This window comes from Aplysia californica, unplaced genomic scaffold (genome assembly GCF_000002075.1).
Source record: "Aplysia californica isolate F4 #8 unplaced genomic scaffold, AplCal3.0 scaffold00062, whole genome shotgun sequence".
NCBI classification, from domain to species: domain Eukaryota; kingdom Metazoa; phylum Mollusca; class Gastropoda; order Aplysiida; family Aplysiidae; genus Aplysia; species Aplysia californica.
Window position 1 is genome coordinate 1,070,473 of NW_004797332.1, and position 71,720 is coordinate 1,142,192.

Genomic DNA, 71,720 nt, shown 5'->3' on the forward strand with positions numbered 1-71,720 from the left:
TGGAAAGATGGAGAGGAACACAAGTGAGGCAAGCGTTGATACTCTGACGCATTTGATTCAGTTTGTGGTCAAACGAAGGGCTCTGTATTACTACTACGTGTAATTTTAAGCTTACTTGAGTACATGAGTGCTGTGAAAGTACCTAGACTTAAAATGTACTGGTCTGAGATACCTCTTTCGAATGGGCATTACCACCTTAGTCTGCGTCAATGCACCAGGGTCAGCAATGCCCATGTGTGTTATAAAGGGGAAGACAAATCAATCCATCCATTCTTTTGCCATCCAGGACAGCCCAGAAGGTACCATCTGGACATATCAGGAGAATGGGTGGAAGAAAGATGACAGGATGGCAATGGTCTAGAGAGGTATTCCTCCCTAACTGTGGGAATGCAAGACCCCAGCTTTTAATTTTAGATTCCCACCATAGCCACGAGGTCGTGCACATGCTGGAATTAGCCAGTCAGGAGAAACGGGAAGCAGCAGAAAAGAAAGAAAGAAAAGAGAGAGGAAAGAGAGGGCAGAACAGAAGAAAAAGGAGAAAGCGGCTAAAAATGCAAAATAGATCATTTTTTAATGTTTATCTACTGTTTTGCTTATCATGTAGGTACATGTATTTATGATTGTTGCCTTGCAACCATTCTATTTGTTTCTTGTCAGTAATCTTACCTACATAAAACAAAACTTTGTACATAGATATGAATTAATTGCCTTTAAATAATAGGCAATGCATACAAAAATAATGTATGAATCGTTTAAATTTATGACATCAAATTTTCATAAATTTTCAGTTCAAACATTATTCTATCCCCAGGGTTTTATGCATCCTGCATAATTTAGCAAAATTTGATCATTTTTCGCATATCTGATTATTTTCCTTTATCATTCTTTGTTAAAATTAACAGAATCGCATAATTTTACATTTTTAGGCTCAGTTTGCACACTTTCATTTTTTTTGGTGGCATAAAACAGCAGGGACAAATTATTGTTTTATTTCATTTTGAATTATTGAATTAAATAAAATGAACAAAAGACTGAACCCCCCCCCCCCCCCACACACGCAAATAAAATAAACAAACAAAACAATGGGGAAAATTCACTTGGTACATGGTGCCGAATTTCCCAGACAGAGGTGAAGAATTTCCCCCCCAGGCTGATAAACTTCCCCGCCATGATGGGTTGCATGAAAACAACAATATTTTTATATTGCGGAGCTTTCTGGTCTAGAGTGAAAGTGTAAAGTAATGTCTGATTGGATAATGTGATATTCAATCGTGTTGCGTGTGTGTCAAACCGATTCAGAGGTGAAGGGGGCAATTTCACTCAGTCAGCGAACGAAAGTGCTGAAGTTACCTGACTCTACCCTATATATACTTAAAATTTTGATGTTAATTTGTTGAAGAAGTAAATTTTTTTATAAGTTTGGCCTTGCTTCAGATGTTGTCATGTAACTTTGTTACGTTTCACATCAGTGATACTGTATCATTTATTTTTTTATAAGTTTAACAAATGTTCACCTTTTTAAAGGTCTTGTTATGAGAGGAATATGGGGTTGTGGAACGATATTTGTATTAGTGGATAGAAGGGAGTTTCCTGCTTGTCTAAAAATGTTAAAGTTTCGGAGAAAACTGCGTTTGGAGATGAGTCAAGAAAGAGATGAGGACAAAGTAGTTTTCAGCGGAAGGACAATAAATCAGTATAATTTCTTTCTACCATCTATAAAGCAAATGTGATTGAAAATGTTATCAGAAGGTCAAAGGAATGGCTGTGTGTGTGTGTGTGTGTGTGTGTTAAAAAATATTCCACAGCCTGAATTAGTCAAATCTTACAATAAAAATATAAATAGAGTAGATCTGTCTGATCAGTTGGTTAGGATTTATACAATAGTCACCGTAAAACAAGCAAATGGTGGAAGTCTTTGTTTTCCCCAGTCAAGATTTGCGACGTCTACGGGGTGCTGGGGACTCCGGATCACCCAACGACAATCCCCGAACCAAATGGCAAACTACACCTGGATGCTACGACCCGTGCCCGAGATGTGGCGTTGGTTCTGTTGACTCGCGACATGCACTATTTGAGTGCCCCCAGGGAGACCCATACCGCGCCCAGACCAGATGTGCTACGGACCAAACCCAAAGAGGTCGTCCCATATGTGACTGCATGTGGCAGGCTGCCGACCTCCGGAGGAGGCCAGCCAAGGAAGAAGAAAACCTTGTTTTTTATCTTGCTGATATTGCTCGTGTAAACTAAACAGTTACATTTTGTTGAAACAACTTCAGAAGAAAAATCCAAATGTCGAAGAACCGAGAAGACGTAAAAGTTATGGTCAGCTTGATTTTACTTTAAAACTGATTTAGCAGTTGGGAAAAATAAATGATGATGACCAGGTGCCTATCACACGACAGGAGAATCTGAGCATGACCCACCCTGTAGTGCCATTAGTTTCTTGCATAAGAAAGAATTGTAGATTATGCTACCAAAAGTATAAAAAAGAAACTAAATAAATTATGTCCAGAGACCGGAGTTGAGCGCAACACCAACACAGATGACGCGCATCCACCTCATCTGCCTTGGATGTTCTAGTCACAAACTAGTATTGGTTGCGTTATTGAGAGAATAACAGGTCTCATCATGGACTATGAGGTACTTTGTACTGCGCTAAAAGAACCAACACTGTAGGAAAGACTAAAAAGGGAGAAAGGGGTGGTGGCGTATGAAAGGTGGTTTGAAGCTCACAAACCCTTTTGTAATTGCAATTATGAGGGCACCAGCGGAGGAATGGAGAAGGAGGCAGCGGTAGGCAGAATGTGGACAAGGCCAGTGGAGGAAAATGGTTTGAGAATGTGTCTATGATAAGTGACGGCGACAGCAAAACAATTACCGAATTACACGAGGTGGACCCATAAAGAGGAACTGCTGGTGAAAAACACGAGTGCTTCAATCATGTGGGGAAAAGGACGGGTACTCAGTTACGAAACCTCTTGAAGCGAAAGTCGAAAGAAAAATAAAAAGTGACCGTAGGTGAAAACAGTTGGAAAACTGCTGCCAGAGGTGGTGACAAAACTACTAAAATATGTGAAGCATGCAGACAAAACGAGTTACTTCTTGGATTCAAGCCCTTTGGAAATCGATACGCCATGCTTATACTAGAGTTTTTACATTTTTAAAGTCTGAAATAACAAAGGGCATGTTAAACTTATAGAATATGGCATTAACTCTTTCTGGACGTAGTTTTTGGGGGGTCTAGACATAATTAACTTGTGGCTCGATTTGGCTTCACAGGTGGTGTACAAAATAACTTTTGTTTTTGTAAAGTGTTTTACGGCGCTCGCAACTGCATAAGGTCATATGAGCGCGCGGGACACACCTAATATTTTCAGTTGGTAGGAAATTTTGAATTTTGCCTGGGTGGCGGCCGAAGCCTACTCTTATCGATTTTAGACCACCAAGGGATCTTTAACGTGCGCAACTTGCACACGGGCCCTCCGAGATTTTTCGCCCTTGTCCGAGAAGGCTAGGTGTAGATCTTTCCTACCAGAAGATCAGGGGTGTGGCAGAAAGACAGCAGTAAGGAGGAGCCAAGGAGTAGCAGTAGAAAGGCTGCAGACAGAGTCAGGAGCCCAGAGGAGGGGGCAAAGGAGATGAGGGGGCGGGGGCAGAAAGTGGAAAATGAAAGCAGATGACAGAACATTGCAAGAGAGCAGGAAAGGAGGTGAAAGGAGACAATTTCAGAGAAGAAAATTTTTCAGTCGCTAACCAGATTCGAACCCGCGACTTTTGAATGAGAGGCCAACACCTCAACCTCTAGGCCACGAGAGCCCCCACAAAATAACTTTATATAAAAGCAAAACCATCACTCAAAACGTAACATATGATACATATCAAATTGAAGGAAATTGAATGAGGAATACATTCAAACATGACAAAAGGATTAATTTAGTTTAGTTTTAGTAGAGGTTTTACGGCTATCGCAACTGCATAAGAGGATTAATTTTGAACATAAGTATGCATTATAAGGGTTAGAAATGGCAATGGTGATGAGAAAAATAAATTTTTACGGAAAAAATTACACTCACCAAACATGTGAAAGCAAATCAGCATTGCTATCTTATCATATACAGGCCAAGAGCATAATCCATAAATTTCTGAAGGCACAGCTTTTTATTTGAAAGCAATATTCCAATTTTTGTTAGAGTTATGATATTTATACTGAGTCCGGTTACATCATTTTGTCAATGCAAGACCGCAAGAACTAATTCACTCGTTTTCCCCCCAACCCACGCTTTCAAAAAGTGAAACTAGATGTTTTTGTTTCCTTAACCCTTTCCAAGTATTCAATAATAAAAAGTAATTATAAATAACGGATCATGTTAAAACGAAACAATACTGAGGCACCCTATCACAGGCGATTTGGCGATACGTCCGCAAGGGGTGTGGACTCGTGCCGATATATCGGAGATACGTCCGGAAAGAGTTAGCCCTTACAGCCTTGTACGCGACTATTTTCCGCCCGGAAGTAGTGTTCCCGAGGCCTGATCGCGACTATTTCCAGCCTAGTGGTTGCTAATGAAAACACGTCCGTTACTGCCAATATCGCTGGTAAATCGCTCTGGGCAAATATTTTTCTGAATCTTGATTGGATGACCTTTCATTTGGTGCATAACATTAAAACTTTGACCCACATCCGACAATACCGCGTACATTCAAAGTGGAGGGAGATCAAGTGTCTTTTATCAGTTCAGCGAGCGCAGTAGGAGTGATTGTTCCGTGCGCGATGGATTTCAATGATCGGGAGTTGATAGACAATTTCAAGACAGCTCTGATGATGAATTTGAAGGATTTAAGAACGGAGATTTGGGAAGAGAAAGACAGAAAGCAGCATGTGTCAGTTTGTTAGATTTTGCTCCAGAACACGATGCCGACCATCCCGCTGATGTTGAAAACAGATGGGTTCGCCCGACCGTCAACAACAGACCACCACTGCCAGACTTCGAAGGACAGTCGTATCTGAACTATGGTGTCAATGTAGAAATGAAACCTATTGACTTTTTCAAAATTTTCATCAACGACAATTTTTTTAACACTTGCGTTGAACAAACAATTTCTTATGCCTGCTTCAAGCAGCAAGCTTCAGATGTTGGGGAAAATGTTTACCTCGCGTCCTGGAAAGATGTTGATCTAGATGAGATGAAAGTGTTCATAGCAGGTAAGTAGATCTAGATCTATATTTTATGGGTCCCATCATTTACTGTTGTCTGCCTGAGTGAGAAATAATCATTATGACTAAATCTAAACATCTTTTTTCCTCAAACTCAAAATGGACTCCTTGGTTTTCTAGGATAATGAGCCGGGACCTTTTTTTTTCCACATATATATTGAAAAATTTCCACATAAGTGATGTGGAAGAAGAGCTGGAACAGGACCGTAACAAATGGGATTGCCTTTTCAAAGTGAGACCCCTGATCAAGAGTTGTCTGGGCAGCTTTTGGTCAGCTTTTTCTCCTCAAAGAGACCTCGCTGTTGACGAAGCGACCTGCTCTTTCAAGGGGCGTTTGAGCTTCAAAGAGTACAATCCTGCTAAACCGAATCGCTTTGGGATAAAGCTTTATACGATCCCTCAGTGAGTCCTCGTCAGGGTACTGTTTGCACTTCGATGTTTATTGTGCACAAATTTCACCCCTGGATGAAGCGGCTGTTTCCACAGGTTTGCCTGCCACAGCTGGATCGACAGAAAAGATTGTGTGTGGGCTGATGGAGAAGGCTGGGTGTTTACGCAAAGGACACCATTTATATATAGATAACTATACTCGTCACCAGCCCTCTTTCAACACCTCGCAACGCTCAACACGTATGCATGTGGAACTGTTCGCCCAAACAGATGTGGCCTGCCTTCAGTGTTCAAGCTTCCCGTCAATGCCAACTTGTCTGAGTTTCAGACCGTGGCGCGTGTCAATGACCGTTTGACCGCCATCAAGTATCAGCATAAGCAGTCTGTTCATGTCCTCTCCTCTATCCATGACCCAACAGGCCAGGTGGTTTATAAACCTCGGCGCAAAACAGCGATGAAGCCGTCGTGCATTCCGGATTATTGCTCGAAGATGGGTGGGGTTGACCTGATGGATCAGGTCACTTCGTACTACGAGATCTCAAAAAGGTCCCTCAAGCGGTGGAGGAAGCTTGGCTTCTATCTGATCGACCTCTGCATGGTGAATGCTTTTCAACTGTACCTGAAGTTTGCTCCAGCACAGAAGAAACTCTCCGAGGCTCCTTCAGTGAGAAGGCCCATGACACAAGGAGGGAAATGTTGTGCCACTACCGATATTCCAGTCTCGTTGAAACTGACGGAGCGGCATTTTAGTCGAATATGGCGTCTGGTCGATCAGTGTCTGTGTGAAATGGCATATTTGCATAAAAGAGATAGTAAATTAAGCAAGTTTTTGGTTACATTGGTTGAAAAAAAGCATCTTCAGCTCGTGACACAGCTTTGGTGACTACCCCACCAGTCGTTGAAACCACGCCAGTTTGTGACACGAATTCGGAGACTACTCCACCAACCGCTGAAAACACCGCAGCTTCCCCTCCGACGTCTTTCAAAACTGCTTTGCAAACAAAGCTGGACTATAACAATTTTACAGAAGTACCCACAAGGGATCACAATGAAAACTTCATAATAACCGTGGTCCATCTTGAGATGCTTGCCGGGCTGTTTCGCAAACTGGTTTGTGGTAAATGCCAGGCACCGGTTTCCCTGAAGCAAGGCGATGTTGCCAGTCGTGGGTTTGCTGTATGTCTGCGAGTCACAGGTGACATGTGTGGCAATATTTCATAAACGTAATCTCCAGAATGAACCACAAAGTATCCGAGGTTAACAAGGCAATGGCGGCATCTACTGTGTCTGTCAGGCTGGGACATACCACACTGTCTGAGGTGTGCGAGGTGCTGGGCATGTCCTCGCTGACTCTGAAGACTAACCAGAAAATTGTCAAGGGAGTGCATTCCAGGGCAAATTAAAAAATGGTGAAATGGTATGACTTTAACGCCCCTATCAACACTATTATAAGGTTATTTAAGGGCGAGACCTCCTAGTTTAACGTCCGTCTCCGATAGGACCGAGCCAAATGGAAAGTTCGTGTAAAGTGCCTTTCCCAAGGACACAACGTCAAACAGAGCTGAGGCTCGAACCCCCGAACCCGCAATCTCGCGACTACGAGTCCGCTAGCCTAACCACTAGGCTACCGACGCCACGCATTCCAGGGCATGAAGTGTAACATCTGAAGAGAGGATGGTACCTAGTGCCCCTTGACACTTTGCTGTCTCATCTCGTCATAATGCGAGCCAGAATTATTTCCGTTCGCGGCGCATCTCGCCGATTGTGTACCATAACAACGGGATCGTGATGACTAGACCTACAATGTTATTAATCGTAGTGACCCCCCTTTCGTGACATGTGCACCCAATCTAAAGAGTGTTTACTTCCTTTTGTCTCGCAAGAGTTAGCGGGAAATTAAGCGTCACTCTGCCACTTTTCTTCGAGTTTTCGAGCAGTGAAGACGTACGAGAATGAGCGACTTAACGAACTCAACTTCTAGATCTACGGTATTTCGCCAGGACAGTGACTCAGGGCAGTCGGCTTCCGAAAATGCCAGCAATATTTCCTGAATTTCCTGGCTTAGTTGGGATGGAAACAATGAGCAAGTGATAGAATCTGAAGAGTCTGCTAGTCCTAGATCTACGACATCTTCATCTGACAAGCAGAGTCGAGCACGTCTGTTGCTCGTAATTCTACTCGCACTACCACAGCTCCTCATCCAAGTGCTGGGCCTAGGCCACAACCGATCCCTGTAGCAGCAAACAACACCTTCAACTTCGATTTATTTGACCTACAGGACCATTATGTAAATGACTGGCTACCAGACTTTAGCCAGCAGCCAGGACTGTTGGAGGACACCGAAGATTTCAGGCGTGTCAATTTCTTCAACTTGTTTTTTTCACCAGTTGTGATTGATCTCCTGGTCTCACAGACTAACTCATATGATGCCCACTGTCTTGACCCCTTGCCAGCCACCAATTATTACAAAAAGAGGTGGTCTGACACTTACCGTAAGGAGATGCAAGCTTTCATCGGTTTGCAAATAGCCATGGGTCTCAACCCCCAGCCCAGCATCGATGGCCACTGGCGTTCGTTCTGGCTCGTCGACATCCATTTCAAACAAGTGAGGTCAAGGCACCGTTACAAGCTCTTGTCAGCCTTTTTTCACTTCAGGTAAGTAAATGCGGCATAGATCTAATAATTTTATTTTAGTAAAATACCCTACTGGAAATCTAGATTTAGTAAATCTAAATCTTTCTAGGTTTTACATTAGGCCTATACGACAGACTGGATCTACATTCAAGTTCTAGTTTTTATCAAGTGATACATTCACCACTAGATCTGTGATTAGGTTACCGTTATATACTTTTTAATGTAAATGTTCGCCATCCCCTTTTTTTCTCTTTAGTAGGCTACTTAGGCCTAATTATTTTAGATGTAACTGAAGGCAGCAGTGGGCTGGCCTTGCTTCCGTTACTTACCATTGTTGATTTGTCTTTCTGTAAATTTTGGAAACTACATCACATTGTTCATCTACGAGCTTAGCAAATTTTCCCCCCCCCCCCCACAATACCCCAAAATTTAAGCTTGCTGTTAGCACTGATAACTATTTCTTTTTCTCCAGTGATGCTGCGCAGCATGTGCCACGGGGGCAAGCTGGGTACAAGCCACTGCAGAAGATCCAGAACTTCCTTGACCTCATCAGCCCGTCCTTTCTGACTGCCTACTATCCTCACCAGCAGGTCAGCATCGATGAAAGCATGGCCAGGTTCAAGGGAAGGTGCCACTTCAGGCAGTATATGCCGGACAAGCCCACAAAGCGGGGGTTCAAGTGCTTCTGCCTGTATGATCCTGTGTCATATTACTGCCTTCATTTCGTAGTGTACACAGGTAAGGACTTTTCCCCCCTTCCCGACGGCAAAGCGTTCACTGATCACCTGGTTGAAACCCTCCTTGATGGCTACCAGGATAAGAGCCACATTTTGTTTTGTGACAAATTTTACAGCTCCCCAGGATTCTTCAGGGAGTTGCAAAATAGACAGACAGGTGCTGTTGGCACTGTGGTTGAGACACAGAAGGGCTTTCCGGAGCAGCTGTAAAGAATAAAAGAATTCACAGTTCAAAGACACCGGGAGGATTCTGCGCTGTTCAAAAGCCGATGCTAGCGGAGTCTTACAACAATTACATGGGCGGGGTGGATCACTTTGACCAGCTCCACAAAAATTATCACTATCCCCACAGGAGCTACAAGTGGTACATCGCCTTGTACTACTACGTCAAAGACATATGCCTCGTCAATGCACACATATAAAGCAGACGGTGGAACGGACAGCGTCCAAGACTTCAGGTCATCGGTAATTGATGCTCTAGTCAAGCCATATATGGCCATGCGTCCGGGTCGACCTCGTTTGTCTGCTATCCAGCTTGGGCATTTCCCGGCTAAATTCGGTGACGCCAAACATCGCCCACAGTGCAAAGTTTGTTCGTCCATCAAGAAGCGGGCCCAGACAAGGTTTTACTGCCCACAGTGCAACACTGCCTTGTGTGTCCACAGGAAGTGTTTCAGAATCTGGCACACTGCTGCGGACGTCAGACAGGCGCGGCAGCAGCTGGAGTCGTAGTGCTAGTTTTTCATTTGGATCAAGCCCACGTATTTGGATTATATTATGTCACAGGGAGTACATTTAGAATCTTTTGTAGCTACATACACCACAAGCATGCTTTGCAACACTTCAAATTCAAATTTCTCCCATTCATCCACAACTACAATCCTCAATACATGAACATACACATACATATTCGTGTTCTTGATCTAGTGCCTAAATGTTGTGCTTTTGTTGTGGAGTCAAAAAATTTTATGCATCATATTTTTTAGTCAATTTTCATGTAAATATTACACAATTTATTCAAAATAGCCACCTTTGTCAAGTCACAGAATAAAAAAGATTATAAAATCTCAAATATTATTCAATTCTCCAACAGTCCTGCAAGTTCTATAACAGTAGATTATCATGGTACTGAGTAAAGTGAGACACCCCCAATCCCTCTTTTCGGTCCTCCATTTTCACCTTTAGGCGTACCTTTTTATAATATCTCTAAATTGCACCCCAAATAATCTAACCACCTTTATTTGTATTTATTACTGGCCATGGATGTTCAAATCACCTTTTTAGGGAATAATATTGAGGATCTGGTGTGTTTGTGCTTTTGTAGAAGGGGGGGGGGGGACATTTTTTTGTCAATTTTCAGGTAAATATTACAAAATTTATTCAAAATAGCCATCTTTGTCAAGTCACAGAATAAAGATGATTGTGAAATTTCAAATATTATTCAATTCTCCAACAGCCCTGCAAGTTTTATAACAGTAGATTGTAATGCTATTGAGCAATAAGCCTTTTTGTTAGACACCCCCAATCCCTCTTTTTGGTCCTCCGTTTTCACCTATTGGGGTACTTTTTTTATAATGTCTCTAGACTGCCACAAAAATCACCCAGCCACCTTTATTTGTACTTTTTTGTAACCAGAGACGGTCAAATCACATTTTTTGGGCATAATTGAATGGGTATAGTGTGTTTGTGCTTTTCAAGGAGTGAAGGAATTGACTTTTTCTTGAAATTTCAGGTAAGTGCTACATAATTTATTCAAAATGGCCGTCGTGGTGACATAATTTTAAAAAAAATTTTCACAAAAAGAAACCTCATCCACTTGTGCACCCATCCTGAAAATTTCATGGTGAAATATGCATCTGTATTAGGGCAGTGGAATTTTTGTCAACCCACTTGTTTTCTCCTGCCATCCACTTGGTCCATTTATGTGGAACAGATTTCCCATGAAACTAAGACAAATAAGAACACTTGATAGCTTCAAAAGACATCTTAAACATTTTCTGTTCCTACAGGCCTATCCTTCATAAGCTTTTAACGTTATCTTTCATTATAGTTGTTCTGTTCCTGTGTCTGAATGAAAATAGTCTCTGCGCGTGTGTGTGTGTGTGTGTGTGTGTGTGTGTGTGTGTGTGTGTGTGTGTGTGCTTTAATGTATATTGCATGAGAAGAAAGGAAGTAGTAAGAAAGGTTTTTGAAAAATGGGTATTCCAATGTAAAGCGCATTGAGCTACTTTTTTTGGAAATGCGCTATATAAATGTTATATATTATTATAATGTTTGTGGAGAAAAGGGTTTTTTCACTCTACTGTATGTGGTGGAAAAGAGTTAAGAGAAAATCACATATACATTAAGGAACTAAAAGGTGCCTATGAATTTGCCAACAACCGTAGCATAGGGAATTTCAAAATTGTGATCAGCGAGGCGTCGCAACCATTAGGAACTCATGACAGGACAAACAATGCACCAACTCTGAAAGAAGTTGCTATTCTTATGCCCAACAATTCTGTCGGACACCGAGATATTGTGCTTCACACTAGAACTGAACAGCTGCAAAGAATTTCAGAATTTCACATACAGGGTCCACACTAAATCCTGGAAATTTTTTTCAAGACCCCAATTCAAAGGAAAAATAAGGCTGCTGCGCGTCAAGAATGATCACCCAAAAAGCTCATCTATCAATGATAAAAAGTAGGTAGTGTAAACACGGCCTCGCGGGCACTCACGGCCGTCCGAGCGCGTGGTATCAGTGAAATCGGGGCAATTCAGATCGCAGTTTCTTTGCTCTTTCGCGATAAAACACCAAATGCTGTACACCTTGCACTATTAGAAAAAGGTCAGATTGGCTTAATTCCCGAAGACCACCCTACGACGAGCCCATGAACACATTGAAACTACTAGCGACAGGGTTCGCAAGACTGCAAAGGACTTTGACATACCATGTTCAACACTGAAAGACTATCTTGCCCGGAAGAGAGATGGCATAACTTCGTCTGGCTATGCTAAACCCCGCCAGGTGTTTAGTCAGGAGCAAAAGCGTCTACTTGTAGACTCAGGGATGGAAACTGATTAGTCCAAAATTTACTGAATTTTTCGCAGGCTATACGGATTTGGAAAAACACTTATTCAATTGTAGATTAGTACACATGGTAGAATGACTCACCATTGAAAGGACACTTACGGAAAATGGCAGAACAAATCAAAATTAAGGATTTCCATAAATTTACTGAAAATTTCCATCCCTGTGTAGACTACCCCAAGGAAGCTTCTTCCATATAATAAGGCTCAGACCTCATGACAGCCGCCAGCAGAGCTTGCATTTCAGTGCGCAGAAAGGTTCAAAGTGAGACATCTTCCTTCATGGTCTGCCAATCAGGAAGCTGGTCCAGACAGGTTTACACATTTTATGAGAAGGCATCCTGACATTTCACTTCGCAATCCAGAATCAACCAGTGATTCCAAACCTGGATTCTGTCTGGGATATGACATTTACACAGGAAAAAACGACCGGAGGGATCCTTGGTAACCTCTCGGTTTTGAAGTGGTGGATGGCCTGTGTGCACCATATTGCAACACAGGCCATCATGTTTGCATTCATATGTTTTTTAATTCGATGAACATTTGTATGCGAACGATACTTATATGTGTAGCACTACGAGGGGGTGTCAATAAGTTTTTTTACCTAAGTGCGAAGGGGTAGAGGTACGAACTTGAAATTTGAACAGGTTCAAGATACATCTAAACTAAGAATGTACACCAATAATTGGGAATTTCTGATGGTTAGTTCAGGTTGTACAGCAGGTAGTTTAACATCACCCTTGAAAGCATGATTAGCACTTTTCATTTTTGTTCAAAAAACGGAAAAATTTTTCATGAGAGCGGTGATCTCCAAGGAAAAAAACCACGGTCTGTACACTATAAAATGTCAGTAGTGTATGGAGATATCTGCCGAAACTATGATGTGGTCAAATACTGGTGCAAGCGATTCAAATGCGGTAGCATGTCCATTGAAGACAACCCTCGAGAAGGTCACCCTGTCTCATCCATGACTGAAGTTAATGTTTCAAGTCTAGAAGATTGTGCGTAATGACAGGCGCGTTACTCTCGGACTACTTTGTACAGAAACTGGCTTGAGCTATGGATCTGTTGAGACAATTCTTTATGAACATTTGAATATGTCGAAAGTGTCTGCAAGATGGGTGCCCCATCTCCTCACCCCTCATCAAAAAGAGCTGAGAGCACAGTGCAGTCAGCGAATGATTGACATGTTTGATGAAGACCCTGACAACTTTTTGACCGTTTAGTAACAATGGATGAAAGCTGGGTCTATCACTTCGACCCAGAGTCAAAATCTGCTTCAATACAATGGAAAACATCATCTTCTCCAACCCCCAAAAAGCCAAAGTGCAGAACTCATCTGGCAAAGTGTTGTTACACCAAATTTCAAGTTCGTAGCTCCACTCCTTCATACTCGGGTAAAAAATTTATTGGTATCCCCTCGGTGGGGTTGACAAGTTCGACCAACAGTTGTTATATTATCCCGTTGGGAGACCTAGAAAGAAATGGTGGAGGCATGTGGGGTGCACATCCATATCCCAATCAAGACATCAATGATGTTTGAAACTAAACACAGTAACAGAAAATCATTGGAACTGAATTATTTCCCTCTGCGTGATCCTGGACCAGGTGTTCCCTGAGGAGCTGTTGCACTGTACGGGTTAACTCAACCCATTTTGGTTCTACAACAATGTCCAAGCATTTCAATCAAAGCCATTTTCACGTTTCAAACCACTCCTTTCTTGCATCTGTTCCCAAACGTACTCCAGTTGAAGACTTTTGATGACTTCTCCTCACTCTGGGTGGTGGCGATCTTCTTTTCCCGTGCCTCAAGCAAAGCACGCCCAGTTTTCCATAGGGAGCATCCTTATCACAGTCGTTCACAGGGAAATGCCAGCCGCCATCATCTTTAGCCGGGCCAATACTGAACAAATGTCTTCTCTGTGGATAACAAAGGAAAAAAGATCAATACTTGTCCATAATATAATGGTCGAGGGAGGAGAGGAGATGGGTAGAAAAGGTGGTTTCAAGCACAGTCAAAATTGTCCAAGACGGAAATCTGTTGTCGAGGAGAAAAGTGGTTGTCTCAGACAGGTGCACGTCTTGGACACTGTCACTATAATATTTTTTTGAAAGTGCTGGGGGGAGAAATGGGAAGTAGTCATTTGTTCAGGTGATTGTTTCGGACATGTGGCTGTTATTAGAGCAAGTTTGACAGTGTATGCCTTTTCAAGTTGGGGTGTTTCAGGTAGACCCAGGCTGGGAATGGATGGCATATATTAAAAAGGAGAATTCAGCTTGATTGGTCACCTTGGGAAGAGAAGTTCACACATAGACATGGTTATACAAAGCTGATGATGTTTCACTTTCTTTAATGTGATGTGTTTGACTGCTTGTGGAATGAAATATTTAATGGTAACAAATAAGACAGGTTGCTCATTGACTTTCCATTTCATTAATTCTGTTCATACAGCTGACGACATTTCGATTTAAAAACATTCTACACAAGACTAAAAGACCAGCATATTTAACAACATTTAGAACATTATCAGCTTATCACCTCAATATTCATACCAACATTATGTTATCAGTGCCAGACCTGGACTTTAAGCAAAACCCAAGAAAGCAAAATCACCACATGTGAAATGAAATGTCTCCGCAAAACCCTTAACATCACAAGACGAGACAGGCAGAGAAAGGAAAAAGTAAGAGCAGCTATCGGCACAGAGTCCAGCCTGCGTTACATAGAAAGACAGAGGATAAAATGGTTTGGCCACCTGTTACGCATGTCACCTGACCAGCCAGCCTCGAGAGCCTACAACACCAAGCACTCAGGCTATAAAGGAAGAGGAAGGTCATGCAAAAGGTGGATCGAGGTTGTCAAGGAAACCATAAGAAAACACAACATTACAACTGAAAGAGCTGCAGAGCTGGCCTACCATAGAAAACTGCATCCCCCCTCGACGCTTAACGGAACAGAGGATGAAAGAGTAAAAAGTAAAAGTAAGTAGAACATCCTTTCACGACAGCATCATTTTTATTTCAAAGTAAAGTGATAACTGCTGTACACACCTCAACTCCTTCAGACTTTGCAAAAGTATAATCTTCAATCTATCAAATGATAAGAATTAAAATTGAAGCACACAGTACATCCTTTTTGTTTTAGTAAGGGTCCAGGGTTTTACGGAGCTCGCAACTTCATAAAACACAGTATATTTGGATCAAAAGTGCGAATTTGATTAAATGATAAAGACATCCTCAAAGCAAAGCAAAGGTAACCACATCACAGTCTTACAAAACAAAGGTCACAGGTAAGAGAATATCATGGCGAAATTGACCCAACTAACTCCCCAAATAATGAAAGACTTAAAATCAAAAGAAATGAGCCAATAATTTGAGGAACACGCTAGTTCATAGAAGTATTAGAAGCGATTAGAGTGTAAATCTGAAATCATCAGTCTGACAAAGCAAATATTTGGGGTTTTTAAAAAAAGTTTAAAAAAAAAAAAATTACCCGGATTCCAAAATCGCCGTATCTCGAGAAAAACCAGTCGTAGATCTGGACTGACTGCAGCCACTTGTGGAAGATTGGCCTCAGCTTTCGCTCCAAACGGAATTTATGGTCCCTCAGCTTGTCAAACGAAACAATCAGCGTGTCCTTGCTGCTGTGTATGGCAGCGTACAGAAAGAAAACATCGTCTGCCTTCCTGCCCAAAAAAAAAAGAAAACCCACAATAAGGCTGTTAGAACAAGAGATGATGACCAAAGCTGTAACTAATCACTGTTTTTAGGTGGCGCCAGTCTCTTACTGTATCTGACTTATCTCTGTTGCACATCTAAATCATTACTTAAGTTGAGAAGATTAGAGAAGTAATTTAGCTAAAATGAGAATGATGGCAGCGTGAAAGTTTATTTAAACAAACTCAAGATGAAAATTTTAGTGAAGTCTTAATTTTCTCTTCATAAAACCAACAACTAATCTCAAAATCACAAAAATGACAGAAACCCCTCTATTTGGATTTCATGTGTGATTTTCATCCACAAAAAGTTACATTAGATTAAGGACAAAAAGTGTATATGCACATCGTACCATACAAGAAATGCAAACAAGATCAAAAGACATTTACATACACCAGAAAAAAATTATAAGAACTTACGTAGTGGATGTCATGTATATTGTCGGCTTTGACCCTGAACGTCGGAAATTTGATGCAGAAACCTTGAGAGCTTTGGATCCTAAAATTAGGATCTTTTTATTGGCTTCTGCAAAGTAGGCTACTGCTCGTTCCAGCTGAAAAGCAGAATTTGGAATTTAAACACCCTGAATTTAAAAAAACAACCTCAATAAGATTTGTTAAAAAGCAGCTCAGTGAAAATTTCAGATATAATATAAGATTTTGTTGAAAACAGACTCAGCAGAGGTAGCTTGGCACTGACTGGTCACTGCACTTTTAACATTTTCAAGATCCATCCATCAGTACAGGTTTTTCTATCCTCCCAAATTCTTAACCTTTTTTTTTTTTTTATAGTAGAGGGTTTTACAGCGCTCGCAACTGCATCAGGTCATATGAGCGCCAAGGGGTGGGTGTCAACAGAGAAGTCTTTACAGGGAATCAGACTTAGACTGCTCACCTCTCTAGCTTCAACAGCACAAGGTCTGCTTCGACTATGAAGGCACCCCAGAAATAGCAGGTCACAAGAGAGTGACAAACATACAAAAGAAGTAGAGGAAAATGACAATAGTAAGGATCAGGAAAGAAAAAGCAACAGTTCCCTGTTGTAGATCAGGCACAGTTATGAGCGCGACATGAGTCAGCCCATTTACAATTCTACTATGCTTGAACGAGAAATGTCCCCCCTTTGGGAATGGCCTAAAGACACTACAGTCAGCGGCACTGCCCCGGGGGGTATTCTTAACCTTTTTAGCGTTGAAAAGTGTGACTTTTTGGTAAAGAGAGTGAAGAAATCAGTAATAATTCTGTGTGTAATTGGACAATCTACAAGCAACATTCATAAATCATACATCATGTTCGTGGCAAAATACTCTATACAATTATGGGAACAGAACCATTTCAAATCTGATAACAAGGGGGGGAAAACTTGTTAGTAATATTAGTAAGACATAGACTGTGACAAAACTGTACAAAGGGCAGTGTGTTGCTGCATTTTGCTAATACAGAGAAAACATGTTGTTATAAAACTGAATGTCAAATCCACAGAAGGAAAAATGCTTAATATTAAACCTGACAAAACTGGGCTTATGTCTCAATTTTCCATCCATTCTCAGAAACTTACATCTCATTTTAATAGGTTGAAATATCTATTTTCTCTAAATTGAAAAAATTAAAGACAAAGTAACCTTTCTGTAAACAAACAAGATATACTTACTCTCTCCCTCCGCGGAGGCTTGGGACCTTTGTGTATGACATTCAGGCCATCTATCACCACGTCGAAGGGCCCATTCCTCTCCACAAAGTCCATGAAGTGCTTCAGCTCTTCGGGCGTAGACTTGTAGAAAATATTGCTGCCGACGATGACCTGGTCAGTGAAGGCTGACCGCAGCCCCGAGAATTCTTCATCGGTGACGTTCAGTCTATCCATCTGATGCCGACAGACGACACAATTACCCCTGCAGAAAAGCAGGGTTGAGTTGATTTAAATAAGTTGATTTTTAAAATTTAAATCAACTGGATTTTAAAAATAAAAATCAGTGATTTAAATCCCTTTTTTAAAAATTTATTTTTATTCAGTTTTTACACATTTCAACATTCAGAATTCCTTTCCTTGGTTTCATAAAACAGATATAAGGTTTAGTAGACTAATATAATCATGCTTAAAAGTCTGCTTTCCCCCCTGTCACTGTAAAATAATACAGTTCTGAATTTACTTTTTTTTTCATAATTGAAAACCAGGGTTGGGTTGATTTAAATCAGGTCGATTTAAATCAGTTGATTAAAAAAAATTTAAAACTCAGTGATTTAAATCACTTTGAAAAAAGATATTCTGTTTTTACATCTTTAAACATTCAGAATTCCTTTCCTTGGTTTTATAAAACAGATATAAGGTTTAGTAGACTAAAATTGCGTAAAAGTCTGCTTTCCCCCCTGTCACACTGTAAGTAGTAAAATAATACAGTATTCAATTTACTTATTTTTCATAATTGAAATTAGCATTTTCTTTTTCTTTTTAGACAAACACAAGCGCGCGCACACACACACACACACTGTAATAAAATGCAAGTTTATCTATGCATAATTACCCCCCCTTCCTTTTAGACTTACATTTTCTTCATTTTTTTGTCTGTAGCCATAATTCACTGATATAGTAGATTAAGGCTTTCTAAAATTGCAGTTGCTTAAATTAATCATTAGTTAAAATAAAGACAATGCTTTTTGCACTAAAGAACATACTTTTAGCCACCAAAAATCCCAAACTGTGTCGACATTTTTAAATTTAAAAAATCAAAAAAATCCATTTAAATTTAAAAAATCTGATTTAAATTTAAAAAATCGATTTAAAAAATTTTTATTTTAAAAATAAACAAAATCACCAACCCTGCAGAAAAGACACAGTCATGAATAACCGTTATTTTAGTAAAAGTTTCACGGCATTAGCAGCTTAATAAGGTCATATAAGTGTCAGAAATTTTGGAGTAACTAGAGTACCATGCAAAGAAAAGAAGGAGAAGTAAGGACGATAGATCATGTTGATAGGAAAGAAGGAGCAAACTATACAAGAACACCCGCCAACCATCCACCTGGATAGATAGAGATCAGAACAACAGCAAGGCTGGTAAGCAACTGACCACACATTAAATCTGGCTAAATGAAGAATTTCACCTGGTTCATTCTTTTGTCGCAAAATTTCAAATAAAATTGCTTTACTCCATCATTCCCATATATTTCTTTAGACCTGCCGAGACAAAAAGACCATCCCCTCCACGGCTGTTCACGGGCAGTACTTTAAACCAACGGGTCAAGAGGTTAGCGCGGGGAATTTTACCCAACCGACAAATTTGTGATGAAAATGTTATTGCGGCAATTTAAGGCTTTGTTTAACCTGCCACTAAGCCTGAGCTACAACACAAATTGTGCATTTAACAGCATTCTTTGAATAAGCATCATCTGACATATTTCTTAGAGCAATCGTGCAACTAATTAAGATAAAGAAATACGAGGTGACGCATAAAGAAAAGTGGATACATGATTAACATTGACAGAGGGTCATGATTTATTTAATTAAATTTAAACATGATAGTTGCGGACGACGTTGACAATGTTAAGGTATTGGGTCAGAAATTGAATAAAGTTGCAAACTCACTTTGTTTCATCTTTGTGTCGTTCCCAAAAGCAAAGATATTGAGTCTAGAGTAGAGATTCACAGCTTTCTGCAATCTGGCCTTGGTTTCCCTAGTCCAGCTGTCACATGTGACAACTCTTGATTAAAACATACCACTCTAGGATCGTGGGTATCACCCGTCAGGGTGTCAGCCCTTACAACCGTACAGTATACCTATCCCAACTAGATTTGTAAAGAATTGAAACCGTAGGTCAGTTTGCGAAGTCATTCACGTTTAAATTTAAACAACACTGAACATGGAATCTGATTCGTCTATGTCATTTTAAATAATATAAGAAAAATTCCAAGAAAAACGACACAAACTTAAAACTTGCACAGTATACCTATCCTAACTAGATTTGTAAAGAATTGAAACCGTAGGTCAGTTTACAAAGTTATTTAAGTTTAGATTCAAACAACACTGAAAATGGAATCCGATTTGGTAGAAACACGTCTAAGAGAACGTCTATGTCTTTTTTTTTTAAATCACAGAAAAGCAACACAAAGTTGAAACTTGCACAACGTGTACAGTATACCTATCCCAACTAGATTTGTAAAAAGAATTGAAACGATTGGTTAGTTTTCAAAGCTATTTACGTTTGAATTAAAATAACACTGAAAATGGAATCTGATTCGGTAGAAACACGTCTTTGAGAAAGTATTTCAATAAAATCAAGATTGCGAATGGAGATCGACCAAAATTATACCGTCTTGTAGGGAGGAAAGCGAGCTTTAAAATGAGGGATCATGTAGTGATATCGCATCATTAGATCTGGAGATATCAGGGTGGGAAAGACACCATAATTTGGAGGAATTGCAATACACAGGCAGGTGGGGGCACGTCGCTGGCGTCATAGTAGTGAGCACGGCAGACCGCTGAGTTACTGACCAACACATGGGTGGCACTGACCGCTGGCACGGAGCAACTAAAGGAGCTGTTTCCGGGCGAGTTGAACACCCGTGCCTCTGGTCTTGATTATATTAAAGTACGGAACAGCATTATTAACAAAACAAAAAGAAAGGTATATTTAGAACTTGAAAAGGCAAACAGACAGACAGAAATAACAGATTTTGTGCATAGAAAAGAAGTAAAGCCACCTAGCTCGCAGTATAGAGTGGTGAAAAGAAGGCACCAGGGACTTCAAGAAACGAATCCTTCTACTTCGCGCAAAAGCATAGCACTCAGTTCAATCGAAAGCCTTACCCTTTATGGTGTATGTATCCATACGTTTCAGTCCACTTTCCTGGCTGATGGCTGAAAAGAGATAAATAGTAAGTCATATATACAGCTGTTGGAAAATCCGAACAAAAGAGAAACTGTAAAAGTGTCAAGATGGAGTAGAGCACTTCTTAAAAAAAAAAAGACTAGCAATACCAATTTCAGTATTTTGTCAGAATATAGCAACCGGAGGGAGGAGCAAGTGGGCAAGCTGAATTAAAGACACAACAATAAGTCCTGTAAAACCAAGGTTCCAGTTCAACAGTACTGTCCTGTTTTTTATTGTTGTCAAAGCCCAAAACTTTATTAGACACAAACTGGAGTGCTAACTTTTTCTAAACCCAATCAGGGACACCCAACATCAGAACATGTAACAATGAACAAATTACATCAACTGGGACAGATTTTAGTACAGTGCATATTATATACAAAAAGGCTATCAAATTCCAGATTCCTTAACACATAACCAGGCCGTGCCTGGAAAAAAAAGCAAAGATCAATACAACTGAGCCAGAGAGTGAGCAGCTGCAATGACCATGTAGCCAGGTGTGCTAGTCACAATGAAGAAACCTATCTATCACTAGCAAGTCAAAGATTTACCATATAAACACAAAGATATATATATATATATATATATATGGTAAGCCTTGAAACTTTGAAACACTCAAGGTACAAAACACAAAGCACCAGTGTGAACATATATTCCACAGCAAGCTGTTCAATTGTTCTCAGCCCAGAAAGATATTTCTTCAGGAGAGAGGGGAAAAAAAATGTTTCATACTTTTTGAAATTTTACCCAAGTTCCAAATTATGTATCTTTCCTGGTTTTCTTTTTTAAACATTTAAAATTTGAACTTCAACAAAATATTTCTGGACCAAATGCAACCAACACCATATATTAAGAAAGCAAGGCAAAAAATTCAAACTTTTCGGCTCAGTACAACTGAACAGAATAGCTGGACGACAGTATGTACTTACCTGTGGAATGTCTCCACTATCTCATCCAACTGTTTTTTCGGTATCAAAAGTCCATGCTTTTTCATAAACTCCATTACTCTCGTAAGGCCTCTTTCATTTCCTACAGTCAGACTTGTGCCCACAATCTGAAATTTGCGATGCAAATTATCAAAATAAATCTCAGTAAATTATGGACTACATCAAGAGATCAGCAACATGAAACCACATAAATTAAATATCTAATGCTCTTTGTTAATAAAATCGAAATTCAGTTCATGAGGAACTAAAATTAATGAAACCCTGTCTACCACTGCACTTGACTGTTTAGTTTTAGTTTTAGTAGAGGTTTTACGGCGCTCGCAACTGCATAAGGTCATATGAGCGCCAGAAGATTAGAGGTGTTACAAGAGAGCAACAAACATAAAAAAAAGAAGAAGGGGAGATAAGGATGATAGATGTTCGATAGGAAAGAAGGAGCAAACCACACCAGAGCACCCGCCAACCACCCACTCACTTGACTGTGTACACTTACTTCAGAGTAAAACACATCATAATAACTTACTAAAATAGACACATGATCAACTCCCTGTTACCTCTTCATGTCATGTATTCACCAGTATTCAGACAACATTGAATTGACTAGAGACTAAAGGAAAATTCTTTGTCTCGTCTTACTACTCAAGTACAGTAGTACTAGCATTGTCTCCACCTCCTTGTAAAATCAAGTCAGCCATATGAGTTGGCCACCAGTTACACTAATAGAATAATAATAATAATAATAATGATAGCGTATCTGTCAGTGTCTGAAGATGACAAATGCATCTGTAGAAGAAAGTATTTTTTAAACGAAATAGAAAAAATAAGGGTTAATGGTTAAGATGACTCTGTGGTGTTTTCTATGGCCAATGAGACCGACCAATTCTGGAAGAGAAGAGTTGGAGTATGCCACATTTTGAACATTTAAAAGCTGGATTTCTATTTATGGATGTGTGCATAGATGGTGGGCTTTTCTCTTGTTTTCATCATTTCCAATTCGACAAGCCTCACATGACTTATTGCTTTCTCAGTGTGTCTGTCGAGAGCTGGGCTCATAATTCCTTGTGTGGAGGAATAAAAAAAAAAAATTAATATTGAAGTCCTTCAAAGACATTTTCAGAGTGTCTCTTCTTTTGGTGCGCCCAAATTTATGCTTCCCTGACACTAGTCAGAGACTAAAAGAGACAAATTGCTATTTTTAAAAATCTCCTTCCGGGTAAATAGTAATTAGGCTAAAACTTATACAAAGTTCAATGACCGACAAAAAAAACTTTCCCAACAGAGGACAACAAAAGTCCTGATTCCTCTTTCCTCCTACATAAGTGAAGTGCACAAGAAGATCTAATGACATAGAACAATGCTAATAATCTTACCTCTGCAGCTAGTGACTGCAGTTGAGTTGGTTCAGCAGCTTGCTCATATTCAGACAGAATGAGTTCACAAAGATCCATGTCATGATATCGAAGACTCGCCAACAAAACATGGAATAACATGCCAGACCCAGGGTTGTGAGTCTCTCTACAAATTTCCAAAAGCTTTAGGCATTCCAGGTAGTGACTGCTGTAAGCCAGACCCTTGATGAGAACCTACACGTGAGAAAGGCACAAAAATTATAAACTAATTATAATATATGTTTAACTAAATTAAGGAAAGTAATGAAACAGAAAGGAACAAGTGACACCCCGCCCCCCTCCTACCAGAACGTAGTGCAAATAATGTCATCACACAAAACTATGGGTGAATGAATTGCCAAACACTGTGCTTAAACAGATGAAACCTATCAACACAAAGTAGTTAATAAACTAAAACCATAACTTTCAAATATTATTAATATTTCGAGACACAGGTCTAACTTGAGCTGACCACTGACAAAATAAGACGGATAGTCCAGCCCCCCAAAACGGGACTTTATAACATCACATTTCTCAATCGAAAAAAAAAAGAAGAATAAAACATTAAAACCCTGCACAACGACCTATGATGTAAAAAGCCTCTCAAAACGAACAAAGCAAAAAAAAAATTATCATTCCTTCCACACTATATCACTGACAAACCTAAAACAATATTACACTCTTCACAGACCTGCCACTCTATGAAACCTAAAAATCAGGATTGTAGAGGGGGAAAAATCAACGACAAATCACCCTAAGCATCTGCCCAGCTGACTAAAAATGTTCCTGAGGTGTCCATAAATATGCCCATGTATACGTCCTGTGTGTGTGTGTGTGTGTGTGTGTGTGTGTGTGTGTGTGTGTGCGCGTGCGTGTGCGTGTGTGTGTAGGTGTAGGTGCGCGCGCGCGCTCGATATTTCTTTAAAAACCTGAAGTATCACTCCCCCACACCAAGTAAGTCCCAAAAATACTTCAGCCCGTGTGCATGAACTTTAGTTGACCCCGTCAAGGGACGGTCCCCGACACACGCGGAGCTCACGCGCCGGAGTCATGTCCTGTGATATGAACGCGCGACTGAAAAGGATTTACTGACGGACGGGTCTTCATGACTGTCCCGACTAACCAGACCTCAAAGCTTTTTTTTTTTTTTAGTAACGTTTTACGGCGCTCACAGCTGCAAAAGATCATAATCATATGAGTGCCAAGGGGTGGATGTCAGCATAGAAGTTCAAACGGGGAATCAGGCTTACCTACTCACCTTTCTTGCCTCAACAGCACAAAGTCTGTTTTGACTATCAAAGCACCCTGGAAATAGCAGTTCACAAGAGAGTGACAAAAATACAAAAGAAGTAGAGGAAAAACGACGATAGTAAGGAATAGGAAAGAAAAAGCAGCAGTTCCCCGTATGCAGTTCAGACGCAGTATGAGCACGACATTGAAAATGAAACGGTGAAATGGCATGGGTTTAACGCCCCTATCAACACTATTAGGTCATTTAAGAGGTAGTTTAAAGTCCGTCTCCGAAAGGACTGAGCCAAGTGGGAAATTCGTGCAAAGTGCCTTTCCCAAGGACACAACGTCGGACCGAGCTGAGACTCAAACCCCCGAACCCGCAATCTCACGATTACGAGTCCGAAGGCTACCGGCCCCACGGAGCACGACATTGATAAATCAGCCCATTTACAATCGTACTGTGCATAAGAACATGTATCCCTCCTTTGGGAAAGGCCTAAAGACATTTCAGTCAGTAGCACTGCCCTGGGGAAAAATCGGAATCAACAGCAAAACACCGATGTGACTGCCAAGCTGACATAACATTTTTTCTAAGGGTGTCCATATGTCCTCCGTGTGTGTGTGTGTGTGTGTGTGTGTGTGTGTGTGTGTGTGTGTGTGTGTGTGAGTGTGTGAGTGTGTGTGAGTGTGTGTGTGTGTTTTAAAATATCCTGACGCATCACAAGGCCAAGCACTCCTAGTACAAGTATCTAACTTCCCCCCCAAACCAACAAGTCAGGAAAAAACATTTCAACCAGTGAGCATGAACTGAAGTTGACCCCGTCAACAGACGGTCCCCCCAGACACGCGCGGAACTCGCACGCCGAAGTCATTCATGTCACGTGATGCGAACCAGAGGTTTGAAACAGTTTTATGGACGGGCCCAACAAACTGCGCATTCACACCAAACACTCGGACGAGCGACAATCGATCTAGATATCTAGTTCTACCCTAACGACAACAGCCGACCCACCAAATGTACCAATAAATCTCGTATCCCTCATACTCATATATATTTATATAAGCGTTCAGACCAAAGCAACGACAACGACCGAGTGTTAGAACGACCGAGCGTTAGAACGACCGAGTGTTAGTCCGGTCGGCGCAGTTAGTTGCAAAAGGATAAGGGCTTGTGTGTCCATTGGGACAGAAACCAACCGACCCGATTCCGTCCGTCTCTCGGAAAGTCGGTTTAAATGGAGCACCGATTTTTCCCCTAAGAAATCAGTGAAAATTACGTATGGCTGTGTCAACTCAACAGACATGACACTACACGCCCCGACAAAAGACGTGTTGGTTGGAACTTGGAAAGCTTGCTGCATTTTAGCCGCGCGGGTGGCGACTCATCAGACATCCACCCCGCCACAGCGAAAACAAACTTATAATTTTGAATTTGGATTAAAAATCTGTCATATTCATGATCAGCGCCTCACAATTAGCAAACTCTATGCGAAACCATATGGTTTAAATGCATTATAACAATTTTACCAATTTGACTTTAAAACCCATACATTTCATTTCTTTTTTCCGCCCTGGGTTCATGTGACCTCTATAGGCCTGAAGTCCGCCACGACACAGTCTAGCGTACACATCCAGGGAAAAAGTAGACCTACAGACTAGACGTGTCTTTTCCGAACTGTGTGGACACACAAGATGGAAACGACCGGACCGATTTTCCTCCTCCCAACAAAAATCTGCTCATGTCCGTCCCAATGGACATGAAGCCTAAGAACGACAGTCGCTCTTCAGAGTGTTTGATGTGAACGCGTGGTTTCTAGAACTTAGACGAGGCTTGTTTTGAAAGTAACGGCAGAACTACAAATATTATCGATTATTTGTATATGTTGCAGTTGTAACAGTTATCAGGCTATCATTGAAGAATTCTGAGTGCAGGCAAAAATCAAACACAACTTGGGGCGAGTCAACTACTAATTCCGGCATTGATATGTCGAAAAATAATGCTCCAAGTTCCTACTGACAAAAAGTTCAATGGGTGCTTCCTGCGATAGAGAAGAAGGCAGAGTAAGTCAGGTCTTTTTTTAACCCGGCGCAACAGCAAACTGGAACAAAAAATTGGGATACAATCGGAATCGGGATGTTTGAGATGGGGCCAAAAATTGAGATATCCCGATTAAATCCGAATGAGCACTACACCAACTTGCATAGCCTACACACTTTTTCTTAAAAAGCAGTCTTTAGTTTAAGTAAGAGTTTAACTGCACTTGCAACACAATTACCAATTAGGTCATATAATATATAACTGTTGAAACTTGTTGTTACTTGATAGAAACGTGTACATTTAAAGAAATGAAGAGAGCAGAGATGGATGTATGATAAGAAAGAAGGAGCAAACAACACCAGACCACCTGCCAACCATCCGCTAAGCAGCCTTTAATTTATAAACTGTACATGTGTCAAGACGTGGTGGAATCAGGCGCGTGTTAATTTTTGGGCATATATGGGATTATTGGTACCATCTTACAGCCTGTTCATTTTCCTTCCTTTTGGTGAGAAAATATTCATCTACGTTGAATAGAAGTCGAAATATTTGTGATTGAAGGACATCAGGGCTGCCTTGTTTCAGAGGTAAAATTAGCTGCCAACATTTGGTAAATTCTGAGAGTCCTTGGAAACTAAAAATTTATATTTTTTGTGCCTTTTAAGTTTAATCAACTCATTTCAGTAAAATTACACCTAAAAAAAAAGGTTTTAAATTGACATAAAAGGTGTTGAGCCAAAAAAAAGGGAAACTACAAAAAAATTGCCCATCGGCCCCCCAAAAATGGCGATTTCTTTGATTTCATTATTTTGACGTCATGACGAGCATCTGGTTTCACCACGATGCCTCACATATAAAAATATAAATAATACAAACCATGTTATACTGCCAGCCCCTCTATACTCTCTATACCACCAACTTTATACCCGTCCCAAGGTTGGCGGTATAACAAGGTTTAACTGTAAAGTCAAAAATGGACAATTTAAAAGGTCATTTGCACAAACCAACCTCAATAGTGGCAGCATCCAGCAGATCTGTTGCTGACATGAAATCGTCATAATACTTCTTCAACTCTTGATCCTGGTTTACATTTTCACCTGATGTCGCCCCTAATAAAGCAATAAAGTAAGGCACAACAACTCTGTTCGGACAATCGTCTTTTCCCTCTAAATAATTCATCAATGAGCGCCCTAATTCAACATTGCGATCTGCGTACAGGGTTTGCATACACAAGGCTTCCCACGGTCCTTTCACATTGGAGGAGATGAGTGCTGCCACTTCATCCCAGTCGGCAATACTCCAGTCTCCCGAGTCTTTTTTGCTAATCAAGTCCCTGAAGAGAGCTTGGCCTTCCGTTCTGTCTCGTCTCATTATCCTATTATTCAAACTGAATACAGAGGTCTTTGGACTCCGTCGCCATTCACTTTCCCTTTCATTCAGGTCGGAACTCATAAAACGCTTGCAATGAATAGTCGCACGGTGAACACTGTCATTGATACTGATACAAAAGAAATGTGTCCTAGTTCCCAGGGGTCTGTGCTGTTGACAGCCAAAGGAACCTGTTCCAAACTGTATTCTGCTCTGGCTTGTGAAGCTAAGAAGTCTACTCATTGATGACGTTCTCAATCGATGGAAACAGCAATTTATTAAAGGTTGCAAAATGCTGTTGTGAGCCAGGTGGGCTCCAGACGCAAATTGCTGCATCATGACTTCTGGGAGAAGGAAACCCCTGAAAAATAATAGGGAAAATATAATATGAGATGGTAAAGGCAAACGTGTCACACACACACACAGACAGAGGAGGACAAAAAGAGGACGAGAGGAAGGCAAAGAGAGAAGAAAGAAAAACTACAAGAAAAGAAAAAAAAAAAGAAAAAAAGAAATTCAGTTGAGGAAGGAAGAAAGTAAGCGAAAGATGGAAGAGAAAAAGAAATCAAAATCAAAAGCCCAGACAAGAGATCCAACGTGTCAAAGAAAAAAGGGCAAACAAACAACCGCGATCACATCATGTAGGCTATAAAATTTAGGCTGGCTGTATTTCTCCGAACGCTCGTAAAAATAAACTTGAACTCTATTTCTACGAACGGTTTCCGTTCTCGAGACTTTTTTTTAAAATTTGGTGTAAATGTATATTTTCAATTCTTAAAACAACTTTCATAAAAAATTTTAATACTTCAATTTCGCTCTACAATTACCCATAAAGGCCTCTAAGGCCTTCATAAAATCCAAAATTCTGTTGGGATCAACGACGGCAAAAATGTCTTGCAATTTTTTGCATTTTAAGTATTTCCTTTGGATCTCTCCGAAGTCTAAACATTCGCTTTTAAAATGTGTCTAATGGTAAAATCTCTGTCGCATCTGACACAGAACAGCTTCTCATCTCCCTGATGGAGGTATTTTTGTGTGTTAGGGCCGAGTGTCCGATGCGTAATCGAGTAAAAATGACTTCGTCTCTTCTGGAGAGGTCCGAAGGATTTCGCGATCCCAGTTTGGGTTTAATATAGAGTCTAGTGGAGTTTGTTACCCGTCTGTTTTTTTCAGTGTGGCTCTCCCACAGACTGGAGGAGTACTTTTTTACTTTAAAAAAAAAGTCAGTCTGTGGGATAGTGTTCGTCAATGATCTCAACAGATGGGACAAGGATTTTTTCGCCAGGTCATCTACCTGCTCGTTTCCTCAGATGCCCACATAGCTAGGTATCCACGCGAACACGATATATTTTTCCCTGTTTCATCTAAGGTGTGAATTTTCTGTTGTAGCCTAACTATTTTTGGGTGTAGGAGTGTGTAGTTTGTGAGTGAGGTGATGCAAGACAGAGAGTCAGAAAGGATAAGGAAAGATTCGTTAGGAGAATTTTCTACGGAGTCCAGTGCCATCAATGACAGTGGCCTCCGCAGAGAAAATGGAGGCTTCATGATGGAGTCTCCTCTGGTGTGTACTGTGTGTGTTTGAAGATAGGGCAGCGGCGCCCACACCATTGTCTTTTTGGAGCCATCTGTGAAGATAAGCTCCACACCGGGGTATTTTTCTATAAGTTTTTTGTATTCCGCTTTAAATATTTTGGAGTTTGTGCTTTCTTTTTTGTCGTGTGTGGTCAGCTGTAAGTCTACTTTGAGACTTTTGCCTTGGTGAGGTGCCACGGAGGAAGGTCGGGGAAAAGAAATTGTTGGATGTCTTGTTTGGAAAAGTGTATGTTTTTGAGGTCCTCAAGGATTCTGATGCCGAAGGGTTTGATGAGTCTTACGATATTTTGGAATTTGTTTATGGTTTCTGGGTTTGTTTTAAAAAATGCCTGCATTTCACAATGAATTGTTGATGGTTTAGTTTTTTTAGAGGCCATATGATAGATCTACGTGTGTTCTGCCTCAGCAGCAAAGATTTCTATGGCAGTTCTAGATCTAGCCCTTAAATCAGTGCATTTGTATTGGAAAGTGGCTATTCTCACCCGCCAGAAGTTCTCGCAAGATCAACTCCTCCCTTCTTCTCTCTCTCTCTGAATACTGTCTATCGGTGTGGACGATCAAATTGACCAAAACAAAGTTAAAAAATGATGTTAAAACACAAAAGTAAATTAATTTGGTTGTCTACAAAGATGCTACGGCTATTTAACTTTTCGAATCGAGCCGAACTACGCGGGTCGCCATTTTGTTTTGCCCGGAAATTCTCGCGCTACTCCTCTCTCTCTTTCTCTCTCTCTCTCCACTGCCCACAGACAAAATTGTACGCTTTTAGTAGGCTACAGTTGTAATGGAACATTTGTTCACGGCACAGAATTCTACAATTTTTCTGTTATCACAGTGTAGAATTCTGTGGTTTAGGGTGAACGCAAAATTTGGTGAACGCGCACCGGGTGAGAATAGCCACAAGACTCGCCTGCACTATATAGAGGTGGCCTTTGTATTGTGTGTAGGTGCATAGATCTATAAGTACCCAAGTTAGCATAGATCTTGATCAAGATACCAGTCAAGTCGGCTTTGATCACACTTCACTTTTAACTGTCACTGTCACCGTCAAGTCAAGGAGACCGCCATGAAGATAATTTCGTTTCAGATTTCAGACAGCATGGTTTCCGTATAAAAACGATAAACAGCCTATTATCTATACATACCTGCTGCAGAGTATGGGTGTTCAATGGCAGATGCAACACTGTGTTCTTTTATTTGGAGACGTTAAAAATAATAATATAATATATGTCCGCTGTCTAGATATTCGTCATACGATACACAAACGACAGGGTATCATAGTATGTGTTCATAGGCAAGGCTAGGCCTACCAATAGCCTACCAAAAAAGTAAGAGTCCCGTACCAATTTTTACTTTTTACGTTTATTTTCGTTGAATTTCTCACTCGACCAGGGGACACCACTCTAAAATTATCTCTTATTGTCGAGGTAAACAATCAACATAAATTATGGGGTCGCTCCTTTGCCGATGAAATTTTACTCACTTTTCCGGGCTGAAGTCGCTTGACTCACCCAAGTGTGGAGATATTTTGTGAAAAATAATTTTGGGGATGACCTGTTCTCTCGTAGATTTAGGTTGTTCAGCAGAATGTCGCATTACGTGAAAGCAACGAAAAAGACGTTTAGTAAAAATGCACAGGACTGTCTTGTTGTACCGTTGATGAGGCAAAGGGAAACTGGAGAATTGTGCGATGTTGTTCTAATTCTCAATGGCTGTCGATACAATGCGCATAGAGCCATACTTGCTTTATGGAGTCCATACTTTCATTCCATGTTTACTTGTGATATGAGAGAAAGGAATATAGAGGAGGTTGATCTTTCATACTCACTTGTATTAGAGCAGGTAGGACTACTACTACTATACCCTGAACTAGATATTCTAGATCTAGATCTAGAATCTAATCTAGATCTAGATTCTAGATCTAGATCTAAATAGATATCTAGATCTAGATTCTTTTCATTTTAGCCTGATTTGTCATTGATTTCTCACTCTTCATAAAGTTTTAAAAAGGCAAGGGCCACATCCTTTCAGAGATACTAGATCTATAATCTAGATCTAGTGAAATAGAAATTATAATTTTGGGCAATATAAACGGACAACTACAGTGGAGTCCACGTATAACGAGTCCTGAAATAACGAGAAGTCTGTTATAAAAACAGTATTCTAAAACCCCGTTTTTTTCTCTTTGTAAACAAAATACTGCTATAGCGCAATCAGACAAACATGCGAGTCGGTTATAAGCAAAATATTGTTGCTGCTGTGCACAGCGTAGGCCTATACTATATATAGGCCAAATATACATAATGTAAAACCTTGCAAGTTGAGAAACTTGTTGATGAAGTAGCGAAACAAAGAATGGGAGAGCCCACATGTGTGAACAATGAAGGCCGGAGCGAATGAGTGGGGAGGGTGTGGCATGCGCAGACTAGCAGAACGCATCGCATAATAGGCCAGCCTAGTCTAGATTATCTAGAGGCCTACGTGTACCATGCCTCTCACTTCTCCGATATGTGGGGATGGAGAGGTCACAGTGCTGTGATGGATGGAGTGAATGTGTGACGTGTGCAAGCAGACAGAACACACCACAGAGTGTGGTGGGGTGGGGGACAACGCAGCGGGCCTAGCCTAGAGCCCTTTCTTTCTAATCGCAAATGCCGAGCTGTCAACATCGCTAGTGCTAGAGAAAGAAACCTGATTCGATTTTTGATCAAGTATAACCTGGAGGTCATGTTGAACAAAATCATCATTAGGGGAGATAACGAAAAGAAAAAAAACAAAACACCCAGCTCAAAGATTAGACCTACGTTATTATTTCCCTTAAATTTATTACTGGATCCCTTATAACGAGATCTACTATTTTATAACGGGTTATATTTCGTACCAATCCACTCCCTCTCGTTATAAAAGGATTCCACTGCACAATCACTGAATCAGGATTTATCAAACATTTTTTTTACCGTAGGCCTACCATATTGATTCTGAATCAGAGATATGATCAATTAATTAGTTGAATGTATGTGTTTGGGTTTCAAATGTGTCGGCTAGCAATTTGTGCAACACTCACTTGTGAAAATGAGTTTTTGGTGTTATTTGCAGAGATGTGCATGATTTTTTTTCCATCAAACAGCCCTTGGCTCAATTCAATTTTTAAATTCTGTTTAGAACATGTGTGGGTGTGGGGATCCATTTTTATGTTTGTTAGTTGTGCCCCAATGAATTCACTTAAATTATTAGAGTGTATGGAAATGTGTTTTTGCATGATTTCTTTCTTGTGCTTGTATATATGAGGAATATACATGATACTTGTAGCATATAGGCCTAATGCTAGTGGTGGTAAATTTGATATCATCATAATAGCCTTATTAGGTTAAAAAAAAAAGAGTTAATCAGGTTAACTGTGTGTGAGGGCATTATAATAAATATTTGTAGGTGCTGGTATGGTATGGTTGCTCTACATTACACCGCTACGGTAATCTCATGATAAGTCCCATTTGATCAACCATGGTGGCAGTTGTAGCAGCGTATGTACGTCCTGCCTGATTGGCCATGAGAATGACAGCACTGAGGGGTACTTAGACCAACTTTAGAAGTGTTACACAATTATTATGGAGGGGGGGGGGGATACTGCAGTGTTGCGATCCCGGTCCCGGAAGTCGAGTAAAAAAGCTGACTGAGTTGCCAGGGTGAAAAGACCCATTTTAGACTATATTTCGGCACCATTTTAATGTTTTTTAGTAGTGTGCTGAGAATAATTTTGGCTCTAGGAACTGTCACAAACCATTATTTAAAATTTTGCGAAATTAGCACGAGGGAGACCCCCCCTGCACCTCCCCCTTTTTTTAACACGATCCGTTTTTGTTTTAAAAATTGTGTTTTGGCTATTTTAATGTTTGGCATTGTATGCATTGAAAATCTGGCCAGTATCGTCACCCGGAAGCGTGATTTTACTGTATCCAACTGTCAACGAAGGACCGGGACTGCAACACTGCGGTATTACCGAGGAGGGGGGGGGGGGGAGAGAAGGTACAGTCAAACCAGTTTAAAACGGCCACCCATTGTCAAGGAGAAAAGTGGCCTATAACACAGGTGGCCGTCTTAGGCAGGACTGATCAAAATGAAAAAAGCAAAATCATTCGCCTCTGAGGTCCAAACCGGGGCTGATCTCAGGCTTTAGACTGCCGAAAGCTAATTCAAAAGGGCTTTTGTTTTTTTTGAAAAAGGGGGGTGGGTGATGTGAGAAGGGTTTTTTTCTGTGTTGTTTTGTTGGTTTTTGTTTTTGTTTTGTTATTTAATGGGGTTTTTTTTTGGTTAGCTTTCTTTTTGTTGTTGATTTTGTGCAAGGGTAAAAATAAAGGAAATATTATGTAAGTAAGACGATGAAGACAGAGTGCCATGGTAGAATAAATACACAGGGCGCCACCACTCGGAGAATAAGCAACGCTTCTGTCGCAAGTTCATTTCAACGTCCATTGTTACTTTGTTACACAGTCATCTCACACGCGATTTGTGCATGATTTGTGGGCGGGGATTATACTTATAGGTTATGATGGATCACGCTTCCCTCACCAGCAGTTGAAAATGTATTTTTAGGCCTACCCTTTGGTCAACTTGGGTAAACATTCATTGGAGGGGCTAACAATAACAACAGGTGAATGAATTATAATGATCCGTCCACAGCATGGGGGGCCGATTCAAAATTTATGATAAAGCGTCGGTCAATGAGTGACCACGCCTGGCCGTCTGAAGCAGGTAAATTTGACAGTGCGTTGATAAAATAAGGTGGCTGCGGCTGTGTTGGACAAGTGACCATTTTCTACAGTTGAATTATATAGAAAAAACGCAAGGTGGGAAATGGAAAATGCCCGTTTGTACAGGTGGCCATATTATACAGGTGGCCGTCGTGGCAGGTTCGACTATACTTCATTTTGAAGTGTCAATTAGATCAAAGAACTTTGTGGCTGTGGTGGTAGGCCTACCTTACGACTGGCCTGTAGTTGCAACAGCAATGTATATTGTTATATAAGTGCTGCAGATTAGAGGTGTTATTAGAGAATAACTCGCACTGAGAAAAGCGGAGAAGAGATAAGGACGATAGATGTTTGAAAGGAAGATAAGGAGTAAACCATACTAGAGCACCTGCCAACCTCCCACTTTTCAAGAAATCGGGGGGGGGGGAGGGGTGTCACATAGCACATGGATTTATAATAACTTTAACTTTTAACTTAAATTGCTTCACATAGTTATACCTTTTCAGTGGGATAATTAGATACTTTTTTCTCTCAAAGTTAATACAGATTTCTTTCTGTTTTTCTGTTTCAGGACTCTGTTTTCAGCACTGTGCTTGACTACATGTACACAGGATCTTTGCCCCTGAGCACAGACACAATCACAGATGTTGTCAAGATCTCAGATTTTTTGCTGCTGGATGATGTCAGGGACTTTTGTCAACAATTTCTTCTTGATCTTGGCAACCTTGAATTGTCCAACTGCCTTCGAGTCAAATTTTTAGCTGAGGATCACAACTTGCCAGAGGTTGCAACGGCAGCAAGAAGCATCATTGAAGCTCGTTTCCATGACTACCTCATTCAGCATGATGACATTTTGGAACTTCCGTGGGAATGGTTGTCAAAACTCTTGGAAGATCCTTGTGTGGTACAGCACACTGGATACAAACAGTTGCATAAAATGGCTTCAAGATGGACTGACCATGACAAAGTGGCTAGAATCCCATTCCATTCACAGTTAACTGCTGCTATAAATTCTTGGGTTTCAGACTATGCCAACGAAGCCTCATACCTGGGAAGGGAGCTTCGTACCTCCCTGGAAGGGCGTGATGTTTTATCTCCCAGAGGTAGTGACCTTTTAAATTCACCTGTAGACAACTTTGGCAATATTAATCTTGACAACAGTTTTCATGCATTATCAGAAGCCCCAGTGAACTCAGACAGTCTGGTTAATGTGAAAGCCGACTCTGAAAACTTGAAAGCTTCAAAACCTGACACTCCCACTAGTCATCCAAACCAAGAATCCTCACACTGCAATCAAGTTCTCTTCACAGTTGTGTGTAATCAGGGTCTCAAATTCTTGAAACTGTTCCTTTATAGTTTGGACGACCAATTGTGGTTTCATTTCCCTGTTTCTGGTGAACGATTGCTAAAGTATGTCCCGATGCGTCAGACTGTTTGCAACATGCTGGCCCATGAAGGGAAACTGTACATGTATCTCTGTTCGTCTTTTCCGTACCCAACAGACATGCTCAAGATCAACATTCTCACCATCGATCTTCTCACCGGTCAGCCATCTTTGTTTTCATTCAGAACTGTGGATTACTATAAACCAACATACAGGACTACTCTGACAAACTTCCGGACTGCCCCGCCTGCTATGGTAATGTGTAGTGGCCAGTTATTTGTCGTTGGCAACAAAGAGGGGACGGGACATTTGTTTGCATGCAATTTGGCAAACAATCAGTATGCTTGCTATCAAATACCTGGTTCAAGGTTTATCAGTCTTGCAAGATGTGTGGTCAGAAATGATCGTCAGATATTTGTTTGGTATCGACACAGAACAGGTCCTTCTGAAGAGTTCTCCATAAAAAAGTCTGTTGGATTTGTTTTGTTTGATGCAAAAATGAAAATTTTCAGCTCGTGGGAACTGACACCTCCAGAGATTTCATATGATGACTTTGCAAAGTGCTACGCCATGTGTGTCCGCGATGATACCGTGCACATTTATCAACCAGGGGAGCCGGCCATTGTGCTTGATGAAGTCAGAGTAAAGTGGGTTACATCTTTACGAAGAATTCCAACGCCTGGTGTGGGATATGTGCGTGACGTACAAGCATACGGTTACCAAATTGCTGTTCCAGCCCAGGAAGGGATCCTGGTATTGAACAACTGGCAGCCGTACACAACTTCCCTTCACGAAGTCTCAGAGAAATTCCCTTGTGCCATGGCTCATATCCCTCCACCTATTGACAACATTTCCGTTGCATCAGTGGCCGAGCTACCTCGTTTTTTGTTACGCAACCTCCACAGATGCACCATGTATGACGAGGCGTATGCAAGCGCGCTCCACGTGGCAATGCAGTATTCTGACGGTGACACAGATGACAGTGCGGGTTCTGTGTTGGAAGATGCTGATACTGACAATGATTATGAGTACGATGAAGATATCTATGACTATGATTATGACATGGGAGGGTATGAGTTATAAATCCTCTGCCATGTTTATCTACGGTTTTTGAAAACAAAAGACTCCTAATATTTTAAATGTTATGAAAAAAAACTTCATCACCCGAAGAAGGATTATATATTTGTCTAGATTATTATCAGCATGATGGATATTGTTTCTGATAATCCACAGGATGAGCCAAAATGTGTCCTGACTTTGGGGTAATTGATATTATTTTATATTTCATAATTATGACTGTTTTCATCTTGATGATAAGCAAAGTAACTGAACCTGTCACAGAAGATCAATTCTCTTTTTCCCGTAAGCATTTGATACGACTGAAAAAGCAAGGTGGAAATTTTTCACCAGGTCCTGCCTTGAAACTTTTTACTTGAGCAGTGGACAAAAGTGACAGAAGTCTTATGAGCTTCACAATGATGGCAAGGGTGTAAAATATATTTTGTAGCTAAAAACGCTTTTAAGGTTCTTAATCTGCCTTCATGTGGAAACTTTCTTTGTCAGTTTAAAAAAATAGTTGGTACAGTAATAAAAACTGCACTCTCCATTCTTTGTTTTCTCAAAGGTGAAGAAAAAGGGCAACTCATTTAACTAATTATAGTGATAAAAAAATGAGCATTTAATCCCTTTATACTTTATGCTTTTTTATATATGTATATAGATGTTATGATTAGTATATTTATTTATATTTATTCTTCCAGCAGCCCTGGTTTTTGTACTGTTTGGTTCCATTGTCCACATTGTAAAGGGTCACATTTTAAAAATATAAATGTTCTCTCTTCAAGGTTGGAGGAAAAAGAACATCAAACGCACAATTTGAAGTGGAAACTGCGTCAATTGTTGAAGCTCACTCAACTTTGCAAAGTTCATAGTGCAGAACTGTATACAACATGGATTAATTGCTTGTTCTGAAGGAGCAAATATACTACATGTTATGCTTCATTTGCAATGCTTTGCTCCTCCTGTGAACAAATATGCCGTAATAATGCTCATGCTGTTTGTGATGTTAAGAAAGACTTTCCCACAGTGTAAATGAACTCAAGCTTTTTTGAGTTTGAATATTTCCCCATTGCTGTACCTTTTATGTCAATTCATTTACATGTATAACATTTACATGCTAATAGTATGACATATTTCTAGTCTGTTTTGATATTGATGTGTGCTTTGGTATATTACAAGGGCTGCTTGTATAGTATGTGCTTTATTTTTATATTTTCTGCATTTCCTGCCTTCATACGTTGTCACTAGTCACCACTGGCATTTGTGTCATGTTACCCTTTATGCTTTCTCTTTCAACATCGATTTGCCTGATGGTTAACTACTTTGACCATTTTTGCCAAGTGGTAACATCAGATTGAAGAGGACAGATCAATAATGCTTGCTCCGTCCACTTTGAGATGAAGTAAATCAAAGTGATTTCTCCTACAATGTCCATTAGTTCTTTGTTGCACCACTTTCTGGTAGGTCTTCTCAACTCAAAACTTGATGATTATAAAGAATGTACAGTCAAACCTGTCCCAGACGACTGCACATTATCGAGAAGAAGAGTGGTAATCTTAGACAGGTGGTCCTATTGGCCAGTGTCAATATATACATTCAGAAAAATGAAGAAGGGAAGTGATCTTTTGTACAGGTGATTGTCTTGGACAGGTGGTCGTTTGGGCAGGTTTGACTGTATTGTGAAACCCTTCCCCCTTTCAACATTTTTCTGTGCATGAGTTAATTGTTACATTTGTGTCTGTAGAGTGAGGAAGGACCAGACAAAAGGAAAGTTGGGCTGACAAGAAAATACTTGTACCGTACAATATAGATTGTAATGGAGAAAGAGAAGTGGAATACAAAGAATTAAAAAGAGAAAGTCAAAGGGGAAAATTAAACTCTACACTCTTTATCTCTCAGGAGGGATTAGAATACATCCATACTTCTTCAATACCAGGTGACTGAATATTATCATTATTGTGAAAACTGATTAAATTTTAACTCCTTTTGCTAGCAGAATGCGAGTCAGTGGTCTAGTGATTTGGCTGTTGGGCTTGCAACAGAAAAGGTTGTGGGTTAGAACTCAGTCAGGGTCCCGATGTTATTTCCTCGGGAAAGACACTTTACACAAATATTTCTCACTTCACCCAGGTGGGAATGGGTACCTGGCTGTAGACAGTGAAAGATCTTGTCAGTTTGCTAGTATTTTAGTGCTTAAAATCAGCTGCTTGCGTTGTATGCTTCCCAAGAAGCCGAGAATGTTTCTAAGTGCTTCTAGGGTCTGCTGGAGTAATGATATGGCTTATAGAGCGCATGGAGCTTGCAGTTGAGCGGGGATATATGCTGCTATACAATGATATTTATTATTATTATCAAAGAATTCTGTTGCGTTTTCTTCTTCTTCTTCTGTTTTTGTGTCCTGAAGCCACGGTCAGAGATATCTGTTGGTTCTTCAGTCCTCAGTGCCACTAATGTTGTGCGCATGGTTGTTTTTTTTCTTTCAGTCTGGTGCCTTTGATGTGCTGAATATACTTACAGGATTTTTTTGTCTTCGTCTGTGACAAGTAAATGAGTGAAAATTTCTACTTGTTCAAGATAAGGAGTGAGATAATACTGAATTTTTTTCGGGACTCACCCACTGATCTTACTTGCTCAAACACAGGACCAAACCATAGGCCTACAATTTGACACTGGGAAGAGGTGAGCACTAAGTCTTTAGACTTAAAAGTCCACTGTCCATGGATATGATAATGCATAGCTAATTGTAAATCACTTTTGCAAACACAGCAATGTGGGGGGGCAGGGGTTGCACCAAAAATTTGGAATTCTTGAACCAGTTTTGATTTCAAATATTTGAATTATACATAGGGCTCAAAAATATGCTTTTGAAATTAGGTATAGGCCTACATTTTAACATTATATTTCTTAAGATCTTCTTTTCTTTCGTGTAGAAAATTGTCATGAAGAGAACGAAATGCTGTCTTGGTGTGTCACATCTGTACCTTCATCGTCTTTTATGTCCAGAGTGACTTTGTAGCACAAGAAAAAGGGCAGTCTTTCAACATTTGACTTTCCACTACTCCTAACAACAACAGCAATGATTTTGTCTGATCCTTCCTTGTTATTTCCATCTTTATGAAGGCAGTAGCTTGCTATAATTGGGTGCTATTTTTAATTATGCGACTTATCCTGTATATTCATAAAAGATTCATTTTGAATAATTATGCTCTATTGAAGGTTTTAAGTTAGGCCACAGAGAACATTTAGGAAATGTGTGGAAAGGGACATTAGAGAGATGAAGCTCACTTGGGATGAGCTTGGAAGGATGGCCCAGGACAGAGATAAATGGAAGGAGCTTATAGGTGGCCTATACCCTGCCTGGGGTGAAAGGCATTGAAGATGATAAGGGTTTTAAGTACATGTAGTTAGGAAGACTACAAATGAAAATATATGCTTCAACTTCAATCATGCAGAATTACATGTGCACATAATATAAGTTTTCTGTGCCTGCAATGTGAACTGGGAATAGTAGCTGCTCCGCTGTCTTAAGTGTGTGAAATGAAACGTGGCATTAAATTTGTTGTAGATAAATAATTTAGGTGCTGAGAATTGATACATTGTTCATGTAGTCTTTATATATCATATGCAGTCGTTAATTCATGCATTGTAGTGGAAATGAATAAAGGGTTTTGCAATGAATGGCCATGCAGGATACTCAAGTTTGGTCTAAGGTTCTAAAAGATTAGTGTGGTGTTATCTGATTAGGCCGTTTGATGTGTCAATGAAAGAATTGGTCTATTGTTTTACGAATCAATTGTTGACAAACAATTTCAGAGACATTTTTTTGTTCTGTATGTGTTCTTCTTGTTCAGTAAACTGTGCTTTAAAAGAAACCAGTTTGTTCGTGTAAAAGAATTAAAATCAAATGTTTGCAGCTAGGCACTGAAAGCTAAACTTATAGTTAGAAAATATTGTCTCAAGTATTCTAAGATGGGGAAAGTTCAAGTTGAAAACAAGAAACACTGTGTCTGAACTCAGAGATGTAGTTGAGACACAATTGTGAAAACTGTGTGAACTCAAGCGGACCAGTTGAAGCACATGTTTTGTTTTCCATTTTATACTCATACATGCATACGTGTCTTGGTTTCTATTTTTACAAATGTACTTATGTCCCACCTGTACCAATGCTTGCAATTGTCAACAGATGGCAACTCTATTCTGGTGAACTTTAGCAAATGTGAAGAATTACCTTGGTGACTATAGGCAAATCTTGTCCGCCCGTCGATATACTCAACCATCTAAGCTTTATCTATGATGTTACTCAAATAAGGTTGTGGAAGACACACACACATGTATTCTTTTTCCGTGACGAAAGCAATGCCATTTATTCTTGCTTTTAAGGTCACCTGAATACCGTCCTATCTTTTTTTTAAAGAGATGGATTGTTGCTTTTGCACTCTGCCTCCTTAATTCTTTCTTTAAGTCAAAATATTTGTTTGTGGCTTTCTTCACGACTGAATGGTTTTTTTTTGCAAGTGTGTAATTATGGCGGGTTGAAAGTTAATAATGCTGTTGTCCTCCCAACCCTGTTGTCTGTGCTGAGACCTGGACAGTGAACCAAAGCCATGCCAAGGAGCTCAATCACTTCCTCGTAAATGTCCTCAGGGGAATTTTTGGCATCAAATGGCTTGACAAAATACTGGTCACTGAAGTTCTCAAAAAGGCAAATGCCAAGATTTTGTTTTCTGAGCTCAAAAGGACTTAACTTTGCTGGGCTGGCCATGTCTAAAAATGTCAGATTTCAGAATCTCCAAAGGCAGCATTCTATTCTGAGCTGCCCCCATTGAAGCTGACACACCAAAAAAAGCACTTAAAAGGTTCCCTGAAAATGTCTTTGAAGGACTTCAACATTAATCCCTAGACATAGAGAGTCTGGCTCATCTTATGGTTCGCTGCCCTCTGTGATTGCTGCTCTCCAACTGGGTCTGTCAGGAACCAGACTCTCCTATTCCTATGTTTAGGCTTGCATTCTTCTCTCTTGGCTTCAGCTTTTCTCTAGTTCATGATGCCAAGAGAGAAGAATTCATGCTGCAGACATCCACAAGTAGAAATGAAGCTTTTGAGTGCGCTATTGGTCACTGACAGACATTAATTAACAAACTACTGTCTGTTATCATAATTACCGCAGTGGATTAGACAAATATACTCATGCAAATCAAAGAACGTCTGTACCTATATGATAATCTCTAGCATGGTTTCTATCGTTTGTACATTTTCTTTGAAAGGGTGAAAACAGATCTAGCTTATAATAGGTCTGTATGAATAATCACTCAGGTCTGCTCCGTCGTTATTTTAAAAAAAAAGTTTATTTTAAGCAGACTACATTGCATATCATGTACGCTATGTGTAGAAAGCTAAATTGTGTTTTGTAGTTTTCATGTATGAAGCTTTTATCCTAAGTCAGTGCATATTATTATTATAATGGAATACCATAGATAAAGCTTTCATTGTTTCATCAATTTTTGTACCTTTCAAGTCAGCTGGTGTGGAACATTTGTTTGATCTTGGCCAACATTCACACACAGGTTCAGTTTTTTAGCCCGAGCCATGTTTGATTTTTCCTTGTCCTTCCTGGGTTGTCTTTCCTCTCAGCGTAGTGACCAGATGGGGTTGAGTTGTGACTTAAAAATGACGTACTTTGTGCTTAGTAGGGTTCTTAACTTTAGTGTTTCAGTTTGTTTCTTTCAAAACAATTTTCATGCTGTGGGTCACAATGAAGGTCAAGATACTGAGAATGTAAACTCTAAAATTTCCAAAAAGTTGAAGCTTCTGTTTTGACTTCTACTTATTTCTTGCTCAGAAAATGTTGTACTATTCAAAATTTGACCAATGAACAGCATCTTTTTTGCTTCTAAGTTTCAGTAGCTTAAGTCTAGATCTGACAACACCTGTAGCAGTCAGGAGTAAACTAAGACTTTCTAATGCCTCAAGACTTTCTAATGCCTCAAGACTTTCTAATGCCTCAAAATACAAACTGGAATATGTGAGTTAGAACGTATTGTAATTAAACTTTGTTGTAAATCTTCTGATGTCAGGAAAAGTGAGCAGCGGTTCAGGTGTGTCATCATTGTCAGGACATTAACTGTTTCTCTCATCTCATTTTATAGTAAGTCTTCCAATTTGTCTGTTTGCTGTTTCTGTCTTTTCTAGACTTTTATATACCGTAAGTAAAAAACTGTTTGAAGACCAATGCTATAAAACTTGGCACTAAAGCTTTATATTGAAGTGCACTGTTAGAAGAAAGCAAAATCTATATTTTTGTTCACTTTTACTTTACTCTTTTCATCCTTTAATGGTTTTTGATGGAGGAAACTTATTTGTAACTTGTAAAACAGCCTACCCAATTGTCATTGCATGAAGAAAAGATGCTTGAAGATTATTTCCTCTACCATTATTTACTATCATTTAGCATTTTCATTTACATAATGAACCTTATATCATCAGCATCATTATATCATCAGGATCATTCCATAAGCAAGTCAGTTTCTTGAAGCTTTGAGAAAATTAAAGAAAAAGAGAGCACCTGAATCAGAACCATAACTTTAGGTACCCGTTATTTTTCCATTAAGACTTGGAAGGAAATGATGAAAGAGAACGAAACTATAAATATGGTTTAATGACCCATTATGTCTTTATTTGAATAACAGCTCTATCTGGAAACTCTCAGAAATTGATTTGAATGATTGTGCAATGTTGCTGACAATATATCGTTTTCTTTTACAGTGTATAGGCTACTACTTTTGAAATAAAGAGAGAGATTAAGAAAATTCTATCTGTAGAATATGTTACTTATACTCACTCCAATGTGTGTAGACCAGTTTCTTTTGTGAATGACAAAACAATATGTTTTATGTCAGGGAAATGGTTGAGTTTGAAAGAGTAGGTATATATTAATGAAAAGCAGTTAGTAGACGTGGGAAGAACTCTGTGGAAATTAGTTTTTGTTGTAGAAAATTTATGTCTTTTTATCTTTGTTTTGAAACCTTGTAAGCACACACACTGTTTTCAGTTTCTCCGAAAAATAAATAGGGTTGTATAGAGTAGTATTCTAAATCTAAACAATCACCAATTGTTTGGAATTGATGTCCAGTTGTGAGAGCAGGATTTGGAATACAAAGCGAGTCCAGCACCCAAAACCTTTTTATGCACTTTTGTTGAAATTCTTTCTTTTCTTTAACACTTTAACAATGGATGCAACAAAAGAAATACCTCACTTGATAAAATGGCATTCAATGTGAATTTGTAGAGTTTATGTAAATTAAAGCAATATTTTAAGAGTCATGAACGAGTAGGCTTGAGTTTGAGACATTAGGTTCATTTATTTTCTTGAGTTTTCTTGCTGATTTGGAGTGCCTGTTTGAAGGTGTTGTCTTTTACTTTAGAAAATGTAGCGTAGTTATGAATGATCACAGCATTCAATCTTTGAGGGTAAGAGTTTTTTCTATTTGAACTGTATTAGATAGCATTATATCTTAATCACATTTTAATTTTTTTTTACAGAATTCCTCTTTAAAAACACAGGACGTGCCAAGGTATCTATATGCATGTATGTGGTTAAAAATTTAAGTCTTGGTATTTTAACAGTTTTATGATAAGAGTAGGGGCCACAGGAAGTACAAACTTTTGACAAATTGATGCTAGTGTGGAACACTTTGACACTTTGGGTGTTGTTTGACATTTGAGTTTCATTTCCTCAACACAACTAAATCAGAATCTCATAACATGTATGGGGTTGGTTATAGTCATGGAAGTTTTTTTGGAATTGGCAGAAATAGTGATGTAGAGTAGCAATAGTGATGCATGGTAGCATTTTTGGTTGTTTCAGTGTTTCTTCCATTTCTTCTACTATCTAGTCATTTAGTGTTGGCTGACACTATATATGTCAAACAACCATCATCATAGTGAAGTTTTGTTGTCCTTGCAGCAGACTGCGGAATACAGCAGACTTGTTGTCATTTGTTAACTTGTGGGCAGCACTACGTAGTTTACGAACAGACAAAATACTTAGCACTCTGGTGCAGGTACTTTCTTTTAGAGTTTTTAACGTGTGACTGTATGGCATATTTAGGGGGGAGAAAGAGAGAGGCAGAGAGAGACAGAGAGAGAGAGAGAGAGAGAGAGAGAGAGAGAGAGAGAGAGAGAGAGAGAGAGAGAGAGAGAGAGAGAGAGAGAGAGAGAGAGAGGAGGGGGGTGGTTGGGGGTGGGGGATGGGAGAGTGAGACAGAGAGTTGATATTGAATAGTTGTTGAAAGGACAGAAAGATATAGACAAATATCATGTAGTCATGCAAGTTCAGATGTTTCACCTGAAACTGAAAATGCTCTTGGGTGTATCGGATGAAAAGTGTTTTTGTTTTTTTATGGGTCGTGTGCAATAAAGTTGTTATATTACGTCAATGATAGTACATAACAAGATGGGTCACTTCTCTCTTTGAGCCAATTAAAAAAGTGTCCTCCAAATTTGGTGGCGCCCTCTTCACAAAAGCGCACTCTTTGCGAACAGAGTTACCCTACTTGAGTTTTACAAAATCAAAGTGAAACTAGCAAGTTTTTTGGATAAATTTCGGAAGAACGCTTTTTAAAAATGGTTACGCTGACAAAAAACCTCTTCCGGAGGAAAGGGTGATGGTTTTCTTTGTTTAATTTGACTTTAGAATGAAAGGCGAGAGGTCATTAAAATATAAAAAAACTAAAACTCCGCACTGAACGTACCCGAACTGCTGATGAACAGCAGTCGATCTGCGCACGCAAGGAGGTGCTATTCCTATTCTTCTTCTGGAAAAATGAAAGAGAGCTTCAAAACAGACTGCAGCGCCATCTGAAGCAAAGAGCATACTTCCTGCGGACACTTTTTTGGCTGAGTGGCCCATCTTGTTATGTATTATCATTGATTACGTTTCAGTTTATGTTACTTTCTTGGACAAATTCTCACTGCCACTAAAAAAGTGCAAAATACACATTAGTCAGTGTGAAATATGTGAATGTTGTTGTCAATATATTCTCCTGGAATATGTTATTCATGATATAGTTATCCAACTTTGTGAAGTTAAAAGACCAGTGTAAATTACATTCTATGTAATGAATGACTGTTGTGAAATGGACTTCATAAAAAAATTGAAACATATTGTGAAAATGGAATGCCGTTGCTGTGCAATATTTGCTAACATTTTTAATGTTTTTAACATTTTTATTTATTGTTATTTCTGAAAATTTATTTACCCAAACATTATTTGGATCTTTACTTGTTTAAATCAAATATTTATGCCACTCAAAGCATCATTTGTTCTGCTGTGTATACTTTTACAAACATTCATTGAAGCATAAGTGTTGATTCAATTAGTTTTTTTGTACCACTATCCTCTAGCAAATAAAACTTTAGTAAATGTTACAATAATTGAAAAGCAAATGTCTGACTGAAGTGTGTGGAAATATGATTACACAAAAAAACTATTATTACCATGGACAGGCTCAAACCTTCAGGCAAGGCAGGGCATTGAAATCCGTCTCCTATGTGATCTAAATTGAGTCGAATGGGGTGTAACAACACCTGCATCAAATGAATTATGAAGCACAAGGTCAAATGATCACTGTTCATTACAGTGTTCGGGAAAGGCACGATGACAGACCGATAAAGTAGGGAGGCATGAAAGAATTTGGAACATCAATTACACCCTTCAACAACAATCATCATAACTTTTTTACACACACTGAACAAACAAGTCACAATGATTTTTCAGTCTTTTATTTTTTATCACATTCTTCACATTCAGTTTAAGTTGCAGAGCAAAAATTGAAAGTTATAACTCAAGGTCATGTCATGTCAATCTCTTGCTGGAGGAGGACAAGTTCACTTCTGGTTGTAACAGGCTTTGGAGTGCAGAACCTTCCCTTAGAAGAGGATGGAAGTCAATCACCTACCAAGACAAAGAAAACATTTTTAGACTGAATCAAAGAGAAACTCATCAATTGAAATGAAAAAAATATGTCATTCTAAATATAGTGGAGTCCGCTTATACCGAAAACTAGGTAATCTGAAAACAGCGGTAAACTGAAAAGAAATAAAATCCCAGGTTTTTTTTCTTCGCTACCTGAGCAATCTCTTTTAACCGAAAACACAGCTTTACAAAGAAAACCTGGCAGTCCCGCATGTTTTGGTTTAAACGGACTCTTCTCTAGTTCTTTGTCGCTCAAACCTGTAAAAAGAACAAAATATAGTCTAGCTTGCACATTGCAAAACATGCACATAGCGAACAGATATTCAGGTTCCAAATTCTTCCTATACATGACGTGTACTCTTCGTGTTGATAACATGTGTACAGCAAAATTGACACATAACAAAAAGATATCAGCATCCCACCAATTTGGCTATGTGCGTGCTTGACTGTAGATTGTTGGGTTATACCATCTGAATTTGTATCCTTCTCTATTTCTTGCACTCTTCTGGTTATTCAAAAAATGGGATCACGACAGAGGGAGTAAAAGTTTCAGAGTAATGTAAAGAGTCAGGGAAGCTACAACAAATTTTTGTTGCTCAAAGATAGCATTACAAACTTACTAAAATTAAATTAAATTCAATACCTGAAGGAGAGGAGGATTTCATATTATATACCTGTTCCAGGGGAGAAATCAGATTCTGCATCGACAACTTTAGGTCAGCTTTTGTTTCCTCATGATTTTGAAGAGCTCGTTGCAGCAATGAAAGACACTTAACTCCCAGCAGAGAAGACATGACTGCTGCATCACAGCTCACATTCATCACGGGTTCACCTTGGTGCAGAAAAAAGAAAAATGAAGAAAATGCAGTTCATAAATATGTCCAAATTTTAATCCCATAGTTCAATGTTAAAAATATCAAATCAGTGTAAAGCTTTGTCTTTTTATATTTGGATTTTTTAAGAAAGTAATATAAAGCAGTGTATTCTGGTGACTGAGCGATTAATTACAGGATGCTTTGTTGTCAATATAAGAGCCTGTTTCACATTGAGGGGGTGGTTGGCGGGCACTCTGGTACGGTTTGCTCCTTCTTTCCTATGAAAAATCTATGTCAATAACTCTCCTCCTTTTCATTGTATGTCTTACTCTTTAGTAACATGTACCACTAAACTTCGGAAGTTATATGACCTAAGCGTGCTGCAAGTGCCATAAAACTCTTACGAAAATTAAACCAAAGACATTTTGTACTTTGATTTATGTAAAGCGTCTAGAGCTGTGTACACTATAAAAATGATCTACATTATTATTTTTATTAATAAACTAAACTAAAAGTTTCACACTGTACTTTGAACTTTTTGGTTGAACCTACCTGTCAAGCTTTCACACAACCTGGGCATCTGCTCCTCCAATTCCTTGCAGGCTTCGCGGCAGGCAGTCAAGACAAGAAGGACAACTGCTGGGGACTTGCTTCTGGTGATGATGCTCTAGAACACACAAAAAAATAAAAAAACGTCTTTGGTAGGAAATATTGAATATTGAAAAAAAAAAAGAACACTAAATACTAAACTACGCTAAATAATAATCAACACAGTTCAGTAGAATTTTGAAAATGCAAACATTGAGCACTGTATTATACTTCATACTAAGGAACACAGTTTAATAGAATTATTTTTTAAAGCAAAAAAAGGAGCACTACATTATACTTCATAATAATGAATACAGTTCAATACAAATTTTTAATGCAAAAATGGAGCACAATATTGTACCACACAATAAGTTTTTAAAATGCTAAAATTGAAGAGCTACATTATATTAGATAATAGTCAACAGTTACAAGCATAACCATGTTTCATAATTTTCTGGAATTCAGGGTTTTTAGCCAGATTTTCTGTTTTGAATGGTTGGTCAAACTGAAGAAAAATATTGAGAATTTTCTTTTCTTTTTTTGGTTTATTGCTGTTTTTTAAATCAATCATAGTTCGTTTTAGCCGGCTCTGGTCTCTAAGGGCCCTCAAGAGTACCTGCAATGTGGTAAAAGCCCAAAGCTGCGTCATGTGATTTTCAGAAAAGGAACTTGCAGTCTCTGGTTCGAACAACGCTTGAGATCTGAGGAATTGTAAAGACTTTGAATTAGGAAAATTCTAAGCATGATATTAAAAAAAGAAGTTACATAAGCCCTTTCGCTATTTGCATTTTTAACTTATACAAAGACTCCAGGGTCCAAACTTTCCGTCTAGTGTTATGTATATGTGTAAAATCAAATGTAGATTTTTAACTCCAAACAAGTCAAGCAGAGAGAAGTTTAGTATAACTTGTTGGTCTCTTATTATGTTAGTACTGTGAATTTCATGCTGATTGCAAAGGTATCTGATGAAAATCTTTTTGAATTTAATGACTTCAAATTTCTTTCACCATGAGATGTCTGTCTCAGCAAATTGTAATAGTCAACTCATGGTAAAACCTTGCGTTGTGGTCGTGGAGCCATGATATATAAAGCAGATCTTAACAACGCCTTTAAATGAAACATCAATAAAAACTGTTGGGCATCACCACACTGACCATAATAGATAGTGGTCAAAGTCAGCATCACATCGTCATAAGCCAACCAGACTGGAGGGGCCCACGGGCAGACACAATCATTTTCTTCTCTAGAATTTTGCACTGTTTTTAAGCAATACAAGCATGCAGCAGTTATGGATTTAACTCTCTTTTTTTTTTTTAGTAGAGGGTTTTACGGCAATCGCAACTGCATAAGGTCATATGAGCGCCAAGGGTGGATGTCAACAAAGAAGTCTTTACAGGGAATCAGACTTGCTCTGCTCACTTCTCTCTAGCTTCAGCAGCTCAAAGTCTGCTTCGACTATCAAGGCACCCCGGAAATAGCAGGTCACAAGAGAGTGACAAACATACAAAAGAAGTAGAGGAAAATGACAATAGTAAGGATTAGGAAAGAAAAAGTAGCAGTTCTCTGTTGTAGATCAGGCACAGTTATGAGTGCGACATGATGAACCAGCCCATTTACAATTCTACTGTGCATGTCCCCCCTTTGGGAATGGCCTAAAGATACTTCAGTCAGTGGCGCTGCCCCGGGGGGGGGGGGGGGGGCTTTAACTATCTAAGAATGAAGTGGACACATATATATCTGATCAGCGACAGACTAATGGCAATGTTGCGGCACATTTTGAACTAAATAACAGAAACTAATTTTTTTTTTAATTGCATATTTTATAATATATTCACGATGTTTCCTACCTTTTTAAGTTTAAAATAAGGAAAACAGCATCGAAAAATCTGTCAGAATAACAGTTATGTTTATTTTTTAAAGTGCCCTACAATAAAACGTTTTCAAACATTGGCAAATGATCAGAAAGTGCGTCATCCTCAATCAGCTAAAAAGAGAACACTATTCAATGATAACAAGATAACCTTGGGTTCTTGGCAGCCTCAACAGAATGTGTCAGATTCTGAGCTCGGTAAAGAATGTCCACCAGGCAGGTCATGGCTGCACTGCACCATGCTAGGTCATCCTCAATCACATGGCTGAAAATCTGAGGGAAAAAAGTTCAGTTCATTCAATTATTTCACAAACATCAGGCCTAAAACAATTCTGAACACATTATCGGGTGTGTTAGCCCAATGGGGTAATATATCAGGACTCACTGGAAAGGGTATGAAAAGAAAGGGTAAAATGTGGAGATATAACCCATCTCATAAAAAACAAAATAAAGCTTCTCTGATTTTCAGAATTTATTGATATATATGTGAGGCATCGTGGTGAAACCAGGCGCTTATCAAAATAATGAAACTGAAGAGACCGCCATTTTTCTGCCCTTTTGGCAATTTTTATTGAATTTTTGTTTCTGGGCTCAACACCAATTTTATTCAATTAAGAATACATTTCAGTGTGGATTTTACAGAAAAACGTTTCTTAAAGGCACCAAAACGTACGTTTTCAGTTTCCTCGGACTATCAAGCTGAGGAAATAACCCAACTTTGGCCGCCATTTTCTCGCTAATTCTACCACAGAAACCAGGCGACCCCACTTCCTTCAATCTCAAATATCTCGTCGTCTATTCAAGATAGATCGGTATTTTTTTCACTGATAGCAAGACAACTGAACAAGCTTTAAGGTGATACCAATAACTCCACATGCCCAAAAATTGATGGGCACCTGATTCCGCTGTGTTGTGACACATATCATTCCTCAGAGCCTCTAATCTGCGGCACTAATGTGATCTACGAGTATTGGAAGAGCCGTAAAATCTCACTAAATCTAAAACTAAACGAACCCAACTAGAACAGCACTAGCACGTCAAAGTAACTCATCCCACCTGGTAACACAGGTTGGCTTGAAACACTTGCTGGCTGTCCTGGAAGCCGCTGAAGAAAGCCGCAGTCTCCCACCTGACCTCGGGCTCGGAATCCTCCAGCAGTCGTAAACAGGAGAGGAGGAAACTGAAATGGGAGAACGTTGAACCATAAGTCAATGTGTTGTGCATGTTCAGAAACATTTCACTAAAGTTACATCTGGGAAACACCTGAGGGACCAACCATCCTTTAGTCATCTTGTCATTGGCCGGCAGATTGGTCAGGACCATGGCTGTCAACTATGCTTTCATATAAACTTATTGAACTCATTTAATTTACTTTCATTCATTGCTTTACTGGTGCATTTGACAATTTCACCACACTCACCATCTAACAATGGTCTTGCTATAAGCTGAAGCCTGATGCCCATGACACACAGTCAAGATTCTTTGTCCACAAAGCCGCAAGGACTGAGCAGCTGTGACTCGGAGGTTCTCATTTGACGAAGGATTCGTAAGTTCCAACAGTTGTTCCGACCACACACACACAGATGGAAGCCTGTGAGATAGGAAAAGATAAATCAGTCACGTTGGAGGCAAGAGTTCGAAAGTGGTATTTCACCCTGGGAATCTTAACTCTACAAGGCTCTATCAAAAACCTTAGCAGAAATCAAACACTGAATGCAACTGATTCTGGCGATTAAATTGCAATGTTATCCTGCTTTTCTTATTTTTTTATCATAAATTTATGTGAGTCAATTAACATTTCAACACCAGACAGCATCATATCTCAGAAACTGTTTGACAACTTGCTCTGGCATTTGATGACTAAATGCACAGAGATAAGGTGTGTATGCATGGACAAAGACCCATGTAAATTGGTTAACATAAATTTCATGGACACCATGACCTTCATAAGATCCCTACCTTTTGGCAGTGGTTCATATGTGTATTCCTTGCTTTACTTTTGTGCATGTTTATCTTGCGGAAAGTAAACTATTTTTCAGTTGGAAAATTCCAAAAATAAATCAAAGAAATAGAAAACGGAGATGAAGTTTCAGTCGATTCCAACAAAATCTTCTTGTTTTACTCAAACTCATTAAATCTGAGGGATCCGCTGTGCTCACCGTTCAACAAGCTCAGATTCAGAGAGGGCAGACCAAATCATACTCTCTACAGCAAAAATCACAGACTGCACGCCACTCCGCTGCTTCCAGCGACGTTTTAGAGTCTCTGTATCCACATCACTCATCTCTGAGCCCTGTACAGCCAGGTTCCCTCGGATAGCCTCCCGCAACAAGATCTCCCCAATCTGCTGAAAGCTGGCAGTTCTGTTTTCCCTGAGGAGTGTCTGCCACAATGCCCTCTGGGAGAAAAATAGATCAGGTATCAGAATGAGAATTTCAATAGAACTCTCTAAAGAAAACTTCTGGAAGTTGGATCAGGAGACTTTTATTGATTTCTGAAGAGAAACGTTGAAAGTTGGAACATGAGAATCTCTGTTGATCTCTAAAGGGAACTTCTGGAAGTTGGAGCATTTACTGAAAAAATGCTAAAACCCTGTTTCAGACCTTATGTCTTTAAATCATGTAAAATACGTGGAGAAAGAAGACAGACTAACAGAAACTGAGAGACTCATAGAAACCGACAAGCAGTCATAAAACAATCCAATTAAAACAATCAAAGATAGCAACAAAAATTTCTCAATAAACAAAATTACAGAAAGGAATGGATGAACATGTACGTGAGAAGGCTGACTGGCTGATCAGTCTGTGATCGCATCAAAAGACAAACCTAAGGAACATTTTTAAAATCTATGAATACACAAAAAAGCTGACTACTATTATTGCCTCTGAAAAGAGCAAAGAGAACTTAACGGTTACGGGAATAGGGTCAACTGAGAAAATCTATAACTACACCAGCTTTTTGATCAGTCCAGGACTTGCCCCTCCAATGCATAACTCTCAGAACAATTTCTTCCATTCCAACCTAAACAGCACCCTGTACTGCAACAGTGAACAACATAGAAAGACTTCCACTTGACAGCATCGGAATGTGCCAAGAGGCATTAGCATTACGGGACACACGGCCTTACATTTCATGAGGCATACACCATTATAACTCAAAACTGAGATCTTGCTGCACCATAAGTGTATCATGCAAACAATCACTTTACCAGTAACCAAAAATATAAGCCTCACCTGAACCCCTGGCTGGCTAGCCAAGTCTAGACCGTTTGCCTCACCGATGATGTCCAAAGCTGAGACGCACATGTCTGGGTCAGAGGAAAGTAAACTAGAAGTCAAGATCACAGCTAGCTCATCACAGACTCGCCTTTCACTCTTGTTAGACTTTATCACCACAGTCACCATAGTTGAAAAACATCCTTTGAGAGAATGCTGGCGGTTAATCTGGGAACAGAAAAGTTTTAAAAATTGTTGGGTAGGCGAAGGGTATACAAAGAAAAACTAAATGTTTTTCAAAGCATTAAGAATCATAATGTCATCATCTTAAGAAAAGTGAATACGGTACACCATGTTTTTCTGCACTCACCTTTTTTGTTTGCTTTCTGTCCATTTTGTTTTCATAAACTTTTTGAATTTGCCATTTCAGTTGCCCAGAGTCACATATATATTTGGGTTCCCAATGCAACAGTGTCCCTTTAACATTTATGATTTTTAAAGACAGACACAGCCACCTCTTTACAGACCCGCAGACGGATCATCCAAGCCAAAAGAAGAGACGAGTGACTAAACAGAAGGGCCAACGCAGAAACAGGAAGATCTCTCTTCGGGTACAAGGACAAACCCAACCCAAAAGACCCTTCGAATCTTTTATGTAGAGCCGATCAGACTTTGATCTTCAGAGCCGGCACAGGACACTTACACACCAACAAGCGCATGAACAGAATTAATCCCATGTGAGAACCCCATTGCAGATACTGTGACTACCACGAGGAGACCGTTGAACATCTTCTCCTTCACTGCCCAAACCTGGCAGTTCTTCGACCCAGGCTCCTACACACACCTACAGACTTACAAAGCCTGCTCTACTCTGGCATTGACCAGATGACAAGGACATGTGGTTACTTGAGGGAGGCTTTGCGCTGCCAAGAGCGAAATGCTCGCAGCTAAAGGGATTCGAAAACAACAACAACAACAACATGATTTTAAAAAGAAGAGTACAAATTTCACACTCCGTTAGGTTCTTTTATCATTGACTGATGGAAAAACAAAACACTGATGTGAACCAGTAAATGTATTTTATTAGAACAGGTTCTACCGTATTTACTCATTTGAGTGAGAATTTTGTGAATAAACAAAAAAAGAGTAAGGAGAAAAAAGACAAAGCAATCACAACAGCAACCTCCCCCCCCAAAAAACAACCCCCAAAACAAACCAAAAACAAAAAAATTAATTCTTTACCTGGCCTGAGAGGGTACTTCGAGAGCTCAAATCACATAGCATGGACTTCAGATATGACCAAATCTTGTCTGTGAAGGCTTCTTCTAGGACAAGACTTTCCAAAGCCATTGAGAGAATTTCTAAGCAGATGCTAGCCACCAGCAGGCAGGATCCTTTGTGCTTTTGGAGCATGTCATCCGCCAAGATAAACTCAATGAGATCTGTCAGAATACTCTCGCTAGGATGAAAAAATAAAAAATAAAATAGGACACTAAAGTATAAAATGAGATAGCAGATAAGTCAATTTGTACAAAGATAAATATTATCAATCTCATGTAGAAAGAAAGAGACAGTGTGCTTTCACCAACTTCTGAGCCTTAAATAAAAATGCATGCAAAACTTTTAAAGCACAAAATAAGGGCAACGCATCTACAGGCACAAATAGAAATGCAGGGGCACTGTTAGACAGCAACGAAGACCCTACATAAAATGTGTAGATTTCTTTTTTAAAAAGGGGACAAAATTGATATTCATTTTTTTTTGCTTTCTGACTTACACTGACTTTTGGTTTACAGGTATCATGTAACAGGCTTTTGGACGAATCGTCAAAACATTCTTCAGCAGGAAGTAACTGTACTAACCCGAGCGTCTTGGTTGACAGTAAGCTCTGACAGGTCTGTAGCCAGCCATGGGTCTGGTTCATGTTGCCCGCACTAAGCTTCTCCATCACACTTTTTAGGACCTCCCCTGTTTTGTCGAGGGGAGTTAACGCTACCAGGGTTTGAGCAGAAAGTTTGCGCAGTGACAGCACTGGGCTGCACAGGAAACGCATGACGTTCTGCTTCAGCATTGGCCTGAATCTGGGAAAGAAAAATATAAAAAAAGGGATGAGGAAACAAACCATGAAGTAAAATGGACATTTGTGATGGCTACATTCCTTTGCTGATACACATTAACTAAACTCTTTCACTACCAAGGGGTTTACCTCACCTAGACTGTGCCTTATCTGTGACTTACTTTCTGATTCAGCCTACCCTCAAACAAGTTAAAGATTTTGAGTTCAATGTTCAATATCAGTCACATGTATTATATATTATATCAAAATAAAAGGGAACTAATGACCTATCTCAACATGTTGCTAAAAATGATCATTCTTCAGCATGATATTTCAGTTTTGATTATTACAAAAGCAGGATTGGTTTTGAAGCCGAATGTGGAGAGCCGTGAAACACGGCTCGCAGTCTAGTGTTGGGAGTAACATAAGTCGTGAAAATGGCTGACACAGACTAATAAACTAAATAGGATTTCCAATTTTTGTCAGTAATACCGGCTTGCCAACCTCTTCAAAACCCAGTAAGGGACACCCAACATTTCAACATCAGAATATGTAACAATGAACAAAATTAGATAAAGTGGGTCGTTTTGGTGTAGTGTATGTGATAAGGTTCTCAGATTTAGATTGCCGAATCCGAGACTGTCTCGGGAAATTAAAGACAGTTCGCTACCTTAGAATTACAAAGTTTTACCTGACCTTGTTGGCCGGTTGGGAGTTATTATGACCATGAAGTAAGAAACTAAGTGTTGTGTCTCCTCTATCAAAATCATGAGATAATTCAGAGTCGTTATCAAGATATTTTAAAAATAGCATTAAAAAAAGCTTAACATGTGAAACTCAAAATTGTTTATGTTAAGTTTCTCAAAATTAGGGACAGAGCGGATAGAACTTTGTACTTCAAGGGTAGCCAGTTGGCACGTCTAGTATTAAAAAGCTGGCTGGTGACAAACCTTGAGGTGTGCAGGTGAGAAGGGGACATGCCCAGACCAGACAGCAGCGTCAAGATGACGTAGAGCGACGAACTGACGCACACACTGACATCCTCACATGCCGCGATGCTGTCACTGACAAAGCTGAGCAAACTCGGGTACTGACTCTCAAACTCTTCCAGCGTGATGCTGCCCTGGTGGTCACTTTTGTTGCGCTGACCAAAGATCCTCATGACCAGAGTGCCTGAAGCAGGTTTCACAGTGTCAATTAGTTTTGAGCCATGAGTTAAGATCATGGCGTCGGTGGCCCAGTGGTTAGGCTCTCGGACTCGCAACCGTAAGGTCGTGGGTTCGAATCCCGTCAGGGGCCCGACGATGCGTCCTTGGGAAAGGCACTTTGCACAAATTTTCCTCACTTCACCCAGATGGAAATGGATACCCGGCTATAGACAGTGAATGATCTTGTCAGTTTGATAGTGCTTCAGCGCGTGAAATCCGCAGCTTGCACTGTATGCTTCCGCGGAAGCCGAGAATGTTTCTGAGTGTTCTCAAAGGTCTGCTGGGGTAATAATAGTTGTAAAGCGCACAGAGCATGCTCTTGAGCATGGATGTGCGCTATATAAATGCAATTATTATTATTATTATTAAGAGTGGTGTTGGACCACTGGACTCCTAATCGCGAGATTGTGGGTTCAGGGGTTCAAGGCACAAGAAGGATGTTGTGTCATTAGAAAAGGTGCTTTACACAAATTTTCCTCACTTCACCAAAGTATGAATGGGCACTCGCAACAGACAACAAAAAATCTTGTTAGTATATTTGTGTTTTAGCACTTGTAAAATGGTAGCTTTGCACTTTGTGTTTCCTAGGAAGTTGATGTTGCTTCAGAATACTATCAGGCCTGCAGGGGTAATAATACAGGTTGTAAAACACATTGAGCTTGCTGTTGAGCAGGAACTGCTGAGAAGGAATTTCAACTACACATGCTATTCATAAATAATATCAAAGAGAGGTGTACTGACATAACGACATCAAGTAAATGCTGGGAAATATCAAGGCAGAAGACATAAATAAAAGAGATGGAGACAAAGTAAAACCACAGTTGAACTTTCCAGCCTCAAGCATCTCATAAACCGAGAGCCCCACCAAGATGTTTACAAAACATCTTTAACACTTTACAAACATTTCAGTATCTGGACAACAAACGTACACATCTGTGTCTCTTTACCAGCCTTAAAAGAGAACTTTACAAAGACTCACTGATCAACTGTGTGGCTGCATTCCTTATGGCCCAAGAGGGTGAGTCAAATCCTTGAATGACCAGCACAGTGGCACGGGACAGGTACGGGAACAGTGCTCGAGCCAGGCTCGCATCTGAGAAGATCACCTGTGGGGAGACCAGGCGGCTGGCTTTTTACACCACAACTTCACAATTGCATTCCTTAGTGCATATCGTCATGGATTCTGCTGTGAATGTCCGCTTACAAGTTAGCATTAATCTGAAAAGCGTATGCAAGTTTCTGCACATATATTTTGTGTTAAGATGAAGGTATTCAAAGCGGCTACAGCTGTATTATATGGGTGTGGGAGGGTTTATGGAGCAAGTAAGTATATTCAGTGTTTAAGGCCATTGGCCCACATCACATCTCATAAACACTCAATTGTTAAATAAAGTTTCCATAATAAAAAAGTACAGGTTGTGCACATATTTCTTATCATGGGTCAAACATTGCATATTTCTGTCACTGGGCCGAGTCAGGCTGAGAGGAATTAACAATGTCCTTATTATGAAGCTAATTATATTGTAATAAGATAGGATGATAATATAGTAAAAAAATAGGTCACCTAATAAATGCAACAAAGCATTATGTGGCGGTACAAAAGCCCACCTGACCCAGAAGACAAAAGAACTAAGATTTGTGCTAGGATGTAACTGACCTTGAGAATGTTGAGAGCATGGCTCTGACTCAAGTCTCTCTGTTGACTGTGATCCAAGGACAAGGGCTGAGAAGCAATACACAGGAGCTGGTCCAGGGTTGACTCCAGAACAGACATCTGTCATGGTCAGACATATAGAAAGCATAAATATTCAAACCATAAACATCCATCTCTTTAGTTTTAGTTTCAGAAAGAGTTTTACAGCACTTGCAACACAGATATATCATATAAGTGTTGAAAATTAGAGGTGTTATTACAGATTAACAAACGAAGAAAAGAAGGAGTAGAGATAGGAATGATAGATGCTCGATAGGAAAAAAGGAGCAAACCACGCCAGACCACCCAGCAACCACCCACCATTCATTTCTATAACACACCGGTTTAAATGCAATTTTGTACTTAGACAGGTTAGCATCTTGGACAGTGTCATAATATTATATTTTTTTAAAAACAAGAGGGGAAGTGGTCGTTTCTACTTAGTTTAGTTTTAGTAAGAGTTTTACGGCACTTGGAACACAATAGGTCATGTAAGTGTCAAAGAATAGAGGTGTTACAAGAGAGTAACAAACAAAACAAAAAAAAGAAGGAGGGGAGAAAAGGATGATAGATGTTGGATAGGAAAAAAGGAGCAAGCCACACCAGACCACCCATCATTTGTTTCTAAAACACACCAGTTTAAATACAATTTTCTACTTTGACAGGTTAGCATCTTGGACAAGGTCATAATGATACTTTAAAAAATCCACAAGAGTGGAAGTGGGAAGCGGTCGTTTCTACAGATGAATGTATTAAATAGTTGGCCAATAGAGCAGGTTCAACTGCATTCTCTTTTGATAATCTGGAAGTCTGGAGACAAAAGGAGTTGAAAAAGAGAACTAATTTCCTCATAAAAAGTTTCTCTTCTCAGGACCAAGACCTGACTCACATTCTTTGTCTTCTTGGCTGCCTGGACAATGGTCTGTACAATGATGGGCAGTCCAGCCGAGCGTCGGGTCACTGAAGCCGTCAGGGTCTGGTCGGAGAGACTGGTCAAAATCTGGGGACAGTCATTTAGAGGTCATATAGCTCTTTGTGCCCACATCAAGTTTCATTAATGGGATTGTTTAAGTTGGGATGACATTGTTTCCACACAAAAATACCATCTACAAAGGGACTATACAGAAGTGCGTGCTTGTATTTACTTTTGTGCTGTATAATAACAAAAGCAAACAACAATGATAAAATACAAACATACTCTATGTGCAGTTTCCAGTAAGGAATTACACTTCAAGAGAAAACAAGAACTCTGAACTTTGAATTTTTGTACATTCTCACCTTATCAAGAATTGTCTTTGGGATATCACAGACTTCAGGCTCCTTGCTGGAGAAAAGTGAAGAGCAGAAGCAGGAAAATCCATTCCGACACCCTTCTATAGCACCCTGTACCAAAATTTAAAAAACAATAGAGAAGGGGGTGGGGGGGGGGGGGGGGTTACACTAAAAAAGAAAGGATTTCCACCAATACATCTAATCTGATACTGGATGTGAAGCCATATGATAGCAAGTCAGTTTGATTTGACAGGTTTGTTATCTACTTAATTCTTTCCTAAACAGTTAGAGATTTTAAAATAATCAAATGGCTTCAAATGTCTCTGGAGAACACCAAAAAGAATTTATGATCGTATTTTAATGTCATGCTGTTGGTAACAACATACAAGATGAGGTCAGTTGAATCTTTAGTAATGGTATAATCTGATACACCATTTCACAGTAAATGATTTCAATAAATGCAGTGGTTGTTGTGGTTAATCCAGTAGCTTTCAGCTTGTGCCCTTTGGCCTTCTGCTATGTTAAATAAAATGGAAGTCTTCAACATTACAACAAAAGTAGACAAAGTCCTTTGTATTCAGGTAATACTTACCCTGTGCCTACAAGTTGTGAGGATTTTGACAAACATTTCACCAACGCTTTCCAGTACAGATATGGGGAGAAGGAAGTTCCCTTCACTCAGAGAGATTGACACAACTTCTCCGAGGCAAGAGCAGCTATCCTAAAGGGAAAGAAAATTTAATAATGAAGAAATCATTTTGCTGGTTTTTCTCTACATTTTTCTCTTTTCATATTTCAAGCATTCTTTTCTTTTGTTGTCGTGGCAAAATAACAGCACAGTAACGTAACACCAGTCAGTTAACAAAAATCTCTCATGCCAGAGATCTCAGTACCTGTTTTCCAACAGGTTTAATACCTTTCTTTTTCCGTTTTAGAGCATTTAGACATTTGTTACATTTAAGGATTTATCTCCAAGAGATATCATTTAGTATTGAGAAAGATATTTCTTAAGCACATGCAATGGATACCACAGATTAAGGAACTGCAATTAAAAAATGTGTTAAAATTTGGGCTGGCCGATGACTAATGCTTCTGTTAACAGCCTCTGAGTAGAAATAATAACTCCCTCTTACTGTGAGGGACAATAAGTGAATTACCTTCAGGTTTATCCAGCACCAGGACAAGAGAAGCTGGAACTCAGGACTCAGCGCCAACATCTCCTCCTCATCCTCATCATCGCCTGAGCCGGATACGAGCCTTTCCAGAGCCATGCCCATTTCAGCAAACGATGGACACTTTTCTAAACAATTACATAAATGAAAATAAAATAAATAAGACTCCACTTTTATTGATCCCATGGAGAAATTTTGTTTACAATGGCGTAACACATACATAAATACATAGCATAAATACATAGACACATGTAGATACATAAATAATGAAACATACAGATATACAGCAAACACACCATTACTGTTTGCCACTTTGCAGCGCCCTGTTTTTATAGCTAGTGTTATTGTGTCTTGCTCAAGGACACAACCCTACTGACCACCCACCTAAACACTGTGTCACCGATGTGTGCTTGACATCTGTTGTGAAACTGAACTCACTAACAACTCACACACTGGACACATCAGAGGTAAAACAATATCAACTTCAATAGTACATGTTAAAAGAAAACCTATTCTCAAACATAAGGGGAGGACCTTCTGCTTCGTGAAAGACGACGAATATGAAAATTCATATTAAGAATTGCTCAAATTCATGAGAACTAGTAAAGCTGTAATTGTTAGATATGCAGAAAGCCATCAAATCACTTTGTCTTACTCAGATGAGACGTTAATTCAGAGTGCCACAGACTTCTGGTGCTCTCTCTTCAGCTCTCATCTTCAAAACAGCAAGTCAAATTGAACAATAAACCAGTTCTATGGTAAGATTACCCAAACATCTTAAGAAATTCCCACAGTAACTTAGACTAGCTTCAAGTATTTTCTTTTCCATAAAACAAAACACAGGATTTATTTATAAAAGGTTTCAAAACTACACGTATTACATACAAAAGTTCAAAATTTTCTGTATGGGTAGATATTTATTTTAAAGAAACTGGCATAGGAAATGTATTCTGAAGAAAAAAAGCTGCAAACTACAGTTGAAATTGTCCAAGATGATCATGTATTGTCAAAGAGAAAAGTGGATGTCTTAGACAATGCAATCATAAAGTATTTAAAAATGCAGGGGAGGGGGGGGGATGAGAAATGATGGTTTCTACAGGTGATTGTCTTGTACAGAGAGCAGGTTTGACTGTATCTAAAAACTAATTTTAATTAATTACTAAAGATTTCATTTTCATTTTTATACTTTCATAGAACATATTTGTGTATCACTACAACCTCAAGCAGAAAGTCATTAAGAGAATACCTAAAGTTTTGCCGCCTGACAAGATGTCCAAAGCCAGATTGATGATTTCCTGATTGACTCGAACAATCTCACACAGCTGGGCAGACCACAAGGCTGGTGGTTCCAGAACACGCTTCACTTTGCTCACGTCCTGTAGACTTCTGGTAACACAGTGTGTCAGACCTGGGGGAAAATATCATTATAAAAAACCGTGCAAAGTAAACTTGTAAATCTGTTATTGGCTTTTTGTTTAATAAGTAAACGTTTTATATTACTTACAACACAAGTAGGTCATATAAATGCGAAGATAGGATGTGCTGTTGGAGAGTAACATACAACCAAAAAAAACCTGAGGTGAAATAAATACAATAGATGTTTTTATAGGAAAGAAGAAATAAACTACACAAGAGTATCTGCCAACCACCCACTTGTAAATCTTGAAAAGAACCCCAAAGAATTTACATATAGAAAAGAAAAAGAGTTACAGAAATACAAGTCTGCAAGCTATTATCTCTCTAACTTGCATCTCTGTTGGTCCAAACACTTCAAAGTTGCTTTATCATCAGAGCTGCATATTCAAACACATTTATTTCAACAAATATAGGAATATCTATAAGAGTGCAATCAAGACTTGTTACAGGTCATGAAATATTTGATACTGATCAAGAGATATCTTTTCTTTTTTCTTTCTTCTACAAACAAGCCAAAGCTCTGCTTTTGAACAGAAACAGCGCAATGCGATTACAAATTTCCACATATAAAACTGAATTTTGCTGATAGGACGTTCTACTTACCATGGATTGAATACTTTTTGAAACCAGAGATGAGATCTTTTTGTACGATAGAGAAACATGATGTCACTTGGCTTGTCATCATCTGGATAAAAGCAAAGGTAGGATCATCCATCTCTTTGTGAGTCGGGGAAGAATCATCTGCTGTGATAGAGATATGCAGGGGCTGGCTGCTGTCATGCTCCAGTCGCAGACCTGATTCCATGACATGGCTGTCAATACAGATATAGATGTACTTTCATTAAGACTTCATACTGTGCAAGAGCTTTTTCTTTTTTGAGCACACTTACTGAAGGGGTTTTGCCCATTTTGTTTTTTGCAAACGCATTGAATTCACAATTCGGGTCACCCGCTGTCATGTGTTCCAATGCAGAGGAGTCGCTTTTTAAAAAATTGCTAAAATCACATATTAAGTCGTGCACAAAAACAAAAAACAGTAAATGTAAACAGTAGGTACGTATTAAAGCCAAAATAATTGAAAGACCAAAGCATTCATTAAGTATGAATATTTCATGTGAGCTTGAATCAAGTCTGTGAAGATTGGAATAAGTTTGGGTTTTGTTTTTTTTCATTTAACCTTTGATTTGACTTTGTTCAGAACAGTACATTGTGTAACTATTGCAAAACACAGCAATCTAAACAACACGGATATATAAGCAGTTACTGCTTTACAAGCAAAAAAATCAAAGAGCTTGCTAAAAGTACTTTAGAATTTTACAAATATCCATAACAGAGCCATCCCTACTAGATTCCCATAATTTCTTAGTGCAAAGAAAAATTCATACCAATGCAAAATAAGGGACATGAGGAGGAGTCCGCTGTGATTCTCGTAGGCTTTTGGCCTGGACAAGAGGGACATGGCCAGGCTCAGGAAGCGTTGGAGGACACTTCTGTCACACAACAGCTCCGACACAGCAGCTCTGTAGTACTTGAGCAGCAGGGAGAACACTTGGTTTTGGATCTGTTGTGGGATGCAAAGAAGACATGATGGCTCAACAATTAGCATTTAGCAGTCAAAATGACGCACAATAAACCATTGTAAAGCAGGGGTCGGCAACTTTTTTAGTCAAATAGGCCACATCGGATCTCAGAGAAGGCCCGCCAGACCAGAGAAAAACAAGGTGTCAAAGAAAGAACTTTGAATCATTTGAAAGTAGCAGTGCGTGTAATGACAATGGCAACTCTTAATTATGAATAATAAATAAGTAGAGGGGCATTAGAAATGGAACAAAATTATTGTATAAGAAAAAAGTTTCTCAATCTTTTTTAATGCCATTCTGCATTCATCCTTCCCACTTTTTAAAAAATAAAATTTTATACATCCAAAACTAAACTTTCTCAAAGTTCAAGGAAATGTCCCCTTCACTTTCAGCTTTCCTTAAAGTACACTCGAACCTGCTCTAACTGCTATTTGTCCAAAACAATTACTAATAAAAACGGCCACTTCCCACCTTGTATTCTTTCTATAATATAATGACACTGTCAAAGATATCCACCTGTTTAAGGTAACCACTCTCCTCCCTTTATTTACCCCAGAATGAACCACAGACATAGTAACGAAGACTGAAACCAGAGAGCTAAGGGCTCCAAACAAAGGCAGAGATACAGACCTCTTCAGCACCATCCTGCAAACACGCCAGGAGAGAGATGACATTGTCACGGCCCCAGAAGTTCCACATTCCCCGGGACTGGGCGTGATCCACCAGCAAACGGCACGACTCTGGAGAGTTGTGGGACATTGCGGTGAGAAAGAAAGAGTAGGAAACAATCATTCTTCCATATCGGTACTGACTGGTGATAACTAGGATGATGACGGTGATGGCAAGAGTTGTCATGAGGATAACGGCAAAAATGAAAACGGTGACAACTGATATATATGTGAGGCTTCGTTGTGAAATCAGGCCCTCATCAAAACAATGAAATCAAAGATACCGGTATTATTCCATCAGTTTGGCAATTTTTATCGAATTGTTTTTTTCTGTGTCAACACCTTTTAAGTCCGTTCAAAAACATATTTCTGTATGAATTTTTCTGGGAAACGTTGATTAAGACACACAAAAAAATGTAAATTTTCAGTTTCCAAGGACTCTCAAGCTTTGGAAATCAAACTTTGGGGGCCATTTTTTTGCTAACTTTACCTCTGAAACCAGGCAACCCCACCTTATTCAGTCATAAACATCTCGACTTCTATTCAAAATAGATGAGTATTATTTTTTTCATCAAAAGATAGACAAATGAACAAGCTTTCAGATGATACCAAGAGCTCTACAAGCCCAAAAGTTGACAAGCACCTGACACATATGCTCTACATCAGTGCTTATCAACCTTTTTGTGGCCAATGCCCACTTTTGTCACCTGAGAGGCTAATATTTTCGTACCACCCACCTACATATATTTCCAAGTGAGACATTAAATAATACCGCAGAGATCCTCAACCTCCACCAAAATTACCAAATCCCCCACTAGTGGGTAATACCACCCTTGTCGGCAAGCACTGCTGTACTTCAAATCTTCAATACGAAAAGTTGAAAAAATGATTGTACCAAAAATCTATTCAAATACATTGTATCCAGGATCTTACTGCTGAGACTACCAATGACAGAAACAAAGTTACTGGCCGCCATAAGGGTCACGATGATGAGACGTGATTACGTAAACTTTAAAAAGTATGTAATATTCATCGAGTAAAAATTTGACATGTGGTGTCATACATAAAGGCAGAATAAAATTGACAGTTTTCAGGACATACAGCTAAGCTAGCAATGAAGGGGACAGACGAAAACCTAAACACAATCAAAATAAATCTTCTGCATAAAGTTATAATTCAAACCTTGTGCCTTTCCCTTCTTTGAGACGACCTGTTCCTGAAAGACCAGCGTCTCCATCACAGCAGACAGGAGGTCAAGGGTCGTCTGTCTCCTCTGATACGATGCACCCGGGGCCAGACTACTCACCAGCAGACTGTAAAGCCAGTCCAGCCAGCTCAGACCTCGCTCTGACAGATAAATTGGTGAAACTTGGGGATTTTAAGAATGATTCTGAGTGTTCTAGGGTCTGCGGGGGTAATAAAATAGATTAAGTGCACAGAACTTGCTGTTGAAGGGGGATATATGCTTCATGAATGCTGTTTATTATTAATTAATATTACTATTATTTAGAGGCAATGACCTAAGGGTACAGCAGAATTTTGTCTTGAACAAAAGTGTACCTCTCTTCTTTTTTTTTAGGTAAGTGTTTTACGGCGTTCGCAACGGCATAAGGTCATATGAGCCCGAGGGACACATTAAATATTTTCAGTTGGTACGAAATTCTGAATTTTGCGAAAGATGGCGGCCGGAGCCTACTCTTATCAATTTGAGCCTAACTCTAAGCAATCACCTAAAAAGGGTTCCTGTGTTCCTCCTTTCTCCTTTTTGCTCTTGCAGGCAGACAAGCAACTGTCACGCACTCTCACGGTCATCTTCCTGATGGCAAACGTCAAACTTTGGCGGAACGGGGTTGAGTCTGTCTTCAAGTTGACTGGGATAAATTCTTTCAACAATGTGACCTCAAGTTCAGATATTGGTTCTGCACAAAGAGAGAAAAATACAATGTTTACGCTCTTTGAGTGAAAAACTAAAGACCTCTACTCTTGAAAAGATAGGTAACCAAGATAACTTATATCACTGCACTATTCACTTTACAATATTTTATCTCCTTACCCTTCTAATGACATAGTAGATTTGAGAGTGAACAACCCTATCAACACAAAAGGAAGGTTTATGGTTAGCAACTAGACACAAGGAAAAGTAAAAAAAAAAAAAAAAAGAAAGAGAAAAATATCAAACATAGAAAGTAAAAAAATCTTCACAATGCAACAATGGAAATGGTTGTGTGCCAAAAGACCTCCCCCAAAAGCAAGTTCATCAAATATGTTACAAAGTCTTACTCAATTTATTAACAGTTGCTCGGAAATCATTAAGAACATGGAAATCTCTGCCCTATTCATCTTCCCTGTTCCGAAATGCAACAGCAACTGCTGCTGTTCTATGGACTATCCTTTCTATAAGTCTTCCACCACTGAGATAACCACACATCTGTGTCAACAGTAACAAAGAATGCAGCAAAGACGTACCCAGGCTCATTTCTGAAGCTTCAAGGATTTTCAAGAAACTTAATCACAAGCAAAGCATTAAATAAGATAATAGGTAAATTATCGAACACAGTTCAATTAGTCCAAGACAACCACAAAACGTCTAGTAGAAAAGTAGTCATCTAATACGGAGTGCCCACTGGGGGACCGACAAACCGATCGCTGAAGCACGCAGGAACTCAACATTCGCTCGGGGTTCCTTGAAGAAAGTTGAACGTGGGTTACTGAAATGTCCCAGCAGGGGATTGTCTTATTCAGGTGATAGTAAGAGCAGGTTCGATCGAATATTAAAAATGGGGTCCTTGAAGAAAGTTGAACGTGGGTTACTGAAATGTCCCAGCAGGGGATTGTCTTATTCAGGTGATAGTAAGAGCAGGTTTGATCGAATATTAAAAATGATTCCTCCACTCTGAAGAACATAATGTATCTTATCCCTACCTGCTCTCTTCACAGTGCTGCACAACAGCAAGACGGCCTCAGCCCTCGTCTCCTCCTGGTCACTAAGCAAGGCTCTGTGAAGGTAGACGCTGTCCTTCAAGTTAACTGCGTGCTGATAAAGGAAAATTTGCAACATTAAACCCACAAGCCATTACTAAGGACACAGGAATTTTTTAGCAAGTGACTTCTTCAACACACATAAAAACTAAAGCAAGAGACAAGCTCCTGTAAAAACTCAAGTATCTGAAACCGCACTGCAAAAAGGCAACACATTCGGTAACATATACTACAATCAAAATTGTATAAGATAGCCACTCATAGTTGAGGAGAAAAATAGCTGTCTTACACAGTGTCATTATAATGTTTAAAAAATACGCAAGGGAGGAAATGCAAAGTGACCATTTCTACAGGTGACTGTCTTGGACAGGTGGCGGTTTCTACAGGAGATTGTCTTGGACAGGTGGCGGTTTCTACAGGTGATTGTCTTGGACAGGTGGCGGTTTCTACAGGTGATTGTCTTGGACAGGTGGCGGTTTCTACAGGTGATTGTCTTGGACAGGTGGCGGTTTCTACAGGAGATTGTCTTGGACAGGTGGCAGTTTCTACAGGTGATTGTCTTGGACAGGTGGCGGTTTCTACAGGAGATTGTCTTGGACAGGTGGCGGTTTCTACAGGAGATTGTCTTGGACAGGTGGCGGTTTCTACAGGTGATTGTCTTGGACAGGTGGCGGTTTCTACAGGTGATTGTCTTGGACAGGCAGCCGTTTGTGCAGGTTCAATTGTATTACGTTTTTTCTTTAGCAGGACTGATGAAATTTAAACTATTTCTTATTTCCCTATTTCCTTTAATAGAAATCCACCAATAGCAAAATGGAAAAACAACACTTATAATGTGGAAGGTGATCATAACATTCAAATTTCAAGGTAGACAGCTTCAAAGAGCCACAGAGGGAAACTTGTTTTATAATATGACACGCACATGAAAAAAGAACAAAGATCAACAGTACAGTATATACAACTTTAAACTTTTACTGTCAGAAGTAATTCAAATGTATTAAGCCCAAACAGCAAAATTTTTCAGAAAAGAGGAAAAAACTGTTTAATGATTTTCACAAGTGTGTCTACTTTGTGTATTTTTTCATGCTTTTTTCAACATTTACAATTTGAACTTTGAAAATATATTTCTTAGGCACATGCAACCCATAACACAGATGAGAAACTACAATTTTCAAAATTGTCATAATTTTGGGCTAAGTACATCTGTACAGCCGGCTGACAATATGCACCATAAACTAGTCGAGCAGTCTCATCTGGATGATGACAGAGGTACTTACATGCAACAGATCTCGGGCCACTCTAGAGACCGTCACCCAGGCAAACAGCAGCCACTGATCAGTCTCACCAGAGCTGTGCTCTCTCAGCTTAACCTCCAGCTCAGACAGAAGCAACGACTCACTTCCCGCTATCATTTTAAGAGTGACGGGCAGCCAGTAAGTGCACGTCTTGATCCTTTGTAAGCTGTCATGAAAAGGAGAAAAAATCAGAATAGAAAAAAAGAAAAAAATGGATTAAGACAAGATAAATAGAGCCACCTGTCCAAGAGAAATAAATGAAATAGTAAAGGGGGAAGAGTCTGTCTTCAAGTTGATTGGGATAAATTTTCTTCAACAAAATGACTTCAAGTTCAGATATCATTTAATTTCCTACAAATTTTTAAATGATGCCATACAAAGAAATTCATGTTTCTAAAGCTTCAATGTCCCATAAACATTGCTCCTGAACAGCACAGAAACATACCTGTCTGCAGAAGTCAAACCATCGATCAAGGCAGACCTCCAGGCGGTTGACCATATCTGTGCAGAATTGTTTCCATGCTGTGAACTACAAAAAGAAACAAATTCAGTTCTGTGACAACTGACATAGAGAAAAAGTAAAAGCACCCCCCTCCCCCCCAAAAAGGAATATAAAACAAAGGAATGAAGAGAAGTTGAGAACAATAGCAGATCAGGCGAAGGAGTTACATCAGAGAAAAGTTGATACAAGAAGAAGAAGAAGAGGCATTTGTGGATGACTTTTACATCTAGAAATAGAAGGGAAATTGGAGACTACTTTTCATAGTCATACTCACATAATTTGCTGTAGAAAAGCCTTGTACACATCTGTAGCAATTGCAGCCATGCTGTTCACCTTCATGCACCTCAACAGGTCAGCCTTTAGCTGCGGGTTCCTTTGTAAAAGCTTTCAAAAGAGAAATGACGTTCTTACATGTTAGTTTTGTTAATAAAAGAAAAGATGGTGCATCTTAAAAGTTCATACTTAGTTTGAAATCTTTGAGAATAAAAGCACTCTGATAAAACAATAATTATCATTAGTGAAAAGAACAACTGCAGTTTCAATTCAAATGCACAAATTTTGTCTGAAAAGGTTACAATAACTTTTTCTTAACATAAAAATGCAAGTGTCCGGATATAAAAAGACTTCCCTTTTAAAATCAGGAGAAATTTTTTTAAAGAAAAAAACAATCAATATAATCAAACTAGTAACCATAGCATATCATTTCCAATCTGCGCAATCTGCATTGTAGAACATCCCCAGCCCCCCCCCCCCCCCCCGACCCCTTTCTTTTTTCAAAGCAAGCCTACATGAAGTTTAGTTTTAGTATGACTTTTACAGAATCTACAACATAAACAAATCATAATATACCAGCCACAGATTAGAAATGTAACTAGAGAGTAACATAGAAAGTAAAGGAAGAGAGATAAGGATGATAAAATCTTTTTTATTAGGAAAGAAGGAGCAAACCACACCAGAGCACCCATCAATCAACTGAGGGTCTATGGGAGAAATGCAAAATGACTGACCTGGGAGCAATCGACATATGGGAGCAACAGGCTGATGGGCTTGTATCTTGCCCGAGAGTGCCACGCCATACACAGGCAATGGTCCAAAAGATGCTGGCTTAGATCCATGTTGTTCTGAGTTCCCCGAGACACCTGACATCTTTGCCAGAGGGATAGAAGACTCCGGAAAATCTCTGTCACAGAATCCGACACTCCTTCCACAGGGCTGTCCCAGTTCAGAGAAACACAGTCAAGAGTTAAGTGTAGGACTGGGCACTCAGAGGACATGAAGAACACTCCATTCACTTTTTCCTTAGTGCTCTCTTGTAGAACAGAGCTATCTTGCAAAGTTGCATCCTCAAAAAAATTTTGTCGTACACTTTCTTCACAGCTAAAGCCATGGTCAACAGATTTGTCAATGCTGGCAGATGATACATTCTGAAAGTTGTGAGCTTTTGTATTTGTTTGTTCCAAAGTGGATGTCTTTGAAGATTTGATGTTCAGTTGCTGAAAAGATTTATTCACCATGTCAAGAGAAGAAGATGGAATGTTTTCCACAGCACATGGCACAGCTTTTTGAAACCAAAGAGACATCAGCTGGAAGGACAAATAGTGATGGGTGGAAGTGCCACAGCACAGAGCGGAGATGTGTGGAAACACAGTCAGCAGAAGTGAGGGTTCACCATAAGACAATAACTGCGAGTCATAACTGACCAGTAAACCTTTCACGATTGCGATAACATGCACTGAAAGGTCCATTTGCAAGCTCAGTTGGATGTGGATATTTAAACTCGACAAGTGGAACTCAACTGAGGTGATCTCAGGACCTAGGGGACAAAAAAGAAAAACTTTGAGAAATACAGTCAACATTGCCCAAGACGGCCACCCATAATTGAGGAGAAAAGTGGTTGTCTTAGACAGGTGGACATCTTGAACAGTTTCATTATAATTATAGAAAAAATGCAAGGGGGAAACGGGAAGTGGTCATTTGTACAGGTGGCTAATATAGCAGGTTCAACTGTATACTTATAATACAACAAGAAAGTTTTTTTACTTTTCCATATTCAACCTATTAGATGCCCAGCAGAGGGCAGTTACTAAAGTGTTGACTTACTATAAACTATAAGTCCATGGCTGCCAACTTTTCAACAACAAAAAAAACGTTCTCTACTGACCTGGTGGGTCAAGATGATGTGCCTTAGCCAAGTACCCGCCCCCTCTAAAATCCTTCACACACTTTTCTCCATTCAATAAATTTATGCTCGGTAACTAAGCACGGTAAGGAAAACAACTTCAATTGGCTTTTGGGAATTATTCAAGTTCATAATTTTTCTTCAGCATTGGTAAGTTTGTGAGGAGAGCAATACTAGAAAATGGAGCATACTTATTTCCTGACACAAAAACGGACTTCCATTCTCAGACCCACAAAAAAGAATAAAACACATTTTTTTAAAGTATTGGTTGGAAGTTATGCAAGTCAGTAAAACTGAAAATGAGAAAGCGTAAACTAACCTTGGCATAGCACGTGAAGGAGATGACAGAAATCTGTATGCATTTGCTGTGGGTCTGGGAAGAGCTTGTAGATCATGGCTATAGCAGTACCAAGTAACAGTATAACATCTTTGTGAGTACTCTGAAACAACAGGAGAAAAAGATGTATCAGAAGTGACTCCTACGAGAAGCTTTTCTGTCTTTTTCTCCTCTCTGGAACATGTTAAAATCTAACGAGATAGAACCTTTAAAACATAGAGGACTATAAGAATCAACAGCCATTATTTTGAGCTTCCAAAAAAAGAAGCCCCTTCAATGACTCCCCTTGACAGATATTTTGTTTGCAATGATATGTATAACAATCTGCATTGAATAAAAAAAAACTTCTCTGAATCATCATACATTATTCTGTATCTGCATAGTGGACCCCTATCCCCTATTCCCTTGTTTTTGAGCAAGGGTTACCTTTAATATAAAACTGCAGTCTAGCACACACAGAGCAAACATGCACATATCGAACAGATTTTCAAGTTCCAAATTTTTTCCTTCC

General features: G+C 39.4%; 3 protein-coding genes across 5 annotated transcripts in view; 1 reads left to right on the forward strand and 2 right to left on the reverse strand.

Moving 5' to 3' along the window:
* Window positions 1-11,250: 11,250 nt before the first annotated feature.
* On the reverse strand, window positions 11,251-30,507 carry LOC101862710 (mitochondrial ribonuclease P catalytic subunit). Of its 2 annotated transcripts, none has more exons than XM_005093364.3 (9): window positions 30,346-30,507; window positions 27,248-27,968; window positions 22,951-23,163; window positions 21,563-21,687; window positions 20,570-20,620; window positions 17,416-17,656; window positions 16,185-16,318; window positions 15,542-15,734; window positions 11,251-13,968 (listed from the first exon to the last, which is right to left on the reverse strand). In XM_005093364.3, the coding sequence occupies exons 2-9, from the start codon at window positions 27,944-27,946 to the stop codon at window positions 13,747-13,749; spliced, it is 1,878 nt and encodes a 625-aa protein (XP_005093421.1). In that variant the 5' UTR covers window positions 27,947-27,968; window positions 30,346-30,507; the 3' UTR covers window positions 11,251-13,746. The 2 variants fall into 2 exon arrangements, with proteins under 2 accessions (XP_005093421.1, XP_012935224.1); XM_013079770.2 differs by having other exon boundaries at window positions 30,168-30,507.
* Window positions 30,508-30,642: 135 nt separating this feature from the next.
* On the forward strand, window positions 30,643-39,714 carry LOC101862928. Its single transcript, XM_005093365.3, has 2 exons — window positions 30,643-31,042; window positions 34,520-39,714. Exons 1-2 carry the CDS (start codon window positions 30,788-30,790, stop codon window positions 36,413-36,415), a joined length of 2,151 nt encoding a protein of 716 aa, XP_005093422.1. The 5' UTR covers window positions 30,643-30,787; the 3' UTR covers window positions 36,416-39,714.
* Window positions 39,715-46,154: 6,440 nt separating this feature from the next.
* LOC101849442 (thyroid adenoma-associated protein homolog) overlaps window positions 46,155-71,720 on the reverse strand; it is a 32,051-nt gene continuing 6,485 nt past the window's right edge. For both annotated transcript variants that reach the window (XM_013079772.2, XM_035968488.1), the window contains exons 7-36: window positions 71,192-71,312; window positions 69,701-70,506; window positions 68,968-69,077; window positions 68,637-68,720; window positions 68,174-68,357; window positions 66,840-66,951; window positions 65,648-65,836; window positions 65,100-65,264; window positions 63,880-63,989; window positions 63,055-63,230; window positions 62,273-62,481; window positions 61,500-61,661; window positions 60,239-60,381; window positions 59,674-59,802; window positions 59,088-59,192; window positions 58,699-58,809; window positions 57,774-57,890; window positions 57,096-57,222; window positions 55,859-56,081; window positions 54,715-54,933; window positions 54,095-54,311; window positions 52,871-53,080; window positions 51,797-52,035; window positions 51,058-51,228; window positions 50,694-50,817; window positions 49,789-49,910; window positions 48,384-48,468; window positions 47,732-47,846; window positions 47,039-47,196; window positions 46,155-46,343 (exon numbers count right to left, since the gene is read on the reverse strand). In XM_013079772.2, coding sequence (XP_012935226.1) covers window positions 46,245-46,343; window positions 47,039-47,196; window positions 47,732-47,846; window positions 48,384-48,468; window positions 49,789-49,910; window positions 50,694-50,817; window positions 51,058-51,228; window positions 51,797-52,035; window positions 52,871-53,080; window positions 54,095-54,311; window positions 54,715-54,933; window positions 55,859-56,081; window positions 57,096-57,222; window positions 57,774-57,890; window positions 58,699-58,809; window positions 59,088-59,192; window positions 59,674-59,802; window positions 60,239-60,381; window positions 61,500-61,661; window positions 62,273-62,481; window positions 63,055-63,230; window positions 63,880-63,989; window positions 65,100-65,264; window positions 65,648-65,836; window positions 66,840-66,951; window positions 68,174-68,357; window positions 68,637-68,720; window positions 68,968-69,077; window positions 69,701-70,506; window positions 71,192-71,312 — 5,142 coding nt within the window. In that variant the 3' untranslated portion in view covers window positions 46,155-46,244. The remainder of the gene's footprint in view (window positions 46,344-47,038; window positions 47,197-47,731; window positions 47,847-48,383; window positions 48,469-49,788; window positions 49,911-50,693; window positions 50,818-51,057; window positions 51,229-51,796; window positions 52,036-52,870; window positions 53,081-54,094; window positions 54,312-54,714; window positions 54,934-55,858; window positions 56,082-57,095; window positions 57,223-57,773; window positions 57,891-58,698; window positions 58,810-59,087; window positions 59,193-59,673; window positions 59,803-60,238; window positions 60,382-61,499; window positions 61,662-62,272; window positions 62,482-63,054; window positions 63,231-63,879; window positions 63,990-65,099; window positions 65,265-65,647; window positions 65,837-66,839; window positions 66,952-68,173; window positions 68,358-68,636; window positions 68,721-68,967; window positions 69,078-69,700; window positions 70,507-71,191; window positions 71,313-71,720) is intronic.

Bases quoted from the DNA above. Each gene is read 5' to 3' on its own strand.
- LOC101862710 (XM_005093364.3), bottom strand. From the start codon at position 27,946: ATGATGCAGCAATTTGCGTCTGGAGCCCACCTGGCTCACAACAGCATT. The intron at 17,657-20,569 runs GTAAGGCTTTCG...GCTTTTCTGCAG, and splicing joins GGATACATACACCATAAAGG to GGGTAATTGTGTCGTCTGTC. The intron at 13,969-15,541 runs GTAATTTTTTTT...TGTTATCCACAG, and splicing joins ACGGCGATTTTGGAATCCGG to AGAAGACATTTGTTCAGTAT.
- LOC101862928 (XM_005093365.3), top strand. From the start codon at position 30,788: ATGTCGCATTACGTGAAAGCAACGAAAAAGACGTTTAGTAAAAATGCA. The intron at 31,043-34,519 runs GTAGGACTACTA...TTTCTGTTTCAG, and splicing joins ACTCACTTGTATTAGAGCAG to GACTCTGTTTTCAGCACTGT.